This window comes from Saccopteryx leptura, chromosome 4 (assembly GCF_036850995.1).
Source record: "Saccopteryx leptura isolate mSacLep1 chromosome 4, mSacLep1_pri_phased_curated, whole genome shotgun sequence".
Classification (NCBI taxonomy): domain Eukaryota; kingdom Metazoa; phylum Chordata; class Mammalia; order Chiroptera; family Emballonuridae; genus Saccopteryx; species Saccopteryx leptura.
Genome location: NC_089506.1, coordinates 93535396 through 93607484, shown reverse-complemented (window position 1 = coordinate 93607484; position 72089 = coordinate 93535396).

The following is a 72089-nucleotide window of genomic DNA, read 5'->3' as shown; positions in this document are numbered from 1 at the left end:
AACCATTCATCACAATCATAGTGGCTTAAAACATCATGTAGTTATGATCTCACGTTTTTCATGGGTCAAAGGTTCAGGCACAATTTAGCTTGGTCTTGTGCTCAGAGTCTCACAAGGCTGCAATCAAGATGCCAGCTAGAGTATCTTGTCATCTGGAGATCCAAGACAAGAAGAATCTGCTTCCAAGCTCACTTAGGTTACTGGCAGTAACTTATGGTTGTGTGACTGAGGACATTAGCTTTTATTTGCTGTTGACCAGAGGCTGCCCACAGTTGGATGCCTGCAGTTCCTTTGCAAGCAAGAATTCCAATATGGTGATTTATTTCATCAAGCCCATAAATTGGATTAGCCTCCTGCTCCAATCTGCTGAGACAGTCTTACTTTATATAATATCATCATATGGGCGCCATGTTATCAACTTTGGTATATTTTATAACCTAACCACAAGAAAGCTATCCTATCATGTTTACTATATCCTTTTGGTTAAAAGCAAGTCATAGATCCCTCCCACTTCAAGGGGAATGGATTACACAAAATCATGAACAACCGGAGATGGGAATCACTGTTGGGGGGAAAAGGGTCAGCTTAAGGACTGTTCATTGAAGCAAAAATTAAAGTTCATGCTGCTTAGTGATCTGTGAGTAATGAAGTTCTTTGTCTCTGACACAGGATTATGACTTTTGCCAGCATCCATGAACTTGTAGCAAGGTAAATTTTTTTAGCTTATAAATATGGTAAAATATTAGACCCTATACTTCTTAACATAATTTTTTTCTAATCTTGTCCTGGATAGTCATAGGCTACTGAAAGTTAAACTAATATTATTCTGATTCTTTTATCCATTATTGGTGGAGGATTATCTAGAGCAGAAGTTTCTATAAGTACACAGTATCTCCATGCCCTTACGACACACTCAGAACCTTTACACTTTTGAGGATAAGTACAGTTGGAAGCTGGTACTTCACATCATAATCTTTATCTACATAAGGGCTCTTTAATCTATGGCTTTAATATTTAAACCAATTCATCTGGAGTATAGTTACATTACCAGTTTACTTAATTTGAATCTTTTTAGACCCTTAGAGTACAACTAAAATGACTGTGGAAAAGGTAATATACCAGAACTCAGTCATGAAATTTATGGTCAGTGACCTGAATGGAATATAATTGCTCCTTTCAAAATTTGAATCATTCTCATACCTTTTTTTATTTTAAGTTTAACAATGTATAAGATCTACTAGTACCAATAAATACACCATCAGGGTGGTTTTGAAATGCAGATTGCTTTCAAAATTGTGCTAAAATAGCTTATTTTTCCACAGACTACTTAGCAATATGAGTTCAAAGATCACTGGTTGAATGGCCCATAAAATGTCCATTATGTCATTTTATATGCATCTATCTGCCAGGCACTGAATATCATAATAAGAAATTAAATAGTTCAAAGAAGATAAAATTGTGAAAGTTAAGTGGCAAAATAGTGCAATGCTCTACTGATAAAGAAGTTATTCCAACAGTTTATAGAGTGTTGATGGCTTTTTTCCAGCTTGGCTTAAGCATAATCTTATCCTACTGCCAAAGTAATACATGGTGTAGTTCAACCAGGTATACAGTATTCTATAGCCATAACTTCAAGGTCCTCCATTCCTTTCTTCTAAATTCTTTCTGTAAGCAATCCAAATTTTGACAATAGTAGCCACTCAGTGCCATTATACTTCAATATATTAATAGAAGAGACAAAATAATCCTTCCTTGTGCTATAAAATCCTTTTGCTAGACTAGGGGAAAAACAAAAGTGATTCCCTTCCAGACTACCTTTACTTTTCTTCAACACCTGAAACTCTCCAGAAGAAGACACGGGCACTGCATCTGATTTTGATGGGTTCCTTTTCTCTTCAACACCTCTCCAAGCAATCAATTTTAGAACTCCCAGGAAAGAAAGAAGCATTCTCCATTTTTCATGAAGCATGCAAAGTCACTGGTTTTCTGAGATTTCATTCCCAGGACAAATCATCAGATTCATCTTTGCACCTCTGAATCCTCCATGGTTTCTTATTAAGTGTTTGTCAATGTTTTCTAAGCATTAGAGTACAGAAATATCCCCTGTTGCATTTGTGAGAAATACATACTTTCAGGCCATACCCACAATGGCTAAGTCATAGTTAGTTCTGCATGTTTTGTACACATCCTAGTATGTAATTTTATTAAAAACATTTCATCAACTAAGAGAAAAACAAAAATATGGTGTGTGTGGGGGGGGAGAAGACAGCATTGGAAATTTGCCAATTTCTGTCATGATTAATACTCCTAATATGGCCAATATCAAGCTACTAAAGTGATGTCATTGGAGATATTGTTCGGGAATGATACACACTGTTCTTCTGAGCCAGTAGGGATCAGCTCCAGCACACCAGTATCTCCAGTTGATTCAACTTTTACTAAATTATTGCACTCATATGATATTATTTACTGTTATTATCTGTGTTTTATTTGTTCCCTCTAGAAGGCAGAACTTCCTTTCTCTATGCCTAATCATTTCTTACTAGGGATACTGATAATCCATCTGTGAAGCTATTCTCCAAGTAGCAATCCCAGATGCTTCCACAGTTAGGGGTGAATATTTCTTTCATACTACTCACCATATTTTAGTACAATTAGCAATTTAAATGTCTATTTTTATCTTAAACTTGGTCATCAGGAATTATATCTCATGTATCTTGGTATCACCATAGTGTAACAAGTAGTGGAACAAAATATGTATTTATAAAACTCATAATTCACCATAACAAATATGGAACCAGAAATTTTAATATTGATTTAGTATTGATTTACTATTAAGACATTTAAAATGCATTAAAGTGGAGTTGAGATAGGAGGTTTTAAGGTGACTTATGGATTTTAAAGGAATGGGTAATTGAAAAAAATATATATATGTATATAAGTAGTACCTTGCTCAGCGAAGTCAACTACTGAATTTTTGAGGTAGAAAAATTACTGGTTAGTTTTATAAAGACTAACTATATTTTATACTTACTAATTATATTTATAATTACACCACCCAAGAATAATGAGGGTGATTAAATTTCAAGCTTAAGACCATAAACCTAAGATTAAGGAGAAGGTTTTAACCCTATAGGTTATTTTTCTCAAAATTACAGGGGTTAATAAATACTAATATCTAAATATAAAACTCAACTGACTATAAGAAAAATGCTATTATAAATACAATTTTATAGTAATCTCTATAGAGTAATCACTTTCTTTAGTTTTATTCCATGTTAAGTTGTATGCCTATATTTTACTATAGAAGGTAATAATGTAAATGTTTCCTATCTTTAAATTCAGAGTTTGGAATAGAAAGACTGTGGTAGGCAGTTAGACAGACATAAGCTGAGCAAGGATTATAGGCCAAGCACAGGCCACCTGGGTGGAAAGTCCCAGATGTGTAGCAACTGGCAAAACTGAGAAAACAAGGATCTCACCCACCAGGGTAACCTTTCCTTTGCTAACATTTTGCTGGTCATATCTAACTGCCTACTACATATTATATACATATATTAGATTTTTAAATAATATACAAATATCTGTGTTTTAAAAATAATTTTACTAAATTTCAATTTACAAAAACAAATATTAATGATGAAGCTGTTAATTATATGAATAAACAGTATTTTATTTAGAGTCCAAAATTATTAAAGTCATTAACATATGACTCAGAAGAGGTACAAGAAACAAAAGAGGTACAAGCAAAATGAACACTAAATAGGTTTAGTGCCAGATAATTTTTAAATAATCACTGTAAAAAGTAATATATATATAAGATGACCAATCGTCCTCCTTTAGGGAGGACAGTCTTTCTTTTGTAAGTTCTGTCCTCCCTCAAAAAGTGTCCTCCTATTTGTCCTCCTTTTTGATATTGGAAGACTAATCTGTAAATGTCCGTATTCGATCATTGCAGAGTCGATTCATTGCGTGAGATGTGACATATTTGTATCTAAATGAGTACTTTTTTTCTATTTTGCTTAATCCTTACACCCCCTCACCCAACCCAGTTCTGAGTTTGCTATTACAATTAGTGGTTGAAAGGTTTTTTCCCCTGACTCTAAATATAATGTGGTGTCTATCCTAATACCATTTATTTAAGTCTCTGTTTCCAAGAGGAAACAATTCATTATAATTCTGACACCATCTACCTGGAGTTAGCATCATATTCTACAAGTTAACAGGTTCAGTCCCACAAGATTGACCCCACTATGGAAACTATGGAAGTCATTTGCAGGTCCTTGGCTACCTGTTCTTCTTATTAACTGGCGTAAACCAAAATTAATTTAGATTGTAATAAAGAACAAAAGGAATTTATTTGAGCAAAAAGCAGCTGCTTCCTGGTAGCAATTAAAATTGTGTTCTACTGAGACAAAGGGGAGGCCATCTTTGATAGTGCAAGTGTCACCAGCAAAGCGGTTCTTGTCTTTCCCACAAGACAGAAGTCAAGAGAGGAGGCCAAACAGGTTCAAAAGAAGAGTTTACTGAAAACAAGAAGGAGAGAAAGGGGAAAGGCAGGGAGCTTGATGCACCAAGAGAGCACACACTAAGACAGCATGACTCCCTGAACTCCTGGTGGCTTTGGCTTATATAGGGCTGTGTTCTTCACAGGGACATAGAGTTGATTTCTTTGCTTTCCAGGTAGGTTCCCATTGCGAGCTAACATTGACCAGTGCAGGTGCAGAGCAAAACCCTTTGCTTTCTAGGAGCTCTTTGGTTTGCAGGTTCTAGCTGATATCCACCTGTACAGTCACAGAGCAGAGCGCTTTGGGAAATGCCCAAAGAGAAACTTTAAACTTATCTAGGAGAGGTTTAATACACACACACACACACACACACACACACACACACACACACACACACACACATATATAATTGAAGAGTATTGCCATTTGTCTAAAAGAGTCTCAGCCTGTTTCAAAACTTCCCTCCAGTTTCCCAATTAGATTTGTTTTATGTAAACTAGGTACCAAAATTGTGCAGTTCTGACTGGACTGGGCAGGCTGCATTCCATTGTTGAAAGATGAAACTGGGGTTTTTCTCCAGTGGTTGAACCAGAGGATGTAAACAAGCATAGTATACTGTGGGAAGCCCAGAGTTCAAGCTGAGAGTCTTCCTGGTAAACAGAATGTCAGCCCCTGTCAGCTTCTTATTACTTATAAAATGTGGATCCTTGGTTGACAATGGGGAGCACATCCCAGCAGGTAATTTTTATTAAGGTTCACATCAAATGAATCTTTTTTCTTGGGGTTCAAATTAGCTATAAATCAGGGGTTCCTATGACCACCCCCACAGGTTTGATAATTTGCTAAAATGAATCGCAGTATGCAAGAAGAAACTTTACTTATGTTTACCAGTTTATTTTAAAGGATACAAATGACTTTCCAGATGGAGTTACCCAGAGCAACATCCAGAAGGGTCCCAATTGTGGGAGCTTCTGACCTCGTGGAGTTGGAGTTCAGAAACTATATACTCAAACCCCATTGCTGAGAGAATGGAAGCTTCATTATGTAGGCACAGTTGATTAAATCATTGGCCATTGGGGGTTAACTAAATCTCCAGTCCCTTTCCATTCCTCAGACGTGGGGAATGGGGTTGAAAGGTCCAAAGTGCTAAATTTTAATCAAGGATTAGCTTCTTTTTTTTTTTTTTTTGTATTTTTTCTGAAACTGGAAACGGGGAGAGACAGTCAGACAGACTCCCGCATGCGCCCGATCGGGATCCACCCGGCACGCCCACCAGGGGGCGACGCTCTGCCCATCTGGGGTGACCAGAGCCACTCTAGCGCCTGAGGCAGAGGCCATAGAGCCATCCCCAGTGCCTGGGCCATCTTTGCTCCAATGGAGCCTCAGCTGCGGGAAGGGAAGAGAGAGACAGAGAGGAAGGAGGGGGGGCTGGATAAGCAGATGGGCGCTTCTCCCATGTGCCCTGGCCGGAAATCGAACCCGGGACTTCTGCACACCAGGCCAATGCTCTACCACTGATCCAACCGGCCAGGGCTAAGGATTCGCCTTTTTAGTGACCAGCTTTCATCCTGATGCTATCTAGGTGGTGGTAGAACTCAAGTAAGTCAACAACTGGTTGAATTATCTCTGCCTTAATGACCATTTTAAGGATTAAAAAATGATATACCAAAAGGTAGTTTATCATTTCATGCATTTAATACTTAAATAAGAACAATAAAAGAGGTATATAAAACTAGATAATATTATAAGGAAGAGTATTAAAATATTAATAAAAATATTAAATAATACCTGAAAGACATAAAATAATAAAACTGTTAAATATTTTCATATTGCTTCTTGATTGGCGTCCCACTTGCAATTTTCTTTGCTTTTATCCAAGCATCATTGGCTGTGTGATTTACCCTTAACCATTATTTCACTGTTGGATAAGATTCTATTCCTTTACCTATGGACAGAATGAACATTACTATGGGCAATTAGAATATGCTATTGAGCAGATGAACACTAAAAAAGAGTAAGGAATGTAAATTTGTGATTTCCACATTAGGCGGCTGCCTAGGCACCCACCTTAGAGAGAACCGTGATTACAAGTGGCATTTTAACAACCAGTTTGCTGAATTCAACAAAAAATTAAGTATCGTTTCTGCTGAATCTGTGCGAACCAGCTGAATCTCACCACTGGTTTTTCATTTCTTTTGAGGATATAAAAAAATATAGATTGTTAGTTTGGTAACTCTGTTTTTTATTTGAACAAGCACAAAACTATTTCCTAAAGCAGCGGTACTATTTTATAATTTCACCAGCAATGTATGAGTTATTATTTCTCCACACTCTTGCCAATACTTGTTAGTGTCTGTGTTTTTTAATGTTCACTTCTAGTGGATATAAAGTGAAATCTTGTTGTTTACATTTACATTTTCCTACAAATTTATGATGTTGAAGATTTATAATGTTAAACATCCTTTTATGTGCTTATTGGCCATTTACTTACCTTCTTTGGAGAAATGTCTATTCATATCTTCTGCCCATTTGTATTGGGTTACTTATCTTCTGATTCTTGAGTTGTAAGGGTTTGTTATTCTGGATTCAAATCCCAAATCAGATACATAATTTCCAAATATTTTCTCCCCTTTAGCAGGTTATATTTCACATTCTCAAGGATATGTTATGTAGCATAAAAGGGATTACTTTTGATGAGTGCAATTTGATTCTTATTTTTCCTTTTGTAGGGTATGTTTTTGGTATTGTGTAAATTGCCTAATTCAAGGTTACAAAATTTTACTTCTATATTTTTTTCTAAGAGATTCATCATTTTGACTCTCACAGTATGTTTATGATTTACTTTTGTGTTAATTTTACTGTGTGGTATCTAGAAGGAGTCCAAGTTAGTGTGTGTGTGTGTGTCTTGCTGTCCAGTATCATTTGTTGAAAAAATTGTTATTGGTATTCTTATTTAAAAAAATCAACTGACCATAGCTGTAATGATTTATTTCTGGATACTCAATTTTATTCCACTGATCTTTATATTACTTCTTACATGAGTAAAACACTTTATTGATTAGTATAGTTTCATAGTAAATTTTGAAAATGGAAAGAGATAGTCTTTCACCTCTTTTCATATTTCAAGATTATTTTGTTAAATAGGATCCCTTGAAATTTCATATTAACTTAAAGTTGGCTTGAAAAATTCTGCCAAAGGAAAAAAAAAAGAAAACAAAAGAAACAGATGTATTTTTATAGAAATTAAGTTAAATCTCTACATCAATATGAAAAATAGTGCCATTTAACAAAATTAAATCTTCTGGTGCATGAAAGTGGAATGTCTTTCCATTTATTTTGATCTTTTTAATTTCTGAATGATATTTTGTAATTGTCAGTGTATATGTCCTACACATCTTATGTTAAACTGATTCTGAATAGTTTGGTTATTTTTTTTTTTTTTGGTGCTATAATTAACACATTGTTTTCTTAATTTCACCATTGGATCATTCATTTTTTCTGTATAGAAATACTGTTGATTTTTCTATATAGGTATATACTGCATACTTTATGTATTTACCCTTTTGTTAACATTAAACATGATGTTTATTGTGAGTTTTTGGTAGATACCTTCTATTGGATTAAGGTAGTTCTCTTTTATTTATTTTAATTATTATATTATGATAGAAGATTTAAATGTTAGATGTTTTTCATTTATTGAGATCATATATTTTTATTATTTATTCTGTTAATATGTATTAAATTTATTTAGGTTACTTATTTCTAATTGAGTAACTTTCAGTCTGGTCTTTTTGGAATATATTTAATTTATTAGGATATAGTTGTTTATAATTTTTTTATATAATTTGTTTTATTTCTGTAAAATCAGTATTAATGTCTCCACTTTAATCTCAGATCTTAGTCATTTAAGTATGCTCCCTCTTTTCTTGTTAATTTAATGAAAAGTTTGCCAGTTTTGTTGATCTTTTCTAAGAAGCTTTTGGTTTCATCAATTTTCTTGACTGCTTTTGTATGACTTATTCAATTTATTTCTGTTATACACTTTATTATTTCCAACTTTCTGCTTGATTGATCTTTTTTTCCCCAGTGTCTTAAGTTGCAAGTCTAGGTTATTGATTGGACAAACTTTTACTTTTTGATATAGGCATTTCCTGCTAAAAATCAGTGCTAATTTCCCTCAGCACTGATTTTGCTGCATCGATTTGGTTTGCTATATTATTTCACTTTACATCAGTATATATTCTTCTGTGACTGTTTTGACCTATTGGTCAAGGAAGTGTATTGTTTAAATTTCACATATTTGGGAGCTTTCCAATTTTTTTCTGCTATTGATTTCTAATTTCATTCCTTGTGTTTAGAGAAGATACTTTGTAGGATTTTAATCCTTTTAAATGTAAAGAGATTCATGTATGTCCTATAATATTGACTAGACTAAAGAGTACTTTATTTGCATTTGAGGTAAATGTATATTTAACTATTTTGGGATATTATGTTCTATAGGTATCTGTTAGGTATTGGTTTATAGTGTTATTCAGGTCTTTTATTTTCATTTTGATCTTATGCCTAGTTATTCAATCCACTATTAAAATGAGGCATTGAAATTTTCAACTACTATAACTGAATTATTATCCTTTTTATTTCTGTCCTCTATTTTCATACATTTGAAATGCATATATGCTTATGATTTTATATCTTCTTGATATATTTGACATTTTTCTATAAAATGGTGTCCATCACCTTTAGGAACATTTTTTTGTTTTACAGTCTCTTTTGTCTGAAGTTAGTACAGACATTTCAGCTTTCTTATAATTGCTCTTTGCATGAACATTTTTTCTTTTACATTTAAGATATATATATATCTTTTAGGTAAAATATGTCTCCTGTAGGCAGTATATTTTTCAAGCTTTTTTGTAAAATCCAGTTTGACAATCTGTTTTTATATCTGATTGCTTAATCCATTCCCATTTAATTTTATTATTGCTACAGTTAGGTTTATGCCTGTCATTTTATTTTTTTAATTTGTTTTACATTTTATTTGTTTCTTTAGTTTTTTACAATTTTCATTGACTGATTTTAGAGAAAGAGGAAAGGGGAGAAAGAGAGACAGAGACATTAATCCATATTTGTAAGTGCCCTGATCAGGGACGAACCAGCAATCCTGGCATACTAGGTTGACGCTCTAACCAACTGAGCTATCCGGCTAGGGATTGTTTAATCTTTCATTTCTTTCTTTTGTGTTAAGTGAATGTTTTCTACTGTAGCTTTTTAATTATTTTAAAGATATTTTTAACCATAGATTTTTTTTTCAGTTATATAGTGTTTGATTGTTCTTTGGCTTACTACATATATTGTAATCTATCAGAATAAACTTCCGATTTATACTAGCGAGATATAGTGAGATATAGTGTTACTCCTACATAGCTCTTTTGTCCTCTTTTGATATTATTGTTATACATAATACATCTGTACATTATCAAACTTATCAATACATTATAATTTTATGTCTTTTTATAAAGTTCAGCAAGAAAAGGAAAGCAAATATATAATTATAGTGTTTGTTATATTACACTTATTATTTTTTATTTCTGTATCTCTTCATTTCTTCTTGAGAATTTAGTTACCATATAGTGTCATTTTCTTACTCCAAAATAGCTTTATTTTTACTAATCTCCTTTAAACTCTTAGTGCTAAATATATTACATTTCTGTATGTCACAGGCCCAAATGTACAACACAATTATATATGTAAATGTGTATATATAGGTTTATACATTTGCTTTTTAAATAAGTGCAAAGAAAAGTGGCAAAGGAATATATTTTTATAATTTGTATTGTGTTCTATAATTATATAACCCTTTTACTGATGGTCTTTGTTTCTTTCATGGTGATTTGAAGTTCTATCTGGGTTTACATGCTTTCTGTCTGTTAGTATTTCTTGGAAGGTAGGTCAGCTAGCAATGAATTCTCTCAGATGTTGCTTTGAAATGTCTTTATCTCATCTTTTTTTTAAAACATTCTTTTCCTTGATAAAGCCATCTTGCACAACAGTTTTATTTATTTATTTTGATAAGAGACATTGATTATTTTACCCAGTGCTTTATAGACTCTGTTGCTCCTGATGAGAGGTCAACTATTAATCTTATTGGAGGGGTGTTTATTGTAAGTGATAATTTGTTTTATCTTGCTGCTTTCAAGATTTTCTTTGTTTTGCTTATCAACATTTTCATTATAATGTGTTTGGGTGTCTATTACTTTACATTTATTATATATGGAGTTCATTGAGCCTCTGAGATGTGTAATTTAATCTTTTTCATCAAAGTTAGAAAGAATTCGCTATTATTTCTTCAAATATTTTTGCTGCTCCCTTTTCTGTCTCCTGTGCTTCCACCCTCCTGTTGTGAATATGTTGATGTGCTAGTGGTTTTCACATTTCTCTAAAGCAGTGCTCATTATTTAAATTTATTTATCTGTTTGTTTTTCAATGGCAATATTTATCACTCTATCTTCAAGTTTACAAATTCTTATTTTTTTATGTCAGTCATATCTTCAGTGATTTTTTTCACTTGTTTTTGTACTTTTCATGTTCAGAATTTCCATTTTGCTCATTTTTAAAATCTCCATTTTTTTAAAATTTTATTTATGAAACGTTATCATATCTTCTTTTAATTCTTTAAATATTGTTTTATAATATCTGCTTTGCAATTTTTGTCTGTTAAATCCAACATTTGGCCTTCCCTTAAATACAAACTGTATTTGTCTGCTCTTTTTCTGTGTGTGTGTATGAGACACATTTTCCTTTTTCATTACACATCTTATGTATTTTTTGTTGAAAAATGAGCACTTTAATGGACTGCAGAAACTTGTGATATTAAAGCACTTTATGGTTCCCCTAAGTCTTTTTGTTGCTGTTCTTAGGTAATATATTGTAGCAGCCCTGGACATTTAATACTACTCCAAGCTTCAGTCCTTAGTGGTGCTGTTATTATCAGTATTTTGCTTGCTTATTTGCTTGTGCAGCAAAATAAAGTAGGATCAATATGGGGCTGTTTGCCCCAATGTAGACTGAGTAGGAGAAGGCAGTCTCTGTCTTCTCCCTTGTATTTTCTTAGGATCTATATTTTGGAGCATAGAGCTGAGTAGAATGAGAGATGCTTCTGGTCTGCACCAAGTACAGTGAAACTGAAATCCTAGACTAATAGGGAAAGAGGAAGGCCCATCTTTGTGACAGAATATACTCAGAGAAGAGCTTCTGTTGTACCGATCTGGAGAAAGGATGGAAATGACTGGCTCATAGCTCAAAAGCTATAGACTCACACTTACTAAGATTGATTAAATTTTCTTGAATGAAATTTTATCGATATCCTATATATCATTCTGATAACTTACTGAAACTTTAATGGTTGTTTTATTAAAATGTTGACCAGTAAATGGTTGTTTAGCTGGGAAGAATGTCTGCTAGACTGCTGTTTAAAGTATTTTCTTAAATATTCTGTACTTAAAAGTGCAGAAGCTATTGTAATTTGCTAGGTATGTTTGGCAAATTGATATTTTTTCTTTCTTTTTTTTTTAAGGTAAGATGCAGGGAAATAGGGAAATAGTGAGTCAGACTCCTGCATCCATCCCAACCGGGATGCACCTGGCAACCCCATCTGGGACTGTCACAAAACAGCGTAGCTAGTAATTCTAGGTCCTGAGTGGGAATGGCGCAGAATTAAGAAAATACACTCAAAGAAATAAAAGGATGAGTTTAGCAGGGCTCTGTAAAGCTGCCATCAAGAACATAGCATGCTCCACACCCATTTCTTGCTCTATTTATAGGGTAAAGTGAGGCGATTAGCAAATCAGAGATCTTTGATCACATTTCCAAGGCAACCCAAGAATTTTTACCAAGTGCAGAAAACCCCCACCATACATAACATCTTAACTTCACACAAAACAAAGGATAGAAGAAACTTGCCTCTTTCCAGAGGACATGGAGGGTAGGATGAGTATAAACAATCCAGCACCAGCACCACAGCTTAACAGCCTTTTGCAACTTCACAGAACAAGTGAGGTGGGGGTTGGGCAGACTGTCCGCTTACAGCCAGTTCCCCTTACCTCTGTCCCCCCAAAATCTAAACTGCTAAAACCCTGTTGGCTTTTTGGTTCCCAACATATCCCCCTTTTCTATTTTTAACTTTAATTCGTGTGCTATGAATCATACTCATCTGATTTCCTATGTTCTGTTTTGGAGGCTGACTGGAAAAATATAAAATAAACACAAAATTAAAATAACCAGTACTAACAGATACCAAAACAAATGTCTTAATATAATGAAGGGATTAAAGCCTTTTAGGTTATCAAGCAAATTTTTAGCTAATACCCCAGGATCTAAAATAAAATCTTTCCAGTTTTGAATGTCCTTAACCTGTTAATATAATTTTACCAAGTCCATGTTGACACCATCAACACTCCACATTATCTGTAAATGCAACTCAACCCCACTTCAGTCTGAGAACTGTCCGAAGGAGCATGAGTCACACACATTCAGGAAAACTCCACAAGGCACTGGAAATGTTGTCATATTTCCACACTCTGCAGTTAGCATCCAAGTTTTAGTGACCACTGCTAATAGCAGATTAAGCTTTTGTCTCAAGCTGAATGGCAATACTGGATTTCTGGCAATGATTCAGGTAGACTGGAAGGCCATCTGCAGCATGTATGGAGATGGAGCTTCTTTTTTCTTTAACCTGGAGAAATGAAACCAGGGGACCTTTCCCTGGAGCTTTGCAGCCATTGGATGGTGAGGAGAACCTTGGGATACACTATGCTGGGTGATAGAGGTAAATTTGTAACAGAAGTGGGCAAAAAGGAGAGAGAGAGAGGCTTTGAATTTGGAGTAGATTCCAGCCTAAAATAGGCATGGGACATTGATGCAGGAAGAGAAAAGAGTGTGTAAAGGAGACACTATGTATTAAACAAGGCAGTAGATCTGTGGCAAATGGGAAGAAAAATAAGACCATCAACATCCACAACAGAGATCTTCAAAGGATAAGCAAAACCTGAATATTCAAGTGTAAGGCAAAGTAAGTAGCCCTTGTGTCCATAAGAAATAAGATCGGCTTACCTGCTACTTGGATGATTACCCTAGGCTTCTCCATGGTGACATAAGATGGGGTTGACTGCCCTGGGCACCTTCAATCTTCAGTGACAAGTGCCAGCAGGCTGGGCAAGGTCAGGTCACAGGTGGCTGAAGTAGGGCTGGAAGAGACTGAACCCTCTCTTGGAGGAGCGAGGGGGTAGCCTACCTTCCAGTGTCCCTTTTTCCCACTGCAAGGTCATGGACCTGACAGAGGCCAGAAGCCAGGCAGGGTTTAGCCCAATGACCTTCCTTTCCACTCTTAAAACAGGGGCCTGATGGAAACTTTTGAGGCCCCCTTAGGGATATTGGAGCCTTTAAGGGTGTATGACAAGAGCTGATATTTTGTCTGATCTCTGTTGCCTGGGCACTGTCTGCCTTTTCCTGTTCCTCTAAGTCATTATAGACCTTATCAGCCATGCTCAGAACTCATTGAGGGGTTTGAAGTTCCTCTTTTGCCTATATAAACTTTTTCCATATATCTAGAGCTAACTGGAAAAAGACAGGACAGCATTTACAACTGGATCAAATGAAGGAGGGTAGGAATTTTCAGGAGAAATAGGTTTGGAGTGTGCTAAGAGGATTTGATAGATGGAACAGGTTTGACAGAGAAAGGGATGATAGCATAGTAAAAATAAGCTTTATACAATTGCTCTTGTGAAGTGAATCTCTCATCCTGGCTCATGGTGTCTTATAAACTTCCAGGAACCCACAAAAGAGCCTCAGGAGACCTAGAAAACACACACACATATCCTCGGCCCCATAAGAGAACAGGGTCTGGCTCTTCATAGATTCCTGTGAACAGGTCCCTCCATCACACTTCAGAGAAGGCTTTCCTTGTAGGATTTCAGAGTTGCTGGGCTGCTGAATGCCCTGTACATCAGCATTCAAAAATTTTTTAAAGTAAAAATTATGCTAAAGAAGATTTGCAGGAGTTCCAGGATACGACTCCTCCTTTATTTTTTATAATTGACCTTTAAGTGTTTGCTGGGCACACTTTATCATGCTCTGACCCTGAGGATTGTAAGGAAATACCTGTCCTCAGGTTAATTCCAAAAGTCTGACAAAATATAATAAATGCTTTTCCAAGTAACACTCCCATATTTTTCAAAATATTTCTATCCTATTAATTAACAGGCAATCTAGAGAGCACATTAAGGCTGAAAAAATCCAGTATGACCTTCTTTTTATCTTCCCATTGTAAAAAAAAGTTACACCTTTGTTATGGAAAATCCATCTTGCCCCAAGCCTTGCAGCTTGCAGCAGCTGCTTTTTGAGTGAGTAACCAATATTGCTTAGCAATAGCAGATGCATTAGCTCAACCAAATTAGTAAGTCTTTAGAATTCACATTCCATTCTATTTAAATTTACATGAGCATACCTTACAAGTTCCAATTTTTAAAAAAATGTAGGAATAAAATCATTTTATTTTTTCAATATTAGAGCCGGTATTTCTAACTTTTGCATGCAAGAATTTAATTCAAGCCTTAAAAACAGACACATTTTAGACAACATTCAACAAAGACTAAATACAAACAAAAATCAGAAGAATTAGACAAACCAGAGAGAAAGCCAGGATTTCAGAGCACAACCAGATTAGAAAGATGCCTTTCTGATTTTAGTCAGGACATTTTCTGACAGAGGGACTAAATGACAGATCAGACTAATCAAAACTTTCTCAAGAAAAACCTCAGGTGGCTGCATGAAAATTTTATATAGTCAGACCCAACAAGCATCCCCTGCCTTAATTGCCAGGCAAAGAATAGGAAAGAAACAAAATGATAGTTCAGAGGATTGTAGCTAAAACATTAAAGAAAATTAGAGAATAACAGGAAAAACTGTTACTTTCCTAACACCTGAGTCTCCTATCCATTCTCATATTCCAGTAGCTGCTGCAACTGGCAGTTCAGGTTGATTATGCTGAGATTTCTCTACCTCAATTTTAGCTGAGCAGTAAACTTAGTTGAGGGGGATGGGGAAAGTTCCATTGTCCATTTCCCTGGATCAGCTGCCCTTCAGCAGTATGCTTAGATGTATAAGCATTTGCCCTATGTTTTTCTCTCCTACAGCATGGGCAGAGGTCGAGAGCTTTAGGAGCTGGCTGCCCTTGAAGGAGAGGCCAAGACTGATATCCAGGGGGAGCATGGCAATTTCTAGCAAAATGTTCCAAACCCCCACATTAGAAACAAGATCCACAGGCAGAAGTACTTCCCTGGCCTTTCTTCTTTTGTTTGTTCTGCCTTTTATTAAAATATTGTCCTTGAAGTCTCTCATGAAACACTGAGGCAATAGCCAGACCTTGCATATATGAAGGCCCAATATCAGCACATATTCTGATGTAATCTCCTACATCTGGAGCCTGATCTAAAGCTTGTTGGAACGGGAATCTCCAAAGGTCCGAGACAATGACCCTGGGAGCAACCCGATAAATATAAGAAAGAGCAGGGGGCGGTGGAGGCTCAAAGGTTAAAACGGCCATAGCCACGACATTGTCGTCTCTAGAGTCATCCTCAGACTCCAAGGTCTTCTCATATTTACATTCCTCCACTTCTACCTCATTCTAATCAAACAACAGCTTCTCCTCAAATAAAAACATTTGTACAAAAATAAAAAGGTCCCTCACTTTTGACCCTAACTGTCCTATAATTTATTACTCCCGATTATACTCTCCCCCAAAATTCTGCTCAAAAATTTTACTTACTGCATGCACTTGGGGAGTTCCATCACCTGCCTTTAGTTTAGTTTTCCCTTTTTCAGGTGCCTATTCAGGTACCACTTGTTGTGAACCAGTGCGGCTAGTAATTCCAGGTTGTGAAGCAAGTATCCAGGGTCACCATCACAGCTGCCCAGCCCATGCAGGTTCATATTGGATTCAGACAGATGGTAATGAAACAACGGAGCCAAAAACTGGTGGGCCATCATCTTTAATCCTAGCTTGCACCTGGTGGGCAAGTAAAAACACACACTGGGCTCCAAATCCCACTCATTCAGTGCTTACAAAGATACTGACTTATCCAAGTTTCCTGGAATCAAAGGTTTCTAACTCACCAGCCTTAATCACCTCTGTTTCCCACCTCCTTCCTTCTCCCTGCACAAACTCTGCACAAACTGGTTTTTCCTTCAGCACTCTGCCATCTTGGCTGCTTCTCCTGGCCTCCTCTGCTGTCCTTTCTGCTCTCTCCTGTAATGCTAATCTCAGAAACTGAGAGAGCAATCTCCTGGTCTGCCCCACTTTTATAGTGTATAAACCAAAACCTTTAATTCAATATACAAATAGGGAAGTCTCTGATACAAAGTCACTTATCAGAGGCATGATGGGATTGTACCACCCCACATCAAAAAGGGTGGGAAAGGCTTAGTCCTAAAACCAAGCCTCAGGCTACAAGGATCCTGCTTGCCCACACCTCACCACCAACACACATTAATATCACCTGGGCGATGGGCCTCTACGTGGGCAGCGCCATCTTCTACAAAGTGAGCATAATATATTTTATCTGCCCAACACAGGTCCTGAGTGGGAAAGGTGCAGAATTAAAAAAATATGCTTAAAGAAATAAAAGGATGGGTTCGGGAGGACTCTGCAAAGCTACTAGCAAGAACAGAGCATGCTCCACACCCATTTATTGCTTTATTTATAGGGCAAAATGAGGCCATTAGCAAATCAGAGATCTCTGATCACGTTTCCAAGGCAACCAAGAATTTTACCAAGTGCAGAAAAACCTCATTATACATAACATCTTAACTTCACACAAAACAAAGGATAGAAGAAACTTGCCTCCAGTCTTTTCAGGTGATATGGGAGGTAGGATGAGTATAAACAATTGAGCACCACAGCTTAACAGCCTTTTGCAACTTCACAGAACAAGTGAGGTGGGGGGGGCAGAATGTCAGCTTACTGCTAGTTCCCCAAATCTCTGTCCCCCAAAAATCTAAACTGCTAAAACCTTGTTGGCTTTTTGGTCCTCAACATGGGGCCAGTGCTCAAGTACTGAGTTAAGATGGTCATTTCTTCTTTCCTGATTGGGAATCAAACCCAGGACATCCATATGCCAGGCTGATGTTCTATCCACTGAGCCACTAGACAGGACAACAAATTTATATTCTAATACAGTAAATATTAGTTACTAGTACAGTTGATTGTTTAATACAAATAGTATTCATATGAGTTTCATAAATTTTTATTAGATTCAATACTTTTTAGACTTTAACTGGGTTTTTAAATAAAACTCCCCCCCTTTTTTGTGAGGTTTGCTCTTATTATAGAAAAATGTACATATATATTAGAAATGTATATAAAATGTTGCATATTAAATCTGCTTATTAAAATGTTTACAATGTCACTTTCAGTATGTGTCCATTTAATAGAAAATTCAATAGATAAAAATAGTATGTTTATCACAAAAATGTAAGCTAATTTTTTCTAATCTGCATGTGACACGGGATAGAAAAAAATGTTTTTTGACAGAGACAGAGAGAGGAACAGACAGACAGGCAGGGAGAGAGAAAAGAAGCATCAATTCTTCGTGCGACACCTTAGTTGTTCATTGACTGCTTTCTTATATGTGCCTTGACTTGGGGTGTGAGGGGGGCTACAACAGACCCAGTGACCTCTTGCTAAAGCCAGCAACCTTGGGCTCAAGCCAGCTACCTTGGGCTCAAACCAGCAACCTCTTGGGCTCAAGCTAGCAATCTTTGGGTTCAAGCCAGTGACCACAAATTCACATCTATGATCCTACACTCAGGTCACCAACCCCTTACTCAAGCTGGTGAGCCCGCACTCAAGTCAGATGAACCCGCACTCAAACCGGCGACCTTGGGTTTTGAATCTGGGTCTTCCGTGTCCCAGTGTGACACTCTATTCACTGTGCCACAGCCTGGTCAGGTTGGGATAAAAAAATTTTTAACCTCTTTACAAATGTTCATATTTTAATCTATTTGCAATTAAGAAATAAGTCTCTCTAAAGCTACCTTCAGGAATTTCTAACCTCTCAGGATGTAAATGACAAATTTGAGGCAAAAGGAAATATACAGCTTTCAAAAAGGAAAAGGAAAAATTGTAACTAATTAAAATGACTAAATTCTTCGACAACTTCAAAGAAATTTCAATTAAAATTATAATTGATAATTAAGTATAATTACTGATATATAGATACAAAGTTTTTCTTTGGTCCAATTTTAACATAGACTGTATTTTTTAGACATTTGGTTTAACAAGTTAGAATATCAGAACCATAGAATTCTAAGAACATTCAAATACTAGATAATGTTCTCAATGGTCACTTCTTTAACAAAAAATCCCAGAAATCTTAGTGCTTTGATAAAATATTTATTTGGTTATTATTTATGTGAAGGTTAAAACCAGGAAGTCAATGTTTCTACATATAGTTATCCTTCATGTATTTTTTGTTGTTGATGTTACTTATTTTTGGACCCTGTTCCTCTACAGAACTTTAGTGCTTTACATTGGGGTGGGGGGAGTGTAGAGAATCATATTGGGTAGGTTTGATGGTCAAGTATAAAATGACCTAATCCTGCCCCCCTTTTTTGTCACATTATATTAGTATTAAGCACATATAAATTCAAAAAAAGCTGCTGAGATATGACTTCTACCTGTGTACCCCCAGAAAAAGAAAATATATTTGGTGAGCCATTTCTAGTGTGCCTTAATATGCCATCCAGTAGCTTGACTTTCAGAGAGAAAATTTTTAAGTCACCTACAACTCAGCATTTGCAAACTTCAGGAGACATAAATAGTTGCAGTGGTTTTTGGATTTTTTTTTTACTTTTATGTGCTTTTGAATGCTTTAATTCAAAAATATTTTCTAATTTTTGGTAATTAATAATCTGGAAGTGTTAAAGACAGAAAATATGACAGTTGGAAGGAATGGTCTCTCATTTTGCAGATGTTAACAAGAAAACAGACCTAAGAGAGAAAATGATTTGACTAAGCCACAAAGCTAATTAGTGAAAGATAATAATTTTTAAAATTATCATCCCCAACTGATAATAAGATAAACAGTGAGAAAATGTAAGATAATAAATAAAAATAACTAGATTGATCCAAGAAAAATATGGATTTTTGTACTGGATATACCATAGACTTAGTGGATGAATCTGGATACATGATCTTGATCTTGCAACTGAGACCCCATCTAGGAACAAAACATCAATTTTTGTGGGGAATCTCCAATACCAAGTTGAAGAATCTGCAGCTAAGGAATACTTTTTGGACTGTGAGATCACTGTGGCATTCAGGATTGTGACAGACCAAGTCACTAGAGTCAGCAAAGGGTTTGGCTATGTGCTCTTTGAGAATTTAGATGGTATTCATCTTGCCCTGAAACAAAATCATTCTGAACTGATAGGAAGAAAAGTCAAGAGTCATGTGCTCTTTTAATAAAGAAAAATTGAAACAAAATTTAAATCCGAGTTTGAAAAATGTTAGTAGACCTAGGCAAGGATTAAATTTTGGTTTAAAAAAATGTAGAAAGATAATCTTCAGTTTATTTAATATGTTGGTCTTATTAAGAAAAATAAGGTAGAAGAAAAGGGGATGAACTAAGAAAAACAAAAAACAGAAGTAGCAATCTGAAGCTTATTTTTTCCCCACTGAGTATTGGTAATAAAAGTATGATAAAAGTATGGTACCACTCCCCTGACTAAAAAAGTTCTTTTTGAAGCTTACTTTCTTTATCATTATCATGAAGGATTTAGATGAGCTATCTACATCTCTCTTTTTGTGATCTCTTATAGCCCATATTATAAACCACTAAAATTGCGACAGTGTAATGCAGATGGCCAAGGCCAGGCAGGTTTCCATGGAATTCAGGCAGATGACAGAGGAACTGTGGAGTCTGAAAGCATTGGGCCATACATGTTTATTGGGGGGGTCACAAAGACAGTCGAGTTAATGAACAAAGAAAAACTGCTATTCTCAGTAAGGGCAAGGCATTAGGAAAACCGCACCTCACGGTGACAGGAGAGCGATCTGGGAGAATCACCGCCCTGCGGAGGCACCCGCAGCCTTACACAGACCACGCATACATGGCGCTGCCACTCATCCACGTGCCAATCAGGCAAAGTGCTTGCAGGTGGTAAACCTGTGAGCAAGCCTAACACAGCTGTTTTCCCCATAGATAGGACTCATTAACATAAAGTAAAATGTATTTATATTCTTAAACATTACCTTATTATTTCAACCAGCTGATCCTACATTTTGGTATCTTACATGTTTCATTCCTCAGTTTGTTCTTCATAGTTCCTGCTGTGATGACCAAGGTGTGGGGCAGCTGTGTTAGGCTTGCTCGTGGGTTTACCAGCTGCAAGCACTTTGCTCGATTAGCGCTTGAGCACCTGGCAGAGACACGTGTGCATAGCCTACATAAGGCTATGGGAGCTTCCCCTGAGTACAATTCTCCCAGACCACTCTCCCACCACCATGAGGTGTGATTTTTCTTGCTCCCTTGTCCTTACTGCGAATAGCAGGTTTTCCTTTGTTTATTAGCTCTTTTCCTTTGTTGTTTATTTGCTCACCTGTCTTTGTGAGCCTCCAATAAACAGGTGTGGCCCGACACTTTCCAACTCCACAGTTCCTCTAATGCAGGCATGGCCAACATACAGCCTGTGGGCCGGATACGACCCACGTAATGAGTTTATGTGGCCCCTGATTAAATTTTTAATACTCTCCGCTACTTTAAAATCTCAGCTACTCAGAAGTGGAAACGTCTTTGATTATTAGAAATTGAGATATTTAAGAAGATAGTGATATGCGGAAAAAAATTCCGCATGTGACTAATGTAGGGTTAACTTCCAATAATTGGTTGAATGGATTCACAATACTTCTTTATTTTTTACAAAAATTCCATTACAAAGATTTACAACTTTTGTACTTGTCTGTACTTGATATGAACTGTTCGGCGTTTAGTGGCGATGTGAAACTCACATTCTTTTAGGCAGAGTTTGCCAGTGCGCACCCAAGGTCAAACAATTTGTTATTTCTGTGGTCAAGTGTGCTGAATCAAGTGGCATTGTAGCATAGACAATAGCTATAGCTGATAACTAAAAATGTGTCCAGGCTGTTTGTAAAACACAATAATTGTTTTATTTGCAATATAACCCCTTCAAGCTCATTCCATTAATTAAATATTGTTTCAATTTATTGTGATACAGTTTGGATATTTATACGGTATGTAATCATATTTATATTAAAATATATTTTTACTTAAATAATATTGCATATTAAAATTTTTTTCACTCACATTTATTCATAAACAAATTTTTAATAATAAAATTTTGTTTACTTAAATGAATCGTTTTTGTATTTAACATTTTTTAATTTTAATATTTCATCTGGCCCGTGAAAAAAGTTGTCTTTTTTTTTTTTTTTTTTTTTTTTTTTTTTTTTTGTATTTTTCCGAAGCTGGAAACGGGGAGAGACAGTCAGACAGACTCCTGCATGCGCCTGACCAGGATACATCTGGCACGCCCACCAGGGGGCAATGCTCTGCCCACCAGGGAGCGATGCTCTGCCCCTCTGGGGCATCGCTTTGCCACGACCAGAGCCACTCTAGCGCCTGGGGCAGAGGCCAAGAAGCCATCCCCAGCGCCCGGGCCATCCTTGCTCCAATGGAGCCTCGCTGCGGGAGGGGAAGAGAGAGACAGAGAGGAAGGAGTGGGGGAGAGGTGGAGAAGCAGATGGGCGCTTCTCCTGTGTGCCCTGGCCGGGAATCGAACCTGGGACCCCTTGCACGACAGGCTGATGCTCCACCACTGAGCCAACCGGCCAGGGAAAAGTTGTCTTTCTAATCTTGCCCGGGGACAAAAACTGTTGGCCACGCCTGCTCTAACATCTGCCAGAATTCAGTGGGAACCTGCCTGGCCTCAACCACTAGCATTACAGCAAGGTAAGACTGATTCATTGTTCCTGTGTATTAGGAATACTTAGGCTATAGCTTTATGAAGTTGTTCCTAGTGATGCACATAGCACATAGTATCAGAGATATATCCACTGAGTTAATTTTATTACTAGATAGGGGACCTGGCCCCTTGGGGTCTGCCCAGGGCCAGCTACTAATGTGTGGGTTCTTGACCTCTTGCAGGAAAACTGTCACAGCATGAATCCGGGTGATTTTGAGAGTAAGTGTAATAGAGCTGGGACAGTGAAACAAGGAATGACCTAGAAAAGAAGAGGCAACAGGAGAGCCTAGGCAGGGCTGCCTTGGTTCCCTGGGAAGTCAGAGAATAGCAGACCCGGGGGACAGGATCAGGAGATTAACCCAGGATGAGCTGCTGCTGCTCATTGCCTCCTTGTTGGCAAGTCTCCTGAGGACCCTTAGAGTTTGGGAGATACGTGCCTGTGCAGGTGAAAAAGAGGAAGGGCAAAGGGAAAGCCGCGGGCTGGCTGCTGGGAGGGAAAGTGTGCTGTTCCTCGGGCTTAAGGGCTTTGAAGCCTGGTAGTTTAGGGGAGGTCCCAGGGGAGGATCCAATAAAATATTCATCAGCTGTCCAGGTGTGTCTTTTTAGGGGCATGATCTCCACTGACGGGTCAGTGCTAGGGCAGGCATCATTAGTCAATGCATCTGGTCCTGAGGTCAACTATGGTGTTGCTTGTCCGGTTTTGTTACTTTTCCAGGCCTGGGGCTGAAGCACAACTGAGGCCTCGGTGTTATTCCTGGGGGCTAATCCTTAGGTGCTATTCTCTGGCCCCCCTTGTGTAGTACTCCAGCCTGCTGAGAACTGCCAGTGTCCTGGGGAAAAAACCTACTCAAGTGTGGGGCAGCTGTGTCAGGCTTGTTCTCTGGTTGACTGGCTACAAGCCCTTTGCCTGATTGGTACATGAGCGTGTGGCAGCGCCATGTGTGTATGGCCTATGTAAGGCTATGGGTGCTTGCGCTCAGGGGGATTGCGGATGGGCAGATTGCCTGCCCGCCATTGTGAGGCGCCATTTTGCTGTCTGTTTGCCTGAGAGGTTTTCCCCTGCCTGTGTGCTTGTCCGCCATTGTGAGACTTTATTTAATGAAATGGCCGAACGCTTTCTGGCTCCACTGTTTTTCTGCCATCTTCCCAAATCCAGTGTGAACCTGCCTGGCCTCGGCCACCGGCATTACATCTGCCGTAGTGAGCAGGGCTCAGAGCAGATTGGTATGGAGCCACCGACACCATTGAAGGGTGGAGTAGAGGAGTGGCTGTTCCCAGGGGCTCTCCTGATGGGAACCTTGGGCTGTGTGTTTTTTTTATAATCCTGCGAAAAGAAACCAAGAGCTTTGTGCGAGAAGCTGAGCAAGGTTGAAAGCTCCAGAATGAACTGCACACTGAGCACCAGCGATGGTGTGAACTGGAGCCAGCACTGGAGAGGGAGGCCAACTGGGTCAGAGAGTTGCATTGTGAGGGCTAAGAGCCAATGGGGCCAGGAACTAGAGCGGTCTCTGGACAAAGAGTAATGGGTTTGCAAGTTGCAGTTTGACCTGGAAGCTAAACGTTGGCAGCGACAGCTGTTGGAGAAACAACTGCTGGTTTAGGAGCTTGAGAGTCAGCTTCAGGCTGAGAGCCTGCAGCCACAGGAGCTAAAGCGGGCATGGAAGATGGATCTGCATTCCTGCAGGTGGAGCGGCTCTGAGTTGGTGGGAGCAGGCGTTTCCAACTCCTCCTCTTCTGAGGGAGAGGCTCAGGCTGCAACTGCTGTTCCCAGACTCAGAGCCTGGCCGGTGGATGCCAAGAAGGTCAAGACCCAGCAGCCAGGGGTTCCTCAGAGGCAACCACAGCCTCCTCCCCAGGTAGTGGAGCACTCTGTGGTCCAGCCCTACACCCAGGCAGAGCTGATGGAGTTGGGGTGAAATTCAGGCAGAAACCCACTGAGCCCCTGGCAGCCTGCTTGATGTGGCAATGGGACATAGAGGTGGATGGCACCATGTTCTCCGACACAGAGATGGACCATAAGGCTGTGAGGGCTGCAGCCTGTGCTTTACCCCACCCCCACCCCACTAACTAGAGAAATGGGCCTATGAAAGTTAGCCAAACACAGATGTGGGTGCGTTTGATTGCGGCCGGGGCAGATAGAGAGAAATTAGATAGCAAGCCTAATAAAGTCTTGTTGGAGCTTGGGTAGCAGCTTGAGTCAGAACAGAGGTTCCAGCCACTGAAAAAGCGGGGGAAGCGGGTGGCCCAGGCATCTGCCAGGAAAATGGTTGGCATTCCGGTTACAGGGTCTCCAAGACCTGTTGTCCCAGTTTGAATAGGGGGAAGGGTGAGGGACCTGTCCGAAAGGACGGATGGGGGCCAGAGGCCCCATGTGAAATTGGCAATCCACTGGTCCCCTTCTAATATGCAGCAGGTTTTGGCATTAGAAGGTCATAGGTGCTTTTTTTACGGCAGCAGCAGCTAAGAGAACTGTTAAGGTGACACAGACCTTGAATGTGTTTGACCCCACCAGGCCCTGCGAGCTTGTTGAGGGGTTTGGATGGGGCTTTTGGCAATGGACAGCACACTGTGGAAAGGTGCTGGGGTCCGTTAATAAAGAGCTCTATGGCCAGTTGCCTGTAATGGACTTTTACCTCGGTGATTTGCATAGACAGCTGGGCTGTCTATCGTGGACTGAAATCTTGGACTGCAACCAGGGGGGGCACCAGCTCCCATTTTAGATGGACATGGTGCCTTTGGACAATATGGGAGATGCTGATTGGGGGGACAGCTCCAGTGGACACTCTTCTATACTTGGAAGCTGTTCTCACCCAGTTACAGAGATGCACCAAGGACATCTTTGGTTTCAATGCACATGACTCTGGACTGTACAGGTCCCCCACCTAAGATGGGTGATCTTGTTAGCACCATGGGGTGGGGTGTTAAAGATGGGCCTCCAGGTAACTCCCTGGGCAGAGTGCTCAGAGAGACATTATGAAATGGACCTTTGTAATTATTGTGATTATTTTGTAACTTTTATTGTTGCTGTAGTCTCTGTTTCCTGTCATGTAGACTGTTAAATGAGCAACCCTAAAGGGATGAAATGTGGGACAGCTGTGTTAGGCTTGCTTGCTGGTTTATCGGCTGGAAGCCCTTTGCCTGATTAGTGCGTGAGCACATGGCAGTGCCATGTATGTATGTCCTATATAACAGTGGCCCCCAACCTTTTTTGGGTCACGGACTGGTTTAATGTCAGAAAATATTTTCACGGACCGGCCTTTAGGGTGGGATGAATAAATGTATCACGTGACCGAGACAAGCATCAAGAGTGAGTCTTAGGCAGATGTAATAGAGGAAATCTGGTCATTTTTAAAAAATAAAGCATCGTTCAGACTTAAATATAAATAAAACGGAAATAATGTAAGTTATTTATTCTTTCTCTGTGGACCGGTACCGGTCCGCTGCCTGGGGGTTGGGGACCACTGCTATATAAGGCTATGGGTGCTTGCGCTCAAGGGGATTGCAGAGTCAGAGATTGCCTGCCCTTCACTGTGAGGGGCAGTTTTGCTGTTTGTTTGCTTTAGAGGTGGTTTCCCCTGCCTGTGTGCTTGTCTGCTGTGATGAGATTTTATTAAATGGAATGGCCCAACCCTTTCCAGCTCCACAGTTTTTCTACCTTCTTACCGATTCCAATGTGAACCTGCCTGGCCTCAGCCCCTGTCATTACATCAAGACACAAACTTATGTCAAAAGGAAGAAGGGGAGGCTTGCCAAGGGAGGCAAAGAAGACCTCCTGAATTTGCTTCTCCCTTAGCTTTTATTGATCAGAAGTAGAACAGAGGTAACACAAGGGAGGGAAACCGGGTGATAAAAGAAAAGAATGACTAATGGCCATTTTACTGACATGGAGAAAGGGCTAATTTGGTCAGTACATTCTTTTTCTTTTGCTAATTAACAAGCACAAAGGAAAGGGCAATCTAGGACTTCTAGGCTAATTTTCTAAAGCCCGTTCACATGTATTTCTTTGTGTCTTTACAAAGATCACTCACTCACACAGCTTCTTGGTGTTTGCATCCAAGAGACATTCACTCAGTGCTTTTAACTAAAGTTCCCCAATCCAAGTCATAGAGAGTTTAAGTTAGATGAGTAATTCCTTACACCCTTATTCACTCTGCTAAGGAGGTCTAACCTGTCGACTAGCAACATTCCAGGGTAGGAGAGATCAAAGGAGGATTGGAAACACACGGCTAGATATATAAAATCAGTGAGTCTAAACCACAGGCATGAGCAGAAAAAGGTGATAGATCAGATAAGGAAGGCCAACCATGGCGGCAAGCCACAGGTGCCTAGCAAAAAAAAATTGTAAGCTAGATCCTCATTCCAAGGGAGACCTCCCCCCCACCAGAATATCTCTGGCCATAAGGTTTAGACCCCCTGACCTTTCATATTGCTGGTCATGCAGTTTAGACTCTTCTCTGATCTTTCCTCCCTGGACAGATTGCTAGTCATGTGATAGATCTTAGAAGTGGAACAAGGAGGCCAGAGAACAGCCTTATAGAACCCTAATTCAAGCTCTTGCATGACCAGTCCCTTAAGCATTAAGCCATAGTGATAACTTCTAGGCCTTAGTTATGTTTCAGTTCCAGGCCCAGAATAACAGCAAGGCTAGGTGGGGTGACCCCATGGGGTTGAAAACAGGACCAGCTTCAATGACTAATGGCTTCCTACACTGGCAACAACCAGTCAATGGAGATCATGATCCTCAAAGGACATACCTGGAAATTTGATAAATATTGTGTTGAAATCCTCCCCTGAGACCTGCAGATAAATATACCCAGCCTACTCTTTCCCTCTCTTGGTCATACTCATACCTCCCCCCCTGCCTTCTCTCCTCAGGGCAGCTCCCTCTCTCGGGAGCACACCATTGCCTTTCTCTCTTTCTTTCTAAGTTCCAAGGGCCCTTCTTTTACCTCTGTGACTTTCTAAATAAACTTTTGCTTGTATTTGAGTGTTGGCTCTGAATTGTTTCTCAGCCAGAACTCAAGTACCAAGGTTGCTGAACTGAGGTCCAATCATAGGAAACATTTGGGTGCTGTTTTGCCACAAATATTTATATGTGCATTTATTATATGAATTTATATGTGCATTGACGAGAAAAAAATCTGCGATGTCCTAAATAAAATTCTAAAAAGCCTGAGGGTAAAGGGAAGGAACAAGGAAAATTAATCAGTTAGCATCCCAGGGCAACACTCAGCAAAAGACTGCCTGCATTCCTGAATGTATGATAAAACTTTAAGTTAAATTCTAGTCAACTATTTTATCAATTATATAGAAAGAATAGTTGAACACCAGACTCCACTGCATCCTGCTTATGCTTACGCTCACAACCAATCCAGAAGTAACAAGTATTTCTTCTTCAGAGACTATTCGCCTATCCCAGAACTTCCCCTACTTAACCTTCTCCTGTCTCCCTTATCTATGACCAATGTTTAAGTTCTCAAAAGAACTTATGTCTTTCGGCCCTGGCTGGTTGGCTCAGTGGTAGAGCATCAGCCTGGCATTGCAGAAGTCCTGGGTTCAATTCCTGGCCAGGGCACACAAGAGAGGTGCCCATCTGCTTCTCCACCCCTCCCCCTCTCTTTCCTCTCTGTCTCTCTCTTCCCCTCCCACAGCCAAGGCTCCATGGGAGCAAAAGATGGCCTGGGCGCTGGGGATGGCTCCTTGGCCTCTGCCCCAGGTGTTAGAGTGGCTCTGGTCATGACAGAGCGAAGCCCTGAATGGGCAGAGCATCCCCCCCTGGTGAGCGTGCCGGGTGGATCCCGGTCGGGTGCATGCGGGAGTCTGTCTGACTGCCTCACCGTTTCCAGCTTCAGAAAAATCCAAAAAAAAAAAAAAAGAACTTATGTCTTTCTTCCCAAAACAGTGGACATACTTGTTTCCCCCATCTAGCCCAGTGGTTGATGCTCTAGACTGCATACACCAGGACTTGATCTCTTTTTTTGGCTAGCTCATTACTCAAAAAACACTTTACTGTCAGGACAACTCTCATTCTCAAAGGTTTTTGATTAGCAGCCTTCATATTACATGTAAGCAACATCTTGGATATATAGAGGAAATACTTTCTTATATTTATGTTGAAAACTAACGTGAAAATTCATGGTCTAATGCCTTTAGCACCTTCAATCACCTTCAAACACAATAAACTTATTTATTTATCTTCTACATCTTAAATTGTGTGATATGGTATTAAAAAGTAATAAGATCAAAGTTAATAAGATTGGTTTTCATTCTCAAAGAGCTTATAATTTACATAGATACAGGCACATGAACAATAAAATACAAAATAAGTTGGTACACTAAACAGGAGCAATATTTATAATATTGAGAGCAACTAAATAAGAAATTAATTAATCCTGTATGAGAGTAAAAGTTACAAATATTTCAGAGAGGCACATCTTGAATAGAACTTGAATTCCCAGTAAGAGTTCACTAGGCAACTAAAGGAAATAGAAATTTATTGTATATATATATATATATATATATATTTTAAGTTGTACAATAAGTAACATAGTCATCTATTTGAGTATATTGAGTAAAATAATAAAATGGAACTTTGGTGGGATCCCATGGTAAACATCTCTCAGTAAATTATTTTGAGGAGGAGAATCTAATAACTCTCATGCTTAGCTTTGAAATATATAAATGCCTTATTAAAGTAATTAATCCTAGATATCAAAACAAACTCAAATCTCAGTGGCTATCACAATAAAAACTTATTGTTTACCTATTCAGACCAGTTAGAAGTCTTCTTTCATTAAGGGGCTGATAGTGTCGGCAGTTAGACCAGCATGAGCAGTGTAAGAACAATGGGGCAGGTTCAGGCACGAGTTTCTTAAGGATGTATAAGTCATCTCTTTGATATGAAACCATCAAAATGATTGTGTACCTATCTCTTAGTCTCCAATGAGAGAGACTGAATAGAAGGCGACTAACTTTACTTTAGCTTCCGGTTGTAAAAGCTACCTCCTCCGATCATCATAAAGACATGAGAAGTTTATTTTTACCTTTGGATAATGGTAATTAACCAAAACAGATGGCCACTCCAATTACCAGGTAAATTTACGAACTGCACGACAAAAGGTGCTCTTTCTTGATGAGTGGGTACAGTTAACCTTGAGAAAATATATGTAATGACTACATAAAAGGAAACTTTATTTCTGTCTTTGAAAACATTTTAACCAATTGTGTAAAGCTTATTTGATTATAAAACTCTTTTCTTCCTTTCCTGTACTTTGTGTAGAGAAATTTCTGATTGGCAGAAGATCTTTCAATAATTTTTCTCCAATAATCTACAGAACTAACCATTTGACATTAGACTCATAAATAATAAGTGGTGGTTGTTTTAATTTGCAAATTTTGGATTTTTTTCCCATAGTAAAAATTGACAGGTTAAAGAGAAAACCACAGGCCCAAAATGACCTCACTTGTGCTAAAGTTCATATTGTCAAACTTTGATTTTAATACTTGACCTAAATACTGCTTCAACCTTGCTCAGAAACATAATCACCCAGCCTGGAAATTTTCTGGTCAGAACCAATGAGGTAATCTGTCAGGTGCACCTTCTACATCCCCCTTAAAAAGAAGAAATAATTTGCATGATTAAAAATCCTTTCTCCTCTCTCGGTTCCTGAGATTAAGATTAGAGGAGAGAGCAGAGAAAAGAGAGCAGAGAGAGGCCATGTGGATGCCAGGAGAAGCAGCCAAGATGGTGCAGTGTTGAAGGAGAAGCCAGATTGTGCAGAGTTTGCGCAGGGAGAAGGAAGGAGATGGGGAACAGAGGTGAATAAGGCTGGTGAGCTAGAAACCTTTGATTCTAGGAAACTCAGATAAGTCAGTAGCTTTGTGAGCACTGAATGAGTGGGTTTTGGAGCCCAGCGTGTGTTTTTACTTGCCCGCTGGGTGCAAGCTAGGATTAAAGGTAATGACCCACCAGTTCTTGGCTTCGTTGTTTCATTACCGTCTATCCAAATCTAATGTGAACCTGCACGGGCCAGGCAGCTGTGATGGTGGCCGTGAGCACTGGCTTTATAGGATGAAATCCAAGTTATGTAAAAGCTAAACATTTTTTTTCCTCTCCCATTTTCCTTTCACCTGGCCTCTGGTATTTACTCAAAGTGCTTTTTTAACAAACTGGTCTGACAGAAACTAATACTGCAGGAAGCCGGAGCCCGAAACAACCATTAAAAAAAAAAAAAAGAAAAGAAAAAAAAGCTTAAGTTCAGTCTATGAAAGGCTGGACAGGCTTCCAACTAGTAAAACTGATATTTTGCATCAAGCCCACCACCTCTCTTTCTTGTCACTGACAGGCCAACCCTGGCAGTTAGCCAAAAAAAAAAAAAAAAATACTTTCTCCAAGAAAGATTCTTAGTCTAAAACTTCTTGTTGTTGTTGTTAATATCTCCCTTGTCATTCATGAATCACTAAAAGCTAATGATATCCTCAAATTTCCTTAATTGAATTTTGTTCTTCAGCACTGGTATCAACTCTGTACAACTTAAAAATTATTATGCCGAGTTTCAAACATACACAAATGTAGACAAAAAGTATAATAAATTCTTATGTGCCCATCAGCTAGCATCAAAAATGAAAAATTCATGATAACTATGTTTTTATCAATATCTCAAAACACTTATCCCTCATACAATTTCCAAAGAATACAAGATATCATATTTCATTCACTTGGGAATAACTTCTGAAACTGCTACACATATTACAATGTAGTCAAAATATTCACTAAATTTGTGTTAAGATAGAAATATCCAAAGTGAATACAAATACCTGAACAATACTATCCTTATACTTTAAAATTTCAGAATTCTCTCCGGTATCTCTTGCCTGCAGCACAAAAAAACAAAAACAAACAAAAACAAAACCCTGCCCCCTGGGTTTTTGTTGTTGATAGTCCAGTGGGATTCTGCTGTTGGAATATGTTATGTTGTATGTACACAAATATGAACCAGAGTCTCCACTGAGTTTATAAAGTTCAGAAAAAATGGTTGGTATAATTTTGACTTTTGTGACTTTATTTCAATAAAAGGCTACTGGAAAGTAAAAAAGAAAAAGAGAAAGAGAAGAAAAAAATACTAATTTATGAAAAAAGAAAGAAAACAAAACAAAGAAGAAAAGAAAAGAAAAAATATCCATCCAAGAGATGCTACTTCCATGGGCCACAGGTCCACTACGTGGAGGACAAGAGCACCCATGACACGTCCAGCACGCGGACGGGAAGGGGACTGTGGGCTGGTTCCCCGCGGGTGGTATCCGGGACTTGCAGCGCCAGCCTGGGGTGGAAGCACCCATGACACGTCCAGCACGCGGACAGGAAGGGGACTGTGGGCTGGTTCACTGCGGGTGGTATCCGGGACTTGCAGCGCCAGCCTGGGGTGGAAGCTGTCCAGGAATGACACAAAGGAGGAGCGTGTTATATTGAGTGGGATGCTTAAAACCGTGTCAGCACAATAAATTAAAAATTAAAATAAAAAAAAATAGTAGATATATACTTAAAAAAAAAAAAAAAAAAAAGCTACGCGAGAAAATATGTCCAAGTAAATGGAAGGCTTCTGGCAGTGCAGGTTCACCAAGGCTGCCCCAAAGCTCGCATGCTTCAGAGATTTACTGGAAGCCTGCCAGGACATTTTCACGGGCAGCAGAGGGACTGGCTCTCCGGTGCTGGACGGGCTCACACCAGTCCACTAATCATGCAGCCTCGCTTGTGCTTCCCGAGACTGAGTGGAGCAGCAGCCGTGGGTGGAGGCTTTTCTACTGGTGTTGAACCCATTCCTGGTAACCCAGAAATACTCAGGGAATCCGTGTCCAGTACAAACCCTAGCCGGGGACAGTCCTGGAGGCCTAAGGGACTCACTAGTCCCAGTGGCAAGGAGACGGCATGGGATGTGGGCGGTCTGCTGACCGAGAGAGCGGGCAGCCCTGGGGGAAGGCAGATGGAGTCTGAGCTTTAGCCACAGGACCAGTTTCTTTGGAAACTCTATGTGGGCTGGCCCAGCCTGAGTTCTGACGCCATCATTCTGCTGCCTCCCTCAGACCCATTTTGAGCTCCCCTCCGTGCCACTGCCACACCCTTTCTCTGAGTCCCTTCTCCCCACCCACGGTTGCCCAGCTGTGACCAGTGTAGCAGCCTCTCACTACCTTGCACTGACCCTGTCTGTGGCTGAACCATGGGGACATCAGACAGGCCTGGAAACGGGACTTCTCTGGCCTGCCTGCATGCTGCCCCTCCCTTCACCAAAGCCCTTCCCTTTCTTGTCCCTTCTCCCTTTCTTCTCCCCTGCATCTCTCCATCTTCACTCATTCCCCGAGCTCCTCCTCCTCCATGCCTCCTTCTCTTTTTTTTTTTTTTTAATTTTTTTTAATTCATTTTAGAAAGGAGAGAGAGAGGGAAAGAGAGAGAGAGGAGAGAGAGAAAGGTGGTGGGGAGGAGCAGGAAGCATCAACTCCCATATGTGCCTTGACCAGGCAAGCCCAGGGTTTCGAACTGGTGACCTCAGCATTTCCAGGTCGACACTTGATCCACTGCGCCACCACAGGTCAGGCCCACCTCCTTCTCTTATTTTTTCTTTTTCTCCCTTTTCCACTCAGAAAGTTGTTATGAGAAAAAATGAATTTCTTCTTTTCACTCTCCCTCTTTCTTTCTCTCTCTTTTTTCCCTCCCCTTCCTTCCTTCCTTCCTCCTTCCCTCCCTCCCTCCCTCCCTTCCTTCCTTTCTAACTTCCTAACTTCCTTCTTTTCTTTTCTTTCTTTCTTTCTTTCTTTCTTTCTTTCTTTCTTTCTTTCTTTCTTCCCTTTTTTCTTGTTTTGGCCACTTGAATGAAATTCATATTGAGTGTGAATTATCCTAAAAACATCAAAAATAACATTGCCTTTAACATTGCCTCTATCATAATGAGATCTGAATTTCATTATGACATATCCATTTCAGTTTTCTTTCCTCTTTAATTTTTTAAATTATTTTAAAGTAAAATAATTGAAGATATTTAATGCAATATTAAGTTTATGAGGTTAAAAAAGAACTTTGTCATCAGATTTAGAAAATGCATTGTCTTCCTGATTTAACTCTTACTGTATAGTAAGGTAATCATATGCTTAACTATTGGAGTATTATTCTCTCATAGACAGTTATCGAAGATTGAAAATTAAGCAAACAGCCTGACCAGGTGGTGGCACTGTGGATAAGAACATTAGCATGGGATGCAGAGGACCCAGTGTCGAAACCTCAAGGTCAATGGCTTGAGCCCAAAGATTGCTAGCATCAAGCTCAAGGTCACTGGCTTGGCAGGAGACCTCTGGTCAAGGACACATATGCAAAAGAAATTAATGAACAATTAAGATGACACAACAAAGAATTGATTCTTTTCCTCTTTCTCCCTTCCTGTCTGTTCCTGTCTGTTCCTCTTTCTCTCTCTTTCACACTTGCTCACACACTAAAAAATAAATAAAATAAAATTAAGCAAACAATGCAAATCAACTAACAACATATATTTCAATAATCTATTTTTAAAAGTTTATATAATTTTTATTATATGAAAGTAATTATTAATATAGAGTAATTAATTTTATTATATAAGTAATTAATATAATTATTAATTATCAATTAATAGAGTATATACTTATGAAATAAAAACAAATGATAAATATTTTTTGGATATGCAATGTACCACCAACTTCTTTATGTTTGTGGAATATTGTTATGTAGACAGTGAGCACCCAGGAGTCTAAGGCCATTGACCAAGTTGGCACAGGAGGTTCTTGCACCCAACACTTGAAAAGCCAGAAAGATGAAGGGACAGGGATCTGTGCTCCAAAAGCTAGCAAGATAATTGAATGTGGAAAAAGCCTTTCCTCTTCATCACTATAAAACTGGAGCTTGAGCAGAAAAAATAGATGGTCTCTGAGATGGAAGCCTACCATTCTCCCAGATCACAGCACCTAAACAAACCTTTTTCCTCTTTTGCTCCAGCACCTGTCTCAGGATTTGACTTTTGTGGCACTCAGCTGAATCTGCATTTGCATTGTTCAGTTATAATAGTTAATCGAGTAATTTTATTTGAGCTATACATAAAGGGTATTTTCAGAGTATAAGCACTCATCCTTATAGTTCCCTTAAGGGAAAACAAGATTGGAAAACAATCTTTATTAGGAAAAGTTATTAGTTCTTTAATATATGCAACTAAGCAAAGGTTTCAAAGGGTAAATGAACTGAACTTCAGCATAAACCGTAGACTTGCAGGGCTCAATGACATATTTTTACCCCAAGCTTCTCATATCTATTTAATCAAAAATAAGAATGAGTTAGTCTTCTGCTTCCCCAAGTAACCATACAGGATGTTAATCTCCTGTATACTGTGCTGTCATTCATCTTTCTTCCGCTGTAAAATGAAAAAATATAAATTCCTCCTGAGTCCTCCTGACTCCTACCAAGGAAACAGGGAATTTGAACTTCATTCACAACAAATGCAGGGAAATCTGTATTTAATAGGCACAATAAATAGTAATAATTTTAATGATAGCTAAAAATAACACTGACTAATATAACACCTTATTTCATATTTGTAACTATTACCCTATAGATTTTAATGAATTTGAAAAAATTGGATGAGAAATATTTGCTTATGCCACATCTGATAGAATAATAAACTAGGGTTTACTTATTCCAGAAAGTGAGAGGTATTTAATTACATATGCATAAATAAGAAGGAGAAATGGGACTTTATAAAGAAATATATTATAAATATAGTATGTTATATTTTATTACTATATCAATTATTTATTTCTTTTTCTAGAACCTCTCTACTGTTGCCAAGCAATATTCAGTTTTTTTGTGAGAGGAATTTTTCCACCCCATTGCTGTTATATTTTGGCATGTAACTTGTTTTGGCCAATGAAATGTGGATGAAATGGAATTATGCTTCAGAAGTTATGCATCTTTGCATAATTCCATTGCGAGAACATTTTATGCTTGCACTCTGCTATGAAGACACATGAGCAGAGGCACAGGAAACTTGTATCTGACAAGTCGTTGTAACCATTGAGTTTTTTTTTTTCAACTGAATATAGGAAGATTAACCTATTTTTGAAAATAATCATAAAACTATGAAAAATAGGCCTCTTGTATTTTTGATAAGTGAAGACAAACAATGTCCCCCACCATACATACTATATTTGTCCCCTGAGATCACTGATACCACCAAGATCTTGCAAATGAAGCCTTAGTTATTCCAAAGAAAAATAACTTTTTAATGATGCTGAGTTCTAAAACAGGAAATAAAAGTTGGCAACAGAGATTTATAGTCATATATTTAAGAAACAGTGCGAGCAAGATTACTAATCATCTGAGCTTTCTATTGGGAAAAAATTTATAGCAAAAAGTAAGACTTCCCTGAAGAGCCAGAGGCATACATGAAGAAGTGACATGTACAGAGAACTAAAAGATAAGAACACTAGTCAAGGGCAGATATAGGTGAAGTCAATGGCCAACATACTGAAGCTGGGTTTATATGCCACAGACAAGGGCTGTGAAACTTAGCCATCATGGTTCATTTATATGGCAAGGAGAATTATAACAACACCACCAGAACAATCATCAACAAACTCAGTCAACAAATTGTTAAAAACACTTCATAGGAAATCATTGTTAGCATCCAGGTTTTGCCCCAAATCTTTGCTGAGTAACTTGCATTTAATAGTGGACAGATATTTGACCCACAGGACAGGTATTTTATAATATATTTGGAATAAAGAGCTGAAAAGGCTGATAGACCCTTAAAGAAATAAATAAAATAAAATTTAAATAAAAAACACTTTAGAAAATATAACCAAAAAAAAAATATGATGAACATATTTCATGGAAAAGTGGATTTATTTACCTTCTTTGTTAGTTTCCTATTGCTTTAGTAATAAATTACTGCGGACTTGGTGGCTTCAAGAAATTAAGTAGACTGGCTTAGTATAAACTAAGATATAGTCGGTACTCTTAAAATTTTATTACTGGAGAAATGTCAAATGATTAGCAATAATTTTTATTTATTATTTTGAACTAAAAGAGTCTCTTAATTTAATAATCATTTAGGTCAATTGTTTAATTGGTATTTGAATATCTAGTGGTAATGTAATACTTCAACTTTTATATTAATCTCATATAGTTGCTTCTGATCTTAAAAAAACAAAGAATTTAAGGTGTCTATGAACAGAACAACAATTTTCATTCATATTATTTTAAATTAGATCAAAATGGATTTTCATATTCCATATCTTTGTGGAATAATGTGAAGAACATGTGCATAAAGATATTTTCAAATAAATATTTATTTCTATTGATTTCTTAAATAATTAATGGTGGTAACTAAAATTCCACTTTGGAAACAGCAATAACATTTCACAACTATCAGATCAGAAGACTTTATTTTTTAAATGTAAGTAAACACCAAAATATGATGAATTATTTGGTTTGCAAAAGCAACATGAACTAAATTTAGCTGCGTGACAATTAGCTTATTCATCTTTCTTTCTTATTCCCATGCAAACAGAGAACAATTTTGACATTAAAAAAGCAGTAGCAAATTTTCAATATCATTTTTCTATGCTAAGAATAAAAAAAAATCTAATTAATTCAGTCTTGCTGCAGAGCCATCACAGAGAAATTCTAAACAGGGTGTTAATAAACAAATGCCTAGCCTTGTAAAAGTGTCAGTGTGATCTATATATATGCACATAACAGGCGCAGGAAAACTGTGAAGAAGGCCACAAACCTAGGCCTTTAGTCACCTTGTAAAACACTTCTGCTTCATTCTCTAGATGATAATGAGACCAAAATAAATGAGTGGCAGCAAAACTCATGAAGGTTTGTGAAAGAAAGATACAAATAAAACTGCATAGCCTAACCATATCAAAGACAGCATGAAACAATGAATTTACCATCACACCCTGAGCAAATAGCAAATATTAAAATTGTAGGTTTCTAGAGGCAGGGATAAAGAAGAGACAATATAATCAGGAAACATTGTCAAATGTCACCATTTTAAAACTCTCCCAGTTTTTACCTAAGGTTTGTTGGGGGGTGGGGTATTCAAATATATTTATACCTTTCCACATTTAAAAGATTTTATTATTTAAGGTAATTATTTTACTTGTTCAATAGATAAAATGTATATAAATCTTACCAAGTAACAAAATTATGTTAACTAAATTTTCAACTCACAAGATATTGAAAACCTCATTAACTTAGTATCATTTCTATATTAGTAGTATTATGATATTTTATGATCAGGAAGCATGAAACTACAAGAAGTAGGACACCATGTGAAAACAAGGAATTCTATAGAAGAGAACGGTTTGACACCCAAGGAGATAAGGAATGGTTTCTAGAACCAAGTTCTCAGACCAGAGAATTCCAGACTGCAGATGCTTATCAGGTACCTAAGTTTTTAATGGCCAGCACAGTGAGCAACCTCTTTGAGTTTGATGTATAGCTATTTTGGTTTAAAAGGTGTACTTAATTAATAAGCATATCTCTTTGTTATTACATATGAACATGACTCATCTGGTAAAAATAACTAAAACATATACTTTTAGGTAGCATGAAAAAAAAATAGAGGACACAGAAGAGTCAAGTTTTCATATCTGCCCCATTATTTATGAGGTTATGTTTGCAAAGATATCATTATTTTCTCAGTGTCTGAGATTCCTACTTATAAATATGGATGGCACTGTTCTGTCAAGCTCATTGTAATGGACACTTTTGTTTCTTCACCCAGACCCTTCAGATATTTGTAGCATTTCTGTATTCAATTCCTCTAGCTTTAGTATTCTTTTGCTTTTGCTTTCAACAGTCTACAGCTGCAACTCTTTAGAAAACTGATGTTGATTTCTTAGAGACCAGAGAGAACTGTTTAAAGGATTCAGTCCATCACCCGACATACACAGTCCTAGCAGCCCCTGAGCTGAGAACTGATAGGTATAATAAAACGACTCAGCTTGCATACCCTTGGTTGAGAATGCTTCTGAGGCATAATTTATTCTAAGGCTAGAATCTCTAGAATGTCTCAGTCTGAAGCTATGTCCTATGAGATTTTTCCTGAAATTTCACCCATGTCTTCTTCCTCAACTTATTCTCTGTGTCCTGCTTCCTTCACTTCTTCACTGGATTTTTCTGGGAACATTTCCTTAATAAGTCATAAACACAGGAGTCTTTGCCTCAGGGTCTGCTTTGGGGAACCCAACTAAGACATTTAAAATGCTGACTTTTTAAATGACTACATTTGAACATAGAATCATTTAGTATTAGAAATACCTCCCCAACAGTACAACTCTTTTGGATGATGCTCCAACCAATTGGGCTATCCAGCCAGGGCCCAACAGTAGAATTCTTTATGTACTACTTGTTCAAAAATAAAAAAAGAATAAGGAAGAAAAAAGGAAGGAAGGAAGAAAGGAAGGAAGGAAGGAAGGAAGGAAGGAAGGAAGGAAGGAAGGAAGGAAGGAAGGAAGGAAGGAAGGAAGAAAATGTATAACTTCATACTATTGCTCTTAAAACTGGGTATGTATTTTTACTTGTATTTATTTGTTTCTTTGTTTTGTTGACTTTCATGAACCCTTTACCACTTAAAAGATATATAAAAGCTTTTAAAACTAAATTACATTAAAATTTTAAGGTATGTCTTAGTATTATATAATTAAGTTTTCTCCATATCTTTTTAGTGCTTTCGAGAACTCACTGATTTTTTAGAGCTGAATAATAATCCATTGTCTGGATGTATCACAATTTACCCATTCTCCTGCTGAAGGACATCTTGGTTACTTCCAAGTTTTGACATTTATAAATAAAGTTACTATAAACATCTGTGTGCAGATTTTGTATAGATGTAAATTTTCAAATCTTTTGGATAAATATAGAGTGTGACTGCCTTATTGTGTGCTAAGCGGGTGTTTAGTTTTATAAGAAAGCATGAAATTGTATTCCAAAGTGGTTGTATGTATTATTTTACATTCCCACCATCAAATAATTGAGAGTTCTTATTGCTTCACATCCTCACCAGCATTTGATGTTGCCAGTGTTTCAGATTTTGCCCATTAAATAGATTTATTACTATGTCATTGTTTTAATTTCATTTCCATGATGAGATATGATGTGGAACATCTTTTCATATCCTCTTGTGCCATCTGTATATCTTCTTTAATGAGGTGTATGTTAATGTCTTTGGCCTATTTTTTTAATTGGATTGTTTGTTTTCTTATTGTTAAATTTTATGTGTCTTTCACAAATATTTCTTTTCCAGTCTGTGGTTTCTCTTGAGATTTTTTTTTAATTATTAAGTGAGAGGCAGGGAGGCAGAGAGATAGACTCCTGCATGAGGCCCAAGCCATATCCACCCAGAAGGCCCTTTACTTGATGATCCTCTGCCCATCTGCCACCACTGCTCCATTGCTCAGCAACCAAGCTATTTTAGTACCTGAGGCGAGACCATGGAGCCATCCTTAGCACCTGGGGCCAACTTGTTTGAACCTGTCAAGACATGACTGTGGGAGGGGAAGAGAGAGAGAAAGAAAGAGAGAAAGGGAGGAGGAAAGATGGAGAAGCAGATGATCCCTTCTCCTGTGTGCCCTGACAGGGAATTGAACCTTGGACTTCCATATGTTGGGCCAATGCTCTACCATTTAGCCAACCAGCCATGGCCTCATTTTCTTGAGATTATATGTCACATAGCAGGAGTTTTAATTTCAATAAAGTCCAGCTCTTCAATTATTTCTTTCATAGATCTTTTTTTTTTTTTTTTTTCCTGAAGCTGGGAATGTGGAGGCAGTCAGACAGTTCCCGCATGCGCCCGACCAGGATCCACCTGGCATGTGCACCAGGTGGTGATGCTCTGCCCATCTGGGGCATAGCTCTGTTGCAACCAGAGCCATTCTAGCGCCTGAGGCAGAGGCCACAGAGCCATACTCAGTGCCCGGGCAAACTTTGCTCCAGTGGAGCCTTGGCTGCAGAAGGGGAAGAGAGAGACAGAGAGGAAGGAGAGGGGGAGGGGTGGAGAAGCAGATGGGTGCTTCTCCTGTGTGCCCTGGCCGGGAATCGAACCCGGGACTCCTGCACGCCAGGCTGACACTCTACCACTGAGTCATAGATCATGTTTTCAGTGTTGTATTTAAAGTTCTCCCCAGCCTCCATTCAATATGGCAGCATAAATAAAGGTGGTACTTGCATCTTCCCACAAACACATCAAAGTTAGAACTAAACTATAGTACAACCATTATTCAAAACCACCTGAAATCTAACTGAACAGAAGTTCTACAGCTAAGGGTATAAAGTAGCCACACCAAGACTGATTGGAGGGGCAGAGACTCAATTCAGAAGGGGCTAGTCCCACACCCACATCAGATGAATTAAAACCAAGAGGAATATCTCAACAAAAGAGGTCCCCCCTGAGAAGTGAGGAGTCCCAGCCACACATGAGGCCATCCAGCCTAAAGTTCCAAGGCGAAAAAGAGAAGTTTCTACAACTTCTGCCTGTAAAAATTAACAGGAATTGTGGCTTTGAGAGTGATAGAGAGGGCTTCTGAAGTCCAATGCTTTTTTTTTTTTTAAAGAGTCCACACTTGGACTTACTCTGGCTCATTTTAAACTCCAGTGCTGGTGAAGCAGCTCAAAAGGCCCCAGGAACATATTGGGAAAAACTGAATTATTTACCATTAACTCAAGTGCTGGAGAGGTGGAATTCTCCCAGGCAGAAATGCTGGTAGAGGTCATTGTTCCTTTTCTGATCACTCCCCTCACACAGAGAGGTTGCCAAAGTAAGGAGACACACACACAAAAATGTCCCAAATGAAAGAACAGAAAAATAATCCAAAAAAAACCAAAAACCTGAAAAGCAAGACAAGCAATCTACTAGATGCAGAGTTGAAAACGCTTGTCAGAAAGATGACCCATGAACTTAGAGGAAGAGTTGATGAACATACTGAGAACTTCAACAAAGAGAAAACATAAAAACAGAACAAAAAATATAAAAAAAGAAAAAGAGACTACACTAAGTAAAATCAAGAATACATTACAGGGAGACAATGGTAGAGTAGATAAATCAGAGGATCAAATCAGAGTTTTGCAAAAGAAAAAAGAAAACAACCAATCAGAGTAGCAAAAATAAAAAACTCAGAAAATGACATAGCTTAAAGAGCCTCTGGGACAATTTCAAGTGTAACAACATTCGCATCATGAAGTTACCAGAAAAAGAGAGTGAGCAATAAATTGAAAAATATATGGGAAAAAATAATGACAACAATCTTTCCTAACCTGGTGAAAGAAACAGATATACAAGTCTAGGGAGCACAATGAGTCCCAAATAAGAAAAACACAAAGAGGCTCACACCAAGATACATCATAATTAAAAGATGAGATCATCTTAAAAGTAGGTAGAGAAAAGCAGTTTCTTATAAGTGAGCTCCCATAAGACTGTCAGCTGACTTCTCAAGAGAAACTTTTCAGGCCAGAAAGGATTGGCATGCAATTTTTAAAGTGATGGAAAGCAAGGACCTACAACCAAGATTACTATAGCCAGCAAAGCAATCATTTAGAATCAAAGGACAAATAAAGAGCTTCCCAGACAAGAAAAAGTTAAAAGAGTTCATCACCACCAAATCCAGTATTACATAAAATGTTAGAGTCTTCTTTAAGAATAGGATGAAAGGCCCTGGCCGTTTGGCTCAGTGGTAGAGCGTCGGCCTGGCGTGCAGGAGTCCCGGGTTCGATTCCCGGCCAGGTCACACAGGAGAAGCGCCCATCTGCTTCTCCACCCCTCCCCCTCTCCTTCCTCTCTGTCTCTCTCTTCCCCTCCCACAGCCGAGGCTTCATTGGAGCAAAGATGGCCCGGGCGCTGGGGATGGCTCCATGGTCTCTGCCTCAGGCGCTAGAGTGGCTCTGGTTGCAACAGAGCGACGCCCCGGATGGGCAGAGCATCGCCTTCTGGTGGGCATGCCGGGTGGATCCCGGTCGGGTGCATGCGGGAGTCTGTCTGACTGCCTCCCCATTTCCAGCTTCAGAAAAATACAAAAAAAAAAAAAAAGAATAGGATGAAAAAGAAAGATAAAAAATAGAAAAAGGCCCTGGCCGGTTGGCTCAGCGGTAGAGCATCGGCCTGGCGTGTGGGGGACCCGGGTTCGATTCCCGGCCAGGTCACACAGGAGAAGCGCCCATCTGCTTCTCCACCCCTCCCCCCCTCCTTCCTCTCTGCCTCTCTCTTCCCCTCCCGCAGCCAAGGCTCCATTGGAGCAAAGATGGCCCGGGCGCTGGGGATGGCTCCTTGGCCTCTGACCCAGGCGCTAGAGTGGCTCTGGTCGCAGCAGAGCGATGCCCCGGAGGGGCAGAGCATCGCCCCCTGGTGGGCGTGCCGGGTGGATCCCGGTCAGGCGCATGCAGGAGTCTGTCTGACTGTCTCTCCCCATTTCCAGCTTCAGAAAAATACAAAAAAAAAAAAAAAAGAAAAAAAAGAAAAAAATGACAATAAATACATATCAATAATTGAATAAAAAAAAAACAAGATAAATGAACAAGTAGAATGGAACAGAAACAGACTCATAGATGCAGAGAACATTTATGATGCTTGCCAGATGGACAGGATATTGGGGAGATGGGTGAAAAAGTGAGGAAGTTAAGAAGTACATATTGATAGTTACAGAACAGTCATGGGGATGTAAAGTACAGCATAAACCATATAGTCAATAATATAGTAATAGCTTGTTTGGTGTCATGATAAATATGAGATTTATTGGGCTGATCACTTATTAAGTTTACATAATATTAAAGCACTGGGTTGTACACCTGAAACTAATATAAATTGTATGTCAATTATAATTAAAAATATATCTTTAAAAACAAAAATAAATACTTAAAAATAAACAAAAGTCATCCCTATGTCTACGGTCATCTAGATTTTTTTTTATGTTGACTTCTAGGAGTTTTACAGTTTTCTTCCTCAAAAAATATGAAAGCCGTGTTTTCCATAGCTAAATTGTTTACTCCAATAGTTGTAGGTACTTCTAAAACAAAATAGTATAAAAAAAGTTTGAAAATGCTACTGAATTATGTGATACAAATAAGAATTCTCATAATTACTCAAAGAAAATAAATAATGAGCCTTGGCGTTTAAGACTAAGTTGTCACATATCTGCCCACAAGAAATTATAAAAGAATGAAGAATTGGTCTTCTCACATTTTACACAACTCCACCATTGATTTACTATAATAAAAAAAAAAACCGTATTGTAATCAATTAAGCCTTATAAGAAGAATTAAATATAAAAAGCATACTTGGAAAAGACTCTGCTATTTTAAGAAACAATTGCTAAGATATACTGAATTATATTATAAAATAAATTGACAAGAAATAAATACAACATGTAAAGATTAAGGAAATAGTCTTCAAAAATGATAATGTGCCCTGGCTTGGTATTCAATTAGTTAGAATATTTTCCTGATATTCAAGGTTGCAAGTTCAATCCAGGGTCAGGCCGCATATAAGAATTAATCACTGAATGCATAACTAAGTGTGTAACAAATTGATGTTTTCCTCTCTCTCTCTCTCTCTCTAAAAGCAATAAATAAAAAATTTTTAAATAATGAAATATAATAATGTGTCATATTATTCATTGCTGGATAATACAATTGTTGGGTATATTCCTATTTCACACCTAATGAGTATTTTCATCAATATGTAAAAAATGATTTAATATGTTGATCTTTTTGAAAATAAAATGTTTTTAGTAACCCTTTCCAAGTATAATGAAAATTTTTGGAAATGGCATGCCTCAATTCTATTTGAAGTTTTAAAATAATTGCAAGGAATTTAAATAAAGTTTCATGAAGTGTTAATACTAACATTTATCATTGAGAGGGCAATGTCAGAATCTCGCAGCACAGTAAGTAATTAAGGAGTTGTGTTATTAAATAAGTCCTTTTTAAATGCAGATTAATTTCAAAACAATTCAAGTGAAATATTGGTGAATTATTAAACTAATAAGACTATAAATTGCCATGTAGTCCAATTCTCCAAATAAAATTCCACAGTTACATTAAGGAAGTGGTTGGCTGTGAGTAATAATGTGTGAGCCATTACAAACTAGATCTCTTCTTTCTTGATTGCTTAGCTCCTTATATTTCAGTGGACCAGTGCAATACTTATACAAGTAAATTCAGTTAGTACACTATTGCTCAAATGGTCCTAATGAACACATTGGTGTGACTTAGAATGCAATGACAAATATGATTATAAATTTTCTAGCTTTGTAAGCTTAACTTACAAATTTCTCTAAATATTCTTATTATATTATGAAACAATCTAATAAAATATAAAAATAGAGCAAAATATCCATGTGAAAATTATGAAAAACTTTCACATTTCAGCTAGCTATTATCATAAATATGTATTTTAATAAGAAAAATAAAATTGTTACCATTTGATGATTACATGGACTAATAATTATACTTTAAGAAAAATGCTAATTCTGTTCAATTTACTATTATCAACAATTATATAAAAACATATAAAGAAAAATGTTTTTTAAAGCCATGTACCCTCCGAAAATTATATAAAAGTAGATACATAATAACATTCAGAAGTTCACATAATAATTAAAATTAAGAGTCCCACAATATCTAACTATAAAAGTTTGGCTTGTTTGTAAGTACTAAGAAATCTATTTTGTTTATAAAAGGAAAAAAAATATCAACTTCCAAAATAACTAAAAAATTATTGGACTTAAAGAAGATAGATTATTTCTAAAACGTTTTCCTGATACCTTAAACCTTCCTTTTCCATTGTCCAAAATATCCTTTTAAAAGATTTACTCAAGAGCACCACAAAAACTCTACAATCCTAAATATACTGGCTTTTATTTCTACAAGTCTCTTGCTTTACTTTGATTTTTGTTATTCACTCCCTTCTAACAATTCTGTACTGGCCAGTTTGGATTTGGTAGGAAAACAAATAAGATATATGAAAATAGTATGCATATTGTAGGTATGTATCACTTACTATGCTTTGCCTCTACTCAAGACAATAATGAATATTACCTTGACCTCCCCCACCACAGTACTGAATTTTAAAAAATAAGATGTTAAAACTTCCTTAATCTTCTTCAGTCAAGCAAATAACATAAGTGATTTGGGGTAAATAGATCAGATAGATCATTCCAAACCATGCTAATGGACAGCATGTTGGAACAGAATATATTTGTAAATGAACTGAATTTACAAAGATGAGAGAGAGAAGAAACCTAAGCTTGAGGGGAAAGCATAGTTAGAACCATAAATTTTAAAATTATTTATTCTCAGGCACAATGCCTTCTAAAACTTACCACATGACATTTATCCTTTTAACTGCCCTTCTTGATCTGACTGGCTTCTAAAAATACCAAATTTATGTGGTGTCATCTGTGGCCTTTAATAAAGAAATCTTAAGAATAGAGTGGTGTAATAATTGCACAGGAAGTGTCAGCCCTGAAGACAGCTCCCGTGCCTGGAAGTATGAAATAATAAAGGGCATGAAGGCTAAATTTTGATATAACCTTAGATGCCACAGCTCACTTTCATCTTTCATCCTTCACATATCTATTTTATATGTCAAGTTATGGTTAATAAAAAAGTATATAAAATAATAATTATCGCAAAGATTATTATTCTGAACAAGTCTCTGTATCTCAGGTCATTTGCACCTACAATTATCCCATTTTTAAGGTGGCTAAATCTCTCTAAAGTTAGAGATAATTTACTACATAACAATCTAATTCAAGACATTCTAAGTATATGTCATTTTCAAATAAAGTGAAAATCTCCTAAGGATAGTTTTGGGTTTTTGTTTTTTTTTTTTTTCATTTTAGAGAGGAGAGGGAGAGACAGAGAGAGAGAGAGAGAGAGAGAGAGAGAGATGAGAGACAGAGAGAGAGAAGGGGGAGGAGCTGGAAGCATCAACTTCCATATGTGCCTTGACCAGGCAAGCCTAGGGTTTTGAACCAGTGACCTCAGCATTTCCAGGTCGACACTTTATCCAACTGCGCCACCACAGGTCAGGCCTAGGGATAGTTTTTATGAGATATAATTTATAAAGATATTTTTGCATCTTCTATGGCACCCACAACAGTGTTGAATAAATGGTTCACTTTATTCTACAATATTCACATTTTGTCAAATAATATCTAAATAAAATTTTAATGGCTACACAGCAAAACAAAATAATGTACTCTTAGAGGCAACATCTTCAGCCTGTATAATAGTTACACATGCATGCACACGTGGGAGTACACACACAGAGAAACACCTGTTGAGCATTACAGCATACATAATATACAATTGCAATATTTATATATTATCTGTTTTATATAAAACATATATTATAAATAGATATACTATAATTTAATGTAATATAACTCCTTAGAAACGATCATATTGACTTTTAAAATTAGAGCCTAAAGCCCAGAGAGGTGAAGTAGTTGACTGTTGAAACTCAGTGCTAATTGAGACCAAGTTTCTTGGCCTCTGAACACTAAGTTCTTTTCCCCAGACTCCATGATTTAACAGCAATTTTCCCTTCTATTTACCTTGTCTCTACCTTACTGTTCTTGATACCTATGCCATTTTTCACCTTCTATTGCAACGGACAGTGATTAAACTGAGGTAGATGTATGTTTTTGACAACTTCCTTGTGCACACATGACCACACAATTTTCTAAGGTTTAAAATTACCAAAATATTGATAGAATTTTAAAGCAAGGGGTAGATCATTAGAAGCATCAATAGCCTCTTTGATTTATAATTGAAGAAAAAAGGCCGGAAATATTTTTCACCCAAATCACACAGATTGTGACAAAGCAGGAATTAGTGTCTTTACCTTTTGATTTACTGTTTTGAGTTCTTTCACCTACATTGTATTTAGACATATACCTTAAAATCAGCCTAATTAATGCTATATAAAAGTATAAAATCATAAGGAATTGGGCTTACTAAAACTTGAAAGAAGTTTGAAATCTTTAAACTTGTTATGTAAAATTATATAAGCTCAGCCTGTTGTTAGTTACTGCAGAAGTGATTTGTTGCACTTTTCTTTAAATATTCCACACCATCTTTGTGTTCATGTAATATAGTTATTTTTTAATACCCTAAAGGGTAAACAAGGAATCTAAGAATTATTCCACCATGGGAGAATATTATTATATTTTTATCTTGAACCAAAATATGAGAAATAATATATAACTTTATTTTATTTTAAATAGCTACATAATAACTAAGCTCACACTTGTGAATCAAAAATAAATATATGGATAGAATATGTAATTTAGATTATGGTTCATTAAAATTTGCCTAAGTTAAATTTCCTTAATACATTTTGAGGAAAGCTATTGGGAACTTATCACAATAGCTTCTCAATATTTCTGACAGTACAGAATGGAAGACTGTATCTTTAAGCAGGTCTTTATTACTTAGATGTAGTGGAAATATATTAAAATAATACTTCCTTTATGCATTTTTTTCACATCAGCAATTGATTCAGTAATTTATATTTAAATTATTTTGTACAGCATGGATAATTTATCTAGCCCCAAAACAAAGATAGAGTTGTTTTATGCGTATAATTTTGAAAATATTAGTTAAAAATGGATATGTTCACATGTTTTATAAGATTTAAAATAACCAAGAAGATAACAAGAATAGTGCTTTGGAGATCTAAGAAATAAAACAACTTCTGTTAAAATTGTGTGGAGACTCTTATTTAATGTGGTACTAGAGGTTCTAGCCAGAGCAATCAGACAAGACAAAGAAATAAAAGGCATCCATATCGGAAAAGAAGAAGTAAAGGTATCACTTTTTGCAGATGATATGATACTATACATCGAAAACCCCAAAGAATCCACAAAAAGACTACTAGAAACAATAAGCCAATACAGTAAGGTCGCAGGATACAAAATTAACATACAGAAGTCAATAGCCTTTCTATATGCCAACAATGAAACAACTGAGAAGGAACTCAAAAGAATAATCCCCTTCACGATTGCAACAAAAAAAAATAAAATACTTAGGAATAAACATAACAAAGAATGTAAAGGACTTATATAATGAAAACTATAAACCATTGTTAAGGGAAATCGAAAAAGATATAATGAGATGGAAGAATATACCTTGTTCTTGGCTAGGAAGAATAAATATAATCAAGATGGCTATATTACCCAAAGCAATATACAAATTTAATGCAATTCCCATCAAACTTCCAATGACATTTTTTAAAGAAATAGAGCAAAAAATCATCAGATTTATATGGAACTATAAAAAACCCCGAATAGCCAAAGCAATCCTAAAGAAAAAGAATGAAGCTGGGGGCATTTCAATACCTGACTTCAAACTCTATTATAGGGCCACGACAATCAAAACAGCATGGTATTGGCAGAAAAATAGACACTCAGACCAATGGAACAGAATAGAAAGTCCAGAAATAAAACCACATATATATAGTCAAATAATTTTTGATAAAGGGGCCAACAACACACAATGGAGAAAAGAAAGCCTCTTCAATAAATGGTGCTGGGAAAACTGGAAAGCCACATGCAAAAGAATGAAACTGGACTACAGTCTCTCCCCCTGTACAAGAATCATCTCAAAATGGATCAAAGATCTAAACATAAGACCTGAAACAATTAAGTACATAGAAGAAGACATAGGTACTCAACTCAGGGACCTGGGTTTTAAAGAGCATTTTATGAATTTGACTCCAATGGCAAGAGAAGTGAAGGCAAAAATTAATGAATGGGACTACATCAGACTAAGAAGTTTTTGCTCAGCAAGAGAAACTGATAACAAAATAAACAGAAAGCCAACTAAATGGGAAATGATTTTTTCAAACAACAGCTCAGATAAGGGCCTAATATCCAAAATATACAAAGAACTCATAAAACTCAATAACAAACAAACAAACAATCCAATAAAAAAATGGGAAGAGGATATGAATAGACACTTCTCCCAGGAAGAAATACAAATGGCCAACAGATATATGAAAAGATGCTCATCTTCTTTAGCTATTAGAGAAATGCAAATCAAAACGGCAATGAGATACCACCTCACACCTGTTCGATTAGCTGTTATTAGCAAGTCAGGTAATAGCAAATGTTGGAGAGGCTGCGGAGAAAAGGGAACTCTCATCCACTGTTGGTGGGAATGTAAAGTAGTACAACCATTATGGAAGAAAGTATGGTGGTTCCTCAAAAAACTGAAAATAGAACTACCTTATGACCCAGCAATCCCTCTACTGGGTATATATCCCAAAAACTCAGAAACATTGATACGTAAAGACACATGCAGCCCCATGTTTATTGCAGCATTGTTCACAGTGGCCAGGACATGGAAACAACCAAAAAGCCCATCAATAGATGACTGGATAAAGAAGATGTGGCACATATACACTATGGAATACTACTCAGCCATAAGAAATGATGACATCGGAACATTTACAACAAAATGGTGGGATCTTGATAACATAATATGAAGCGAAATAAGTAAATCAGAAAAAACCAGGAACTGTATTATTCCATACGTAGGTGGGACATAATAGTGAAACTAAGAGACATTGATAAGAGTGTGGTGGTTACGGGGGGGAGGGGGGAATGGGAGAGGGATAGGGGGTGGGGAGGGGCACAAAGAAAACAAGATAGAAGGTGACAGAGGACAATCTGACTTTGGGTGGTGGGTATGCAACATAATTGAACGACAAGATAACCTGGACTTGTTATCTTTGAATATATGTATCCTGATTTATTGATGTCACCCCATTAAAAAAATAAAATTATTAATAAAAAAAAAATTGTGTGGAGATTCTGTAACCTTTGCGACATAAGAGGGATTACATTTTCTCACATATGAGCTATTTCTATACATATTTTAAAAATAATTGTATTAAAATAACTACTCCTTTGAATTTACAGGCTTATTTTTCTAAGCTTATTTCTCTGACATATTTTTAAAGTCAGTATTAGAGAGCATATAATTATCCTGTCACACTTTGTTTTCTGGATATTCTTCCTTAAAATTCTACCTACAGACCATCAAAATTTGGAGCAAACATTTTTAGTGTCTATTATTTGTGTCCTCCATTCAGCAACAAGAAAATATGACAAAAAATTTATAGATGTTAGAACGATGATAACAAAAATACTTCAACTCAGGAGATGGTTTCTGCAACACGTGAAAAAGGTTGGTTTTCGTTACTTTGTATTTTAATGGGACTTGACAGATTATAAAGCATGTGCAAAGCATTATCTCATTTAATCCTTGTAACCACCAAATGACATATTTATGTTACTTTTTTCTGTTTAATAGAGGAGAAAACTGAGGTTTCCAGAAGTTAAATAAATTGTTCAAGGTCTTTGATACAGGCTTTCATTAGCTCATCCTCAACTACTTAAATTTTGCACCCAGCCATATCAAATAATTATATGCTTCTGAAAATATGTCTTTAGAAGTTTACATGCAAGGAGAAATGTATATATAACTTATTAGTGGTTATGTTTAATATTATTCCTCTTTAATTACCCATAATTATTCCTAAATTGTTATTGTGTTCTATTTACTCTGTTGATTATAAGAAAAACACACAAATGAGTAAAATAGGTAAACTGTCCCTGTAAAGATCACAGTCTAAAGCAGGGGTAGTCAACCTTTTTATACCTACCGCCCACTTTTGTATCTCTGTTAGTAGTAAAATTTTCTAACCACCCACCAGTTCTATAGTAATGGTGATTTGTAAAGTAGGGAAGTAACTTTACTTTATAAAATTTATAAAGCAGAGTTACAGCAAGTTAAAGCATATAATAATAATTACTTACCAAGTACTTTATGTCGAATTTTCACTAAGTTTAGCAGAATAAATCTTTATAAAATAACTTATTATAGTTAAATCTATCTTTTTATTTATACTTTGGTTGCTCCGCTACTGCCCACCATGAAAGCTGGAATGCTCACTAGTGGGTAGTAGGGACTAGGTTGACTATCACTGGTCTAAAATGAGGGCCGTAAATTGTAACATCCATTCACAATACAGGACAGGCCCTACAGAGTTGCATAGATGTTAATCAAGTCAGTCAAGAGAGTTATTCTCCATTGAATTTCACATCTCAGAACTAGAAGAGGAAACAAGTCTTCAGGTCATTTTATAGATGCATACTTACATGCAGTTGTAGAAGAAAGTCAGAGAAAAGTTTAGAAATGAAAGGATCTAAGGCAGTGCTTTTTGATGAGATATCCACAACTCACAGGAAAAAGTAAACCCATAGCTACAGTGATGGTGAAGTTGATGGTCAGGATTCTTAATGAAATGCTAACTAGAAAAAGCTTCAGAAATTGGAGGTCATGATAAAGTTGATCAGGTTTTAAAAAATAAAGCAGTGAAGAGGAAGAAGGATAGAGTAGGTGGAGAAATTCAGAATTTAATAAATTGATGAATAAGAAGTTAAGGATAAAGAAAATGAGAAAGCTCTGCATATAAATGATTATATGACAGAGTTGCTAAAGAAACAATAACGTCAATTTTATTGAGATATAAGTCAAGGGAACATGAAGCTAATATTTTAAATGAGTTAACAGAGAGGGTGTTGAAATCGTCGATAAGTAATCAGTGTAATTCAATGAAAATTATGAAATAAGTGCTACATTCCAGAAAAAGGGACACAAATATGTAAAAGAATTAATCATATGCATTTATTTATTTAATCATTCATTTAATAAATATTAGTGAAGTTCTTACCATATGCCAAATACAACTAAAAACTGGATATCATAGGGTAAGCAAAGCAGAGATGGTTCCTGTCCCAACTGAATTTAAAATCTGGTAGAATAGACAAATAAGAATAATAAAAATGTAAAAAAATTTATATTAGAATAATATGATTTGTGCCACAATAATAAGCACTTCTAACATTAAATTAGCTTATCCCAATAAATCTTATTTTCTTGTTCATACTATGTGGCCAAAATATGATAGTTTGAAAGTAGTGCTCTGCTCATCAGAGTGGCATAAGGATCGAGGCTGACAGTGTTTTTTCTGCTTTGCTCCCATGAACACCAAGCCAAGGGGAAAAAAACAAGATGAATCACTCACAAGATTTTAAAGCTTCCATTCAGAAATGACACAATATCTTCCACTCACATTTCACTTATCAAAGAAAGTCACATGATCATGACATACTTTAAACCGGGCCAAAAAGCATGCTGGGAATACACACGAATAGTTCTATTTATTACCATAGATCCTAAAGCAGGATTCATGCTGAATAGAGTAACACAAAGTAAAAGAGAGTACTAGTGGACAGACTCTGTGACTCCCACAATCCTTACCTCTCAATATTTATGCCTTCTGTAAATTCCCTCTCTTTGAGTATGAGTAGGATCTGTGAGTTGTTTCTAACCAAAAAAAAAAAAAATTGTAAAAAAATTAATTTGTGTGGGTTACTATAACAACATACCACAGACCAGGTGGTGACTATATTCTAAAATTTTATATAAAATTTTGCATACTGGATGATCCATTTTAATATTTATTAAAATATTACTTATTTTTAGAAGTTATTGTTTTTAAATTATTTTTCTCTTATGTAATCTCAATAACAAAAAATACTAATTACTACTTGTCACATACTCATATATATCTTTTTTTTTCTTTGTTGATAGTTTTTTTTTTATAAATTTTTATTAATGTTAATGGGATGACATTAATAATTCAGGGTACATATATTCAAAGAAAACATGTCTAGGTTATCTTGTCATTAAATTATGTTGCATACCCCTCGCCCAGAGTCAGATTGTCCTCCGTCACCCTCTATCTAGTTTTCTCTGTGCCCCTCCCCCTCCCCCTAACTCTCTCCCTCCCTCCCTCCTGCATCCTCCCTCCCTCCACCCCTGGTAACCACCACACTCTTGTCCATGTCTCTTAGTCTCATTTTTATGTTCCACCAATGTATGGAATCATGTAGTTCTTGTTTTTTTCTGATTTACTTATTTCACTCCGTATAATGTTATCAAGATCCCACCATTTTGCTGTAAATGATCTGATGTCATCATTTCTTATGGCTGAGTAGTATTCCATAGTGTATATGTGCCACATCTTCTTTATCCAGTCTTCTATTGAAGGGCTTTTTGGTTGTTTCCATGTCTTGGCCACTGTGAACAGTGCTGCAATGAACATGGGGCTACATGTGTCTTTACGTATCAATGATTCTGAGGTTTTGGGGTATATACCCAGTAGAGGGATTGCTGGGTCATAAGGTAGTTCTATTTTCAGTTTTTTGAGGAACCACCGTACTTTCCTCCATAATGGTTGTACTACTTTACATTCCCACCAACAGTGTAACTCATATATATCTTAAGTGCTTTAAAAGTATTATCTTATTTAGTCCTTACAGTGAAAATATGAAATATATTTTATTACCATTTCCTCTTAACTGATAAAAAAAATTCAAGGGATAAACATCATATTTGTTGCTATATAGTCACCCAATATGGTCCACTGTCTTATTACTTCATAAAATGTTTAAGCATTTTTCTTTTAGAAGAATTATATATTTCCTTTGTGTTGAAATCAGATAGGCAAGTAGCTTGGCTAATCCAATACAATGTAAGTAGGAGTACCTGCCATTTCTGGTCATAAATTTTTAGAACTAGTACAAAATTCACCTTGTTCTCTTTTACCTGCTTCTGTGAGCATGGAGGGTGGATAAAGCAGAACTCTGGTCAGCCTGGGCCAGTAATGAAGGTGTGGAGAAGAGTACCTTTGCAAGTTCACAAAGACATAGCACTTGTGAACTAGAAATAAACATAGTTATCTTAAATCAAGAATACATTGGCATTTTTTGTTATTACCCAATTCTGACTGGTCTACATACCTAGTAAATGGGGGAGCTAAGATCAGAGTCAAGTCATTTTGGTTCTTAAGCCTGAACTTTGAACTCTGCCATATTGCCTTTCTTGATGCCTTTTTCTTTCTTTTTTTTTTTTTTTTAATGTATGCGTTTTTTCATTAACTCTTTAAGTTTTCTAAGGAAACATTTTCATTGTTCTCTTGAGGGAACATTTTGTCCTGTGTGGTGCTAGTTTTCAGAGAAAAATGATTGGCTGTAATTCTGCCACCCTTCCCCAGAGGGCTATTTTGAAGTTTGGTATGACCTCCAACACTGAAGTGAGAAGTCTATTTGAGATGCTAAAAATATTTATACAAAGCTAACTAGGGAAATAAGGAGGAAATTTAGGGCATAAGCTATTCATAGAACCTCTAGTGTTAAATTGATGTTGCCTTATTAAAAATGGAAAAATAAAGTTTAGAAAAATTTTAGTATATAATTTTTTGAAAAGCATATTTATAAAAGTACTTACATGTAATTCTTTCTTTCTATTTATACTCTGCCAAATTGTTGAAAGAAACAAAGATGGTCAACAAGGCCCCTTTCCTGAACTATTGAATAAAAAGCTAAAAAGTTCTTTGATAATGATCAGGATGAGGATGATGATGATGATAAAGATGATGATGATGATGGTGATCATGATGATGGTGGTGATAATGATAAAGATAGCAGCTAACATTTAGCAAGAAGTAACTGTGTGTCAGGCAATCTGCTAAGTGATATTTTTTTCTAACAACCTTGTAAAGTGTATGAGATTATAGCTTCCATTATATATAGAAAAAACTACTATAAGTAAAGAAAGTGTGCTGAAATCAGACACAGCAAACTGACTTCAGATCTGCCATATTTAATCAGTCTAGTATACTTGCCTTGTGCAAGAGATAATATGTGGTTCTTTTTATGTAAAGAGTTCTTAACATGCTGGATCATAGACAGGTTTTTCATGAGAAACTCATTTTTATTGTTTGTGATAAAAACAACAACAAAAAGCTTGCAATTAATAAAGAATAAAAGGCAGAGATGGATGGTCCTCCAGTTAAGAAAGGATGCAAAATCTAGGCTCAACAGTCTTCACACAAAAAACTCAACAGTATTATATTTGGAGCAAAGTTTGTAGTTTTTAATTTGTACAATGTTATTCTGTTTCAGTTCTAAATTGAGAATACTATAGTAGTAGTCTCCAAAGTGGTCTTAAAATAATATAGAATATAAACCTTCCAAAAACAAATGATTTGAGCTACTGTTATATCAGGAATTAGCCTTATCGAAATAGGATTGATTGAATGAAGACATTGCTTTGAGTTAGGAAATATGAGGAAAAAAAGGACTGGGAAGAGAAAAGAAAACATTTATGTAAAATTCTAAATTTGATTTATTTCCTTTGTTAGTAATAGTTTCATAGTATGAGTTTAAGGACAATGAAACCCTTATTAATTATGCAGAGAAATAACTATAATACAATTCAACTGTAGTTAATAGTCATTTAAATGTTTATTCTATTATTATACATAAGGTTTTATGTGCAATGTGGATTACCTTGGGAAAGTAAATAATATCAACTGGAACTGTATTTTTTCATAGCTTTTCTTTTCTTTAGAAATTTTTAGTGAAAACAGAATATTATGCAAGAGTAAGTTAATGTATGTCTTTTTTTTTCTTTTTCCTTTCCTCAGTCTTCTAGTTTCTTTCAAAGAAACATACTAATTTTAAAAAGGTCCACACAAATGGATTTGAAAGCTTTAATTTAAGTAAATCAGAAAAATGCAAATATAGCATTTGTCATAGCTGTAGAATGTCTTAGCTTAGCTCTCTGAAGCCTTTCATATATTTCTAGTTGCTATGGCTTCCAGCCTATCATGTTCATGACAAGCATTCAAAGCAGAAATAACTGTAGAAGAATTGCTTGTCTGAGAACACACATAGTACTTAAGGCCTTTATTTCTGACTCACTCACTGGCACCATTCACCTGAACGTAAAGAGGGAATGGTCAAACAAGCAGTTCTTATATTGTTTTGTCAATGTCAGGACACTTGAACCTGGTATGTTTATTTTATACAGCTTGATTTTCTTTCTGTTCCTTAAGTGTTATCAAATCAGTGCCTCCTAGTGGTCAGTAAGGATTATAACACCATTACTTGCACTGTCTTACTAAAATAAGAGACTTTCCAGACTTAGAATATTTAAAATAGGGCAAAAGTGGTAAGCATTCAGTTGAAACTATACCTCAAGTTTTGAATTTTTATATTTTCCTGGGCTATTGATATGCAGTATGATACTCTCTTATGATGCTTGGCAGCAGCGGCTAGATGAATTTACTTTGGAGGCTAATGTAAGTGTTCTCAGCACATTAAAGGTAGGCTGGGCTGCTTAGCTATGATGTTCAGTAGGGTAGGTATATTATTTGCACTTTTTTATTTTTAAACAATTAAATGTATTTTTTCTTATGATATATTTAGCTCTCTCTGGGTTTTTGGGAAATAACCCCATTGTAAATTGAGGATCATCTCTACACTTCATGAGTCTCCTAATGTAGTTCGGATCTACATAGCTAATCTAGGATCCATAATATTTGACTAACAATAGTTTTTTCAGTAAATGAGTCACTTTCTTGTTTCTATTGCAATTAAAATATCTACACTTGTTTCAGAAAGAAAAAAGTCTATAAATATGCTGTCCAGAACAGTAGCCACAAACCACATGTGGATTTTAAAATTAAAATAGAAATTAATTTAAATTAAATTAAAGCTAGAATCACGAGAAGGTTTCATTGTGCTGGTTTCTCAGGCAAAGATCTAATCTTTAAGATTTGTATTAGGGTAAGAACTTACTTAGATTTTAAGTTAAGGCTCTGGCCAGTTTGCTCAGTAGATAGTCAACCCAGCATACAGACATCCCAGGTTTGATTCCCAGTCAGGTCACACATGAGAAGAGACCATCTGCTTCTCTTCCCCTAGCTCTCTTCCTTCTCTCTCTCTTCCCCTCTCGCAGCCAGTGGCTCTGTTTGTCTGGGCATCCACCTCAGGTGCTGAGGATGGTGGGTTAATTCAAGCATCAGCCCCAGACACGGGTTGCTGGGTGGATTCCGGTTGGGGCGCATGTGGGTGTCTGTCTCACTATCTCCCGTCTTTTCACTTAAAAAACACATTGTAAGTTAAACATGCTGTATGAACTACAACTTGATCTCTAATTTATACTTATAAAACATTATTCTGTTTTAAAAATGTTTTCTTGTTGCTTTAAAACATATTTTTAATTTTGAAAACACTGTCTTCTACTTTGAAAATCTAGGCACCTATGAGTAGATTTTTTTTCTTACCTTTTCTCTAGAGAACATACAGTATTTTGAACTGGAAATAACAAGCAGGCAGAGCTATTTATTTTTATTGCAACCTCTTAATATTGCTCATTCTAACTAAAATAATCTTTGTTCTCACTCACCTGCCCCTAAGGATATTTCTAGAATATACATCACATCAGTGATTTCAACATATATTTCTATTCTTTATTCTCATATATTTCTTTGAACTTGATGATATATATATATATATACATATATACTTTGATATATTTACACATATATATATAAATATAATATACATTTCTGTTTTAGACTTAAAAAGTAGTTCAGCTATCATAAAAAGTTACCTCCTCAAAAGATGCCTCTTGGCCAAGGCCAGCCCCCTTTCCAAGGTAACCCATAGTCAGTGACTAAGTGACTCCACGATATAGCAGGCTGTACTCTTCTCCTAAATTGGAGAAAGTTCTGAAAGACCTTAACAGCTTCAGAACTTCCTACAGAGTGAACAAATAGCTCTGGAGCATGCATCTTAGCCCACACTCTCCTTCTGGATAACCCGCATAGACCTGATTTCTTCCATTGTCTTCCCAAGTGTTCTCACACACACTTTGTAGTACATTTCTGGCCCATTGATCTGTCTCAGAGTCTACTTCATGAGGTATGTAACCTAAGACAATGAATACATTTATCCACATTTCCTTTAAGTTTGAACTTTATATAGAGAGGTATTATCCCTTGAGAAATTGGCTGGATTATTTAACTTCTGCATACCCAGGTCTCCTTGTTCTTAACATAGGACTCTTCACCCCACCTCTGTAAGTAATTGGGAGGATTAAATAAGAAGATACATTTGAAACAGGTGACCTAATATCTGGCAACTAGAAAGCACTTTAATAAATACTAATTACTAAGGCAATCAGAAAAAGTTTGACTCATCCTCCTGCATAAAGGAAATACTTATGACTGAATTGTGCCATCTTTGCACAAACTAATTGTTTACTCATGTAAATTGGCAGTCCCAGGACAGTTCTGTGGTTTAGTTAGGCTCTACAAATCTTATTGTAGATTTGAATAGCCTAGAAAAACTAGGATCCCCATATACCTATTGCTGTGAATATACTTGAGCTATATGGTACTGTATTGTGAAGTTTAAAACAGATGACATTTCCATCAATTAATTGACAATGAAAGAATCCTCAAGAAAAAAATGCTTCACATTCTGTAATTTACATTTCTCAGTGGAAACCAATATGATGTTTATATTATAGCACAGATAACATTATTAGCAGAATAATCAAGCCAAATGAATCATGACTGAAAATCTGATTACCAGAAGGTAGCATGCTGATTTCATAGACCTCACATACTTTTTTCTTTCATCTTGTTGCAGTGTCAGATTCTTCTATTAGTAAGTGTGCTTTGGTCTCTGTTTCTGTTTTCTTTATAACTATGACTTTGATATTATAATACATTTCTTATGAATGATGAGCCTTAAATTAATTTACTCTTTCAAAGGAGAATCTACAAACAAGGACAACTGTTTCTAATAAATTTATTTACAACTAACTAATGTAAAATTTGTTGCTTGTCAAAACATTGATATCATGTTCTTGTTTCATGTAAAATATAATTAGCCAATACTTTCAGTAGGATTTGCAAGCAGAGGAGGTAATACTAATTTGGAACTACATAATCTATGTTTATTCTTTCTCTGAATTTTTAAAAAGAATTAAAGAAGTCTTATCTTCTATTCAAATGAAATCAAATAAATAATTTAGCACATTCTCTTCATGTCTGGTTGCAACACATTATTTCATGAAAAGCAGTGAAAGCAAATTTGTAAAAAGAACTCACTTGGAATCTACTAATGAATCATCATAAATATTCTAATCTGATATATATGTATAGAGATATAGGTTGGCCCAAATTCTACTATTTTTTCCTTTTTCTTCAAAGAAAGTACTCCAACATATTTTCTATAGTAGAAAAATAAAAGTAAACATACTTTAAAATCTTAAGGTGAAGATTTCCTCTTACATGTTTCATACTTAATTTTTCCTATATTGCTTTTGGTACTTATTTTCATTTCCCTTCTATTCTTTTATTCATAAGTTCCATTTAGTAAGCAACCACAAACATGAACTTCATTGTAAAAAATAAAATTTCATTTGCCTAACAATCACTAAATATTGTCAAAGTTTGCATTACTATCACCAATTAACATTTAATAAGCATTCACAGAAATATGTGTACCTTTCTACCATCCTGATCTGCTATTTAGACATAAAATTTACCAACACATTATTCCTAGGTCACAGAGAAGGAATTTTAAAAATAAACACACTAAAAAAATTTACTGTCAAAAATTATTTTAGGCCCTGGCCGGTTGGCTCAGTGGTAGAGCGTCGGCCTGGCATGCAGAAGTCCCGGGTTCGATTCCCAGCCAGGGCACACAGGAGAAGCACCCATCTGCTTCTCCACCCCTCCCCCTCTCCTTCCTCTCTATCTCTCTCTTCCCCTCCCACAGCTGAGGCTCCATTGGAGCAAAGATGGCCCGGGCGCTGGGGATGGCTCCTTGGCCTCTGCCCCAGGCGCTAGAGTGGCTCTGGTCACGACAGAGCGACGCCCCGGAGGGGCAGAGCATCGCCCCCTGGTGGGCAGAGCATCGCCCCCTGGTGGGCATGCCGGGTGGATCCCGGTCGGGCACATGCCGGAGTCTGTCTGACTGTCTCTCCCCATTTCCAGCTTCAGAAAAAATACAAAAAAAAAAAATTATTTTAACATAAAGCAGACAAAGTGTTTGGTTCTGTGATGCAGAGTAAAAAGGAAAATTTTTTAATAATTTAAGAATAGTACTATTCTAAGTATACAGTTTCCATTTTTATTGAGCTGAAAAAAAGTGATTTCTGTGCTTTCTAATACATGATAGGTTTCCTTACCTTCCTTTTAATTCCTTCAGTTTCCACATCCTTTACTATAATTTTCTCCAGATACAACAAACAGTTCCTCTTCTTTATCCTTTCTTTTTATCAATGTTCCTCCTCCCATCTGTTAAACAATCATGCCAGGCACTTAGTTCTGCCCTTAACATGGTAAGATTTGGCCTTGGCTGATTGGCTCAGTGGTAGAGTGTCGGCCTGGTGTGTGGAAGTCCCAGGTTTGATTCCTGGCCAAGGCACACAGGAGAGCACCTATCTGCTTCTCCACCTCTTGCTTCCCCTTCTCCTTTCTCTCTATTTCTCTCTTCCCCTACCACAGCCAAGGCTCCATTGGAGCAAAGTTGGCCTGGGCACTGAGGATGGCTCCATGACCTCCACCTCAGGGGCTAGAATGGCTCCAGTTGCAACAGAGCAATGCCCCAGATCGCCCTCTAGTGGGTTTGCCAGGTGGATCCTGGTCCAGATATGTGGGAGTCTGTCTCTCTGCCTCCCCACTTCTCACTTTATAAAAATATATAAGAAAAGGTAAGTTTTTTCTAGTTTCATTTCCCCATATCATTTTACCCAGAGGAGAGCAAACTTGCATTACCTTCTCAACCTCATGCTCAACTGGGATAAACAGAGGTACAATATGGAGTTGAGGGAATTTTCTTACCTGGATTATACAGGGCTTAATTACTTTTTTTATGGGACCATGACTAACTCTGGCAGTTTGGTCTGAGTAGAAATGAAATAGAGTTGGAAACAAATCCAGCCACAAATATGTTGTGGACCTTAAGCATATCACATAAACTTTCACACTTTCATTGCTTTATTTATAATACTGCTAATAATACTTAACATAAAAATCAAACAATTTCATAGTGTAATGTTTAGCTCTTTGGATTCTGAAAATCAAATAATACACTGTATGCAAATGTGGGCAGTAGAACAATATAACAAGAACACAGGCCTCAAACTCAGTTACATTATATTTGAAACTTACTAGTTTCAAATTGCTTGATAATGTATAACCTTGAACAAGTCACTATAAATCTTGATTTACGCCTCTGAAGATGAGGATAACACATCTAACACATATAATAACGATGATAATTAAACAAGAAACTATTTGTAAATCATTTAATGCCATGCCTGCACATTATGATAACTCAATGTTAGTTCTTATTATTAATACAATTATTTTTTAGCTAGAAATTTTTTTTAAATAATTCTAAAAGATCGGAGGAAAGTAGGGAGAAATAAGCATAGTTCTACCATTCACTTATTAGTATTTACCACTGTTTTTGTCCTGGACATACGTAAGTGAATCAAATAGATATGTTCCTATTTTCATGAAAATTTCATTCTAGTGGTTGTTTTTGAAATAACAAGGATAGATGCTTCAATAAGAAGTATGAAACTTAACTTTGCATGCAAATGTGTGTGAGCAGAACAATGTGATCTTACCGAAAAAAGTTCTGTAGGCAATAGCAAAGAAAAAGGGACTCATGAAGAGAGCCCCTTGATTGATTCACATAGAATTTTAAAATTTATACAAGAGTGCATATTATATTTCTTTCTGTTTTCTAAATATATTTGAAATATGTTTCAGTTAGAATAAATTTGTAAATGACTATTCCAGGAAATAATTAAATGGTTAAAATACAGGGACAGTTGAAGTTGACATAAAATATGACTCACCCCACATAAGGCTCTGAAAAAATGTGTGACAAGTGGTAGAAGAATCATTGAAGCTATGCTTGATGAAGTAATATATTGGTCTTTTAAGATTGGGGGAAATGTAAGGAATATGGAGAGAGAGGGACAGAGAGGAAATGTGAAAAAGAGAAAGAATTTTAGACTGCCTTTAAAGAAATTGTACAGGGTAGAAATTCTTTGTGATAACTAGGCCAATTTAGAGAGGTCTGAAAGAGTTGTCCAAAACAGGACACTGAGTAGCTAGACTGACTCCGGCTCCGAGCAAGTATTTGGTAGAGCAAAAATTTCTGAGAAAGAAAAAAAAATTCTGTTTTATGATCAAATAAATAGAAGATAACAACTTTCCTCCTTTTTTGATGACCTATTTCTATATAAGTAAGTTTTATACAGAACAAAGGAAATTCAGTCAATAGTAATAATACAGATTGATTGAAATCATACAATGCAAGGAGACAGAATGTTGATGGGACTCATGTGGACTGACCAGTCTCCAGCTAGCTACTCAAGAACCAAAGAACTTATCATGTTCACCTGGGATTCTTTCTATTGCTATAATTTATCATAATGAAAGAAAAAAATTAAAAGTATTAACAAACAGAAATGGTCTCTCTCTCTCTCTCTCTCTCTCACACACACACACACACACACACACACACACACACACATAAACTACAGATAGTAATAACAACAGAGTAGAATGGCTAAAATAGCATTTTGTATCCAAGCAACTAATAATAGTTGTAATTAAAAAAATTTTTTTTTTTTTGGTTGGCAACACTTTACTCAAAGAGTGCTTCTTCCTGGTGGCAATCAACCCGATTTTGGAGAAAAGGTAGTACTTCTTTGTGCCTTTTAAGATACATGACTGCAGACTTTGGCAAATGTCAACCAAGTCCCAATAAACAGTTTGCTCCATGCTGATGAATAAAATTGAAGCACCCAATAGAAGAACTGCCCACTTCATTTTCTCTCTCCTCAAGGCTAGAGGGACTACTATTGAACACAGTCATAAAGAGAAAAGAAAAGCTGCCCTTGACAGTGGACCTTAGGTAACAGTACATTTCAGTCCTTAATTTCATTAATAAGAAATATTGTAGGTTTCCACGCATTACACTTTTGGCCAGAATACTAAGAATTATGTCTATCTTGATAATCCTGTGATAATCACAGAGTCTCAGAAGGAAGTTGAGGGTCAAAAGTAAGCCCAAGTCTGAGCCTGCTTAAACGCAAAACAAGTAAGAGATCAGTTTTTCCCACTCCCTATACACACAATTTGCTCATTCAGACTATCAAATAGTAATAAAGGAGCTCTTGGAGGGGACTACTGAAGTCATAGAAAGAAATCAGAGCTCTTAAGTATAGAATGTTGTGGTTCTGCAGGTTTACTGATGCCAGAGGAATAAAAAGGGAAGATGAAGAAAAAGTTATATAATAGGAACAGTGTTCTCTCTTCTGGGAAGTGAGATGAGCAGCATGAGATATTCAGAATACACTTTAATAAATAATCCAGCAGGCCTACAGGCCTGTGATTGATGATTAAGAAATGATATTAAGGAAATATTAATTTATGGTTCTCAACCCATTTCTCAGGAACTGTATGTATCCATGATTATAGCAGTATAAAGGGCTGAAATACTGGAATTCATGTCAGTTAAAGAATACTGAACAAATTCAGAAAACTTTGAATTGCCTGACAGTGAGACAGAGTTAGATTTAAGAAATGGATGCGCCCTGGCCGGTTGGCTCAGCGGTAGAGCGTAGGCCTAGCGTGCGGAGGACCCAGGTTCGATTTCCGGCCAGGGCACACAGGAGAAGCGCCCATTTGCTTCTCCACCCCTCCGCCGCGCTTTCCTCTCTGTCTCTCTCTTCCCCTCCCACAGCCAAGGCTCCATTGGAGCAAAGATGGCCCGGGCGCTGGGGATGGCTCTGTGGCCTGTGCCTCAGGTGCTAGAGTGGCTCTGGTCGCAACATGGTGACGCCCAGGATGGGCAGAGCATCGGCCCCTGGTGGGCAGAGCGTCGCCCCATGATGGGTGTGCCGGGTGGATCCCGGTTGGGCGCATGCGGGAGTCTGTCTGACTGTCTCTCCCTGTTTCCAGCTTCAGAAAAATGAAAAAAAAAAAAAAAAAAAGAAAGAAAGAAATGGATGCTAATAGGCACCTAACTGTAGAGGAGAATACATAGAAGTAGCCTTCACATGTACAGCACGGTTATACATTTGAAGTGCTTTGGGACACCTGGTGGCAGCTTTCATCTGCTTATAGTTGAGAAATGAAGTATTTGGAAGGACAGAAAGTGGACAATACTGTGTTTAAAAGGACTTTGGAAAAATACAATAAATGACTGCTTTAAGCAATTATGAATCTTAAGAAGATAGAGTTGAAGCTCTCATTGGAAAGTGACTGTTTTCTCAGTGAAGCATATAGAACATATAGTCATCAAAGGATGAGCAGCAGGTCCAAAAATGATGTTGATTTTTACCTATTGACATTATCCTCCCAACCCCAGAGTGTTAGGATTACTTCTAGGGAGAAAAAATAAAGGGATTCAATGGTGACAAACTGCTATAAAAAATAGCATGGTCAGTGAAAGTTTCATTGAAGAAATGGCATTTAAGCAGGCACTTGAATGTAGTGATGGATTGAGTCATTCAGATTGTGGGAGGAAGAGCACACCAGACTCAGAGAACAGCAAATGCAATATGTTAGAAGATGCTTACAGCAAGGTAAGTGTGGTTTTATGAGAGATTGTACCTGTATGGGCAAATATATACATCCACAGTAGTTGAGCAGGGCACTAGGCAGGAGTTGCAGTGCATGCAGAACATGATGTCTCTGGCCTTTAGCAGTGATTAGTGATAAGTGGGAAAGTGTGCACATAATCCTTCAGAATTTAGAAAGGTCATCTGAATAATGCTTCTGTATTGAATGTTATGGATGGCAACAAGATTTTCATACTACCCAGAGATGCAAATTTGGAAGACTTATGATTAGGTGCTCTCTAAGGAAGTAGATTGGTGAACATTGCTAGCCAGAGCTTGTCAGAATTGAAGGTACATTTCCCTCTCCTTATACACAAGTATGCGATTCTTTAGTAGATTTCTATGAGAAAGTAATAGCCTTCCAGGTAGGAATTGACATCAGTGTGGTATCTTCAGCCAGAAATAGAAAAAAAAAAGTAAATCCATGAGTCACATAGAAGAGCACATACTGTTATTATTTAATAACCAACTATGATAAGAAGTAGCCATGATAAAAAGACATGAAGTTTTCCTATGAGCCCAGAGCTTGCCCTACTTAGACAATCACAGTTTCCCCAAAATACTGATATCTTAAGGATTAGTTGAATCACAGGCATAGTCTACTCTATTTTTATCTTAGTTAACTAAAACTAATCCTTCATTTCTAACTTTGTCACTTTTTCAGATTTTTTTGGTAATTTCTTCTAATATAAATAATTTATCCCTTGTTATTGTATTTTATTGGATCTTATTTTTCATGAAGTCACTCACAAATTATAATTATGCATCTACTTATATTTTTTTACTATCTTCACTTACTAGGGTATAAGTCTAAATATTAGATACTAATTCTATTTTAATCAAAATAGCTCTCAATAAATATTTTTTGAATGAATTGAGTAAGCACTAACTTTGATAAGAGGTCAAGACATGCGTGAAAAAGATAATTATTTGGAAGAAGCTGTGATAAGCCACAGAAGAAAGAAAGACTATTACATTCACACGACTACAAAACAGTCCATTTGGTGAAATGAAATATGCAAGCAGGGAAATGGTGGGAAAGAAAGTTATGAAGATCAGCAGGCAGTTACAAAGGGCAGGAAATGAAAGTTGCTTATGCTTTAGAAAACCAGAAAATATTTTAAGTATCAAAGTAAAATGAACAGATGGAGAATACATTCAAAGAAACAAAATTGGAGTCTGAAGAACAGGGAGGATTCTTCTATGGAAGAGTCAAGGATGACTAAACTGCTGTCCAAGAGCTATAGGCACTAGCACTTGGTAAGAATTTAGCTAAAAATACCTTGGCAGGATAGCTCAGTTGGTTAGAGCATCATCTCCCTACACCAATGTTTTGAGTTTGATCCCCAGTCACAGCACATGCAAGAATCAACCAATGAATGCATAAATAAGTGGAACAACAAATTGATTTCTGTCTTCCTTTCTCTCTAAAAATCAATTAATAAAAATTTTAAAAATTTAGCTTAAAAAACTAAAGATAAAAATAATTTTTATAAATTATGAATAGAAAAAGAACTTAAAAATTTTGAACTGATAGAAATATCAGAAAAAAATATTGGTAGATTTTACTATTACTTAATTTAAAACAAAACAAATAAACTATAAAAAGGCAAGCAAAGTTCAGAAAGTTTTTATGGTAAAAAGAGCAGGAAAGGGTGTTAATATCCTTATAATATGAAAATGCCATGTTAAGTGTACATAAATTAATAAAACCAACAGATAAATAGGCAAATGTGAGACTTAATTTCATCAGAGAAGAATTACAAATATTTGAAAAACATAAACAAAGTCAAAATGAATTATTATTAAAGATATATTCAAAATCACAAAAAAGTGTTTATTATATCTTTTTGAATCATCAACATGATAAAAATTTCACCAGATCACAAAAATAGGAAGGATTTATTACACATAAGATACTGTACAAGATACTGATAAAATAAAAGCATCCTAAATTACTGTGTATTATAAATGTGATGAATTTTTAGAAAGCATATTCTGGCTTCTATTAATTTTCTGTTTTTACTATATGGTATATTTCTAAAACAATATACCATTATAATATTGTCCCTAGAAATGAGCATAATATTCATTTAAATTTTTCTGTTTATTTTTTCACTTCTTTATTATGATGATGATGATGTATTTCAGACATACAAAGTGTACAGTTCTCATTTCTCCCAAGTACTTATTCCTTATTTTAAAAAATCACAACATGTGTATTTGTACTTATATCAGTCATGTTTCATCAGATTTTTAGAAAATTGAGTATTTGTGAATTAATTGGCTAAAAAGACAAATAAATCAGAATAGAAGTTACACTATGATTTCTCTTGTTTATAGTGAACATTTAAGGTAATTTGAATTGCTATGTTATGTATATAAAAAGCATACTTTTTCAGTGTAGATTAAGAAAATAAATGTTCTTTCTCTTAAGTAATATTCTTTTCCATAGCTTACTTATACCTGAGATTTAAAGTTTAGCCAAACAAAGCCCAAACTTTAATTAAAATATAATTAGAATGTCAAATCAAGCACATTTACTTGTTTGGATTCTCTTTAAGGCCTTGAATGCAGCAGGTGATAATAACTGCTTTGCAGATGTTTACCAAGAGCAAATATTAAAACAACTGTCATTCATATTTAATTAAAATTATTCTTAAGAGGTTATTTTATTTGGTCAGGTGTAAGGTAAGATAAATTAGGACCAACCAACACCCCTTTTAAGGAAAAAAATGTCATGTCTATAAATTTCCTAGAAACTCTAATTGCTTATATTTTAGTAACAATAGAATCACCAGAATGAAGTATTGTAATTATAAAATTGGATGACTACTCACCCTGTTCATTCAATTTCTGCTCTCTTCATTCTATGAAGAGACAGATTGCATCATCTTCTTCATCACAAAACATACTACAGACTATCAAGGACTTAATTTTGTGTGACACTGTGACAAATAAGATATAAAATCTCAAGCACCAACCCTTATGTACTATTCTCTGTGTTTCCTTAGGCAACCCAGCAGAAAGAGTAGACAGAACTCTTTTATGTAACTCTGCTCTAAAAATACTTTTATAGTTCCAGATATATATGTATATATGAAATAGAGAGATCTTACTTTCTCTGAGTACAAGAAACTGTGTTGATGATGAAACGTTATAAGAAATGTCCTAGCAGGGAGGAAAGCATTATAGTACTTCAAAATGATCAAAACGGTGAGAAACCACAGGATGCCAAATACACTGCAGTACAATAGAACAAGCTAAACCTACAGACCAGGCATGCATTAAGGTGCAGAAATCTTAAGAAAGCTAATATAAAGTTTTACTGCACCGGTGGATATCATTCAGTTCAACAAAAGCAATCTTCTGAATAATGGGAATAACATTAAGGAAAAGTCATAATTACATGGGTGGATACGGCACACTACAAATCCAACAGAGCCATCTAGTTCTGTGATGCATATTATATGTACTAAGTAAGAATGTCTTTCTTAGAAATAAGTATACAACCAGAGTGCAGAAAAAAGAAGACCCAGTGAACAGTATTAAAACATTTAGTCCCTCACTGCTTCGTGTATGGCAAGTGACTAGGATGCGTTAGGCTACATTAAACACTTTAATGTCAGGAGGTAACAGTAATAAATGTGTCTTTTTGAACTCATTTAATGCACTAGAAATATATTGCTATAGATAACATCTGTGAGTAATATAAAAGACCACAAAGTGGCTAAAACCAATGGCAAAAAAAAAAAAAAAGATTTATTCTTATTCCAAATAATGAAGTTACTACTAAGCAGTCTCCTTTTTCCTGTACATAAAATTAAAATTAATGCCTATCATAAAAAGATATATGAGGACTAAGTTAGACAATTATTCCTAGTTGTTCATCAAGCAATGTTATCTCTTCAGTCTACTAACATTACATATTGACAAGATGTTTTCTCAAGATCAGAAAAGGTTACAACATTCATTACTAAGAATTTAAATGAATTTTTAAATATTATTTAGAAGTACAAATTCTTTCTAAAATGAATATATGGCCTGATTCACTAACTGGTATTTTAGGTACTTATATAGAAAGAATAGAACCGTCATTATAGTGAATGGTATATCCTATGGCAACTCTACTTAGTGTTACCTATTCTTATGCTACTTTTTTCCATGATGCATTGTTTTTCCTCCAGTAATTGTTCCGCATTTCAGCATGTAAGTCTGGAGTGTGAGAAAATGTCATCATGTGACAGTGTGGCTGTCTCTGTATATTAGAAATCTGCATTTACCATGCAGATGTCGATCATGCTGTCATCCCACAAGGGAATGTCAACTGCAAATTTCCCTATGTTTTAGTTCTCATGTAAGAAAAAAAATTTATTATGCAGCCAAGATGTAAATGCTGCTTAATGTCAATTGACAATATCATGAGCCCTTGCACATGGGAAACTATATTTTTCCTATATGACAGTATATTAACTGGAAGAACAGCTTTCTGTACTCTGATTTCTTGGAAACAAGATTCTTTAGGAGAACAAAAATTGATTGCATGCAAATTTTGTCTTGCACTAGTTAGGGGAAGTTGTCTATATTTTAATAATATAAACCAAGGTTGTTAATAAATGATTGGATTAATACAATTTGGAAGAATCATTTGTATTTATAAGAATGTATGAATTTTTTTCATAAAAAATTCTAAACTATGATAATCACTGTGAGAGAGTAAAATGACAAATATATGATTTCTGCCTACAAAGAATATGTAGCTTAAAAAGTTAAAAATTCATGAATAAATATGCTTCTTAATTATAAAAATACTAAGCTAATACTCATCCACATTTTATTTTATTTCCTTTGTAGTTTCAGTTTCATTCAGTTTAGAAATGAAAGGATACTTCGTGAATGAATTATTCAGAAGGCCCTGGCCAGTTGGCTCAGAGGTAGAGTGTCATCCCAGTGTGTCCAAGTCCCACGTTCTATTCCCGGTCAGGGCATATAGGAGAAGCATCCATCTGCTTCTCCAACCTTCCCCCCCTCCTTTCTTTCTAGCTCTCTCTTCCCCTCCCACAGCCAAGGCTTCACTGGAGCAAAGTTGGCCCAAGTGCTGAGGATGGCTGTATGGCCTCCACCTCAGGCACTAGAATGGCTCCAGTTGCAACAGAACAATGCCCTAGATGGGCAGAGCATCACCCCCTAGTGAGCAAGCGGGGTAGATCCCAGTCTGGCTCACGAGGGAGTCTGTCTCTCTGCCTCTTCACTTCTCACTTCAGAAAAATAAAAGAATTATTCACTGATGCCAATCTTTTCATAAACTCAATTATGTAAACAGAGCCTCTTTATTTTTGTTTAATTCTATTACTTTAGAAGGTTTTTATAACACAAGTATCAAACTCTCCTAAATTATTTAAAGTTTAGAATATATATTATATATGGCTTTGTGATTCTATTTTTTAATAATATTATTGTGTTTGAATTGCACATTTCTTCCATGTAAGACATTCTATTTCATGCAGGTTTGACTAGAGTCCCTTGGTAATACTAGACTCTGACTGGGATGGTCTGAAGTTCCCAAGACAGTTTTATGCACATGCCCCTAATGCAAGCATGTATGGGTGGAAAGCTCCTTCTTCATTGAGTGTTTGAACCTCTCCATATCACTTCTTCAGCAGGGTTTCCAAACTTTATTCATGGTATATCAGGATCCAAGAGACTGAGGCTGGAGCTTCCAGCTTCTTAAAGACCAGGATGGGAGTCGCTTTTTATAATCTCTGTTATTCAAAGAAGTCATATGCCAGACAAGATTTGAACCAGAAGAAACTAAATCTTACTGCCTGAAAGAAAAGTGGTGAAGAATTTGTAACTATTTTTAATCCACCATAGTTGGCCCTCAGTCCATAAATTATTTGCAGTCTTACAACACATCAAATTCAATTATCTCCTCCCAAGACTTCCAAACTCCAATTTCATTATCAGATCAAATTAATGAACAAACACATTTTGTAGCATAAGATATGGTAGCCTTATAGTACATAAGGCATGGCTGAAATTTAACCAATACACATTTATGATGTCACAATAGATGTTAAATTATTGAAGCACTCCCAAAAATTGACTTAGCTGAACTATTGTCACTTGCCTGGTAAGGCTGTTCCCAGAGCCTAGGTATGCAGTCTCTAGTTTTCACTGTCCACACTCCCAGCACTGCTTCTGGACCAGAGGTCCTATAATATAGTGAAACTAGGTGTTTTCTAGTTCATCTTAGTATGCTAACTTATAAATATTTAATGGGGATTGGGTATTCTTTCTGCTCTTTCTCATTAGTATATTCTGGTCTCATGTCTAGCTTTTTGTCTGAAGCAGGCATCCTCTGCTAAAACCTTGGCTATGACATGCACAAAACAGCTCCATACCCCTCATACTACAAAAGAATGAGAATTCAGAGGATAACATGTTCTCTGCAATTTCTCTGCTTGTAAGTCATCTCTCCAAAATCTTTATACCTGTACTCTGTGACAATAGTGGTATGTATCAGTGAGCCCCCTTTCCTTTATACAACAATATCATTAATGAAAAAAATAGATCATCAATATTCCATCATGTCTGCATTTATTTAAAATATACTGCTCAAAAACATTAGGGGATATTTCAAAATGAATATGAAGCAATAAAAAAACATTTGATTTTTGTGTGTGTGTGTGTGTGTGTAACAGAGACAGAGAGAGACAAAGAGAGGAAAGATAGAGATAGGCAGGAAGGGAGAGAGATGAGAAGCATTGATTCTTTGTTGCGGCACCTTAGTTGTTCATTAATTGCTTTCTTATATGTGCCTTGACCATGAGGCTACAGTAGACCAAGTGGCCCCTTGCTCAAGCCAGCACTTGGGCTCAAGC